We start from the raw sequence: 72,089 nt of genomic DNA, 5'->3' as shown, positions 1-72,089 counted from the left end.
GTGCTATACCTGCAGGAGCACGATCTAGGCTGTCTGCACCCATGATATGTACCATCTGTGGATGTAGAAGTGAAATGTCCCCATGAATAGTGCCTCACATTTGGCAGTAGTGTAAGAGGACATAGCATGTTCCAGTATGTGATTCAGTCTAGCAAAGTTATGCATATGGGATATGCACCCCTTATGTCATCTCATACCCTCTGCATCACCCATACGGACTTCGCTATGACTGTGGTGATACTAGTCTGAACCTCCATCATGGCTTTGCAGATATGGTGGGTAACAACCAATGACACACCATCCTCAGGGAAGAATAGTGACTATGTATCCAACAAGCTCCATTACCCACCTCTATGTGTGTATCTCTGCACCCATGGGGGCTACAGCCATATCCTGACATGTGTCGACTAGGGGGTACCACACTTCCCTGACTGCTTTTCTCCTCTGTAGCCTGTCCTCCTTGTGTTGTGTTGTGTTGTGTATGTCTCCTGGGTGTCCACAGGAATAAAGACTGTGTGCCCATGGTTTGTGGGGTGCAGTGCTTGCATTCCCTATGTCCAACATACTATACTCCATGACTGTACCAGGTCATCACTGCCATCATCATCATCAGAGGTCTGTCAACATCAAGCGGTGTTGTTGACAGTTCCAAAGTGGATGTTTAGGATAAAGAATCACCTGTGAATACAGCAAAGCATAATAACCTGTGCAAATATTACCCGGTACCAGAAGTTTATGAAGCTGAGGTGTAAAAATACTAACAAAAGAAAAACATATTTTAATTGCACATCTTGTGCAGTTGGCTGTGCAGGGGAATTCCTGAAGTTTCTGTATACCATAAACCAGACAGTTTTAATAGTTTTTACAGTGACTAAGGGGTCAAGAGGACATACAGGTACTCTTTTTATAACATGTTTATTGTATTATCACTTAAGACATAGGCAAACATACATTTACATTAAAGAAAACAAACCATATTAACGTTCACAGTTACAAACATTATACATCACTTACATTCAATAAAACATTTATCATCAGTCAAATATTACATAATTTGCTCAATTCCTGTCTTTCCTTAAACGTCACTACTTCTCCAAATCATTATTCTGCATGTATTTTTCCCACAATTTCCATATTTCTATGTAATTTGCTCCTACCTTTTTCTAAAGATCCCACTAGCAGTTCTTTTATCTCTGTTACAATATTCATTACTAGGTGTAGGCAATCCATATCCTGTATTCCAGCTCAAAAAATAATTTCCTTAATTACACCCATTTGCTCACTTAATATTTCTGACAGAGTACTCTGAAGGGAATTTTTAAAGTCTGCCAACTCATTACACTCCCAAAACACATGTTCACAGATACCCCTTTCTTTCAACTCACATCTCCAACATTTGCCATCTACCTGAGGAAAAACTCTTTTTGGAGTTTGCTTAGGGTATAAATATACCTTTGCAAATTTCCAAGTAAAAATCCTAAATCTTTTAGACTTTGTTATGTATTTGGGAGGCATACATATGCCCTCCCATTGCTTCTTTGGGAATTGCTTATCCAGTCTTTCCTAATCTTGTGCAATATTTTATATAGCCTACTAATCATCCCTAACAGCAACTTCTGTGCTAGATTCAAGTAAAAACTCTACCAGAAGATCTATCACTTTAGGATTCCCCAATCCATTTCTCTTGGCCTATACTCTTGATATCAATCCCTGAAAGGGGGTTTTCTCCAGTAAATTCCAGCCCTTTCTTGCCCATTCTATGTACACCCTAATTGCAGTAATCCCTATCAGCAGAATCACCTTTCTCCATTCTCCTTTTGGCTTAGTTCTTAGAATACTTTCTGCTACTTTATGGAAATAATTTTCTGTATTACTGCTATTCTCCTTAAAGATCTGCATCAAAATCCTACTCTTTCCTTATTTCCTGACTTTTCCTTATCATTCCTTTCCACTTTGATTTACAGCTTTCTACTTTTGTTAAACATATAAGCCTTAACCGTGTAGCTCTAAAATGTCCCTTCAAATCAGGTAATTCTAAACTATCTTGTCATATTTGAAGGATCAGCTTATCCCACTTGACCCTTGCCCTATTCCACTCCTAGATAAAATCTTGCAAATCTTTATTAATTACTTTTCACAACATCTCTTCCGGTTGATAAAAATATTTCTGGCCTGTATATAAAACTAAAGGACTAAAAATATTTTCACTGATTGCATCTGCTATCCATATCCATAAACAAGAACTTCCAGTTTCTCAGTTTTTGTATTATCTTTTGTTTAGTCTTTTCCCACACATCTTAAGTTGCCAGAACAGAATCCAGTTTAACCCATACTCCTAAATACTTCATTTTTCATGCCCCCATAAATATGGGCATTGCTGAACCAATTCATTTGTGGGTACATACTTTACAGCTACAGCCTTTGTTTTGTATTGATTAATTTTATATCCCGAAAAAAACTTGAAACTGACTTAGAGCTACTCTTATACAGAAAGAGGTCTTCATACTTCCAGTATTTACTCTTGGCTGCCGATCAAGCTCTGCCCCAACATCTAGCACCACACTGTTGGGCCATGTTGAGTTGTCACTGCCTCTATTAGAGGCCAGAAACTCATCTGTCCCTGTGAGAGGTGGTTTGGCTTAAAGCCAAACAGCTGCCAACCTATCTACCCTTGCTAGGTATGCAGCACTTTGTTCAGTGGCATGTGTAATGTTAGTGGCCTTGTCATTCAACATTACTACAGTCATGACCTCCACCTGCATTAATGTCCACCACCAAATCTTGCCAAGCAAAGTTCCAGTAGGCCTGGTCTGCAGCATCCTAGCCAAAGAGCCATTAGCCATGGGGACAGAGGGCCTGGAAAAGCATCTCCTTCTCCGCATCAGAGAACTTTAGTTTCCATGTTGCCTTTTAAGCAGAGCCTGTAATGTGTTTCTCCATTGTCTGTTTTTAGGTATTTCTCAGTATGTATGGAAAACACTGACATTAACATCTTCCTCATGAGTGGTCCTGAAAAATCCTTACACTACCAGTTTCCCCCTTGCAGACTTATAACATTGCAACTGAGCAAGGTAACATGACTGTTTTCTCTCAGGGTTAAAAATATTTTTGTACATGACATATGTGCAATATATATATGTGTATGTGTGTGTGTGTATATATATATATATATATATATATATATATATATATATATATATATATATATATATATATATACAGATCTTTATATAAACTGGTATTACAAGGTCAACCAGAATGTGTTGAAATGTCCTGTGAATATATACTGATGGGTGAGTCTCCCATTATGCTTAGCAATCCTTCAGCCCAACAATTGCTTTAACTCTTGCAGGATCTCTCTCAATCTACCTTCCCAAAACACTTAAAGGTATTGGCCAAATTATTTCATTATGTGAGCAACTACAGTAGCACACAAAGGTAGTCATTCTTATAAAAAGGACCACTTACCTTGTACAAGCATAGCTTTAGTAAGCCTTAACAATTACTCTCAGGTTCAGCTGTTGCCAGTTCATGAGTTAATGCCCCACAACTTCTTCCATAGTGGGATCATTCAATCTGCATTCCCTGATTCTTATCCTCATTCATATTTACCTGGCTGGGCACAAAGATTATGCTAATTAGCTCTCAACTCATTGTTGTTTTAGAATCAGTTAACTGATGTGTCAGGTTAACTTGGCAAACACTGTGCTCAGTTCTACTCCATGCCCTGCATACATTGGATCTCTGTGGGAAGCACTGCACACATGTGATCCACACCATGCCTGTAGGGGGAAATTTGTAATGCTGTGCATCACCATATGAAAATGGAGTCACCGTAGTGCCTGATTTCTCAACATCATATACAAGGTGCAGGTCTGCCAAGTTTCACATCTTGAAATGCCGTAGTGAACAATTTGAATATGGTACCTATTTTTGTTTTGCCCACCATCTGCCATACAAATGAGATGTCGATCATTAGCTATCATTGTGCAGCAGATGATACATGCAAGAATAGGTGTAGGCATGATTATTCTGCCATTTTTCCCGTGATTCTTCTGGGTGAGATATCATGACTGGAGAAAGAGAGGAAAGGTGTTCCTATCCAAAATTTTTCTCCATTTCTTCCATAAGGACTACAGCCACAGGCTCTTGCAGGAGGGCTATCAAAGAGCACAGTATAAGGCTGAGGCTTTGAATAGCTTTGTCCAGGTTATCACCTATGCACAAGATAACAGTGCTGCTGCCATTATAGTGACATGAAGAGATGAAGTTCCAACCTCCTAAGTCAATGAGAGGATGGAGTCTGACAGCAGGCACCGCCTATGTGCTGCAAGTAGAATTTATGTTAGCTATACATAAAACTTGCCAGTGTATGTTGTCCATATTTTTCTCCATAGTCCATAGAAACTGAAGCTATTTAAGAGAATCAGCAGGTACACAGGTGCACAGAAGGAGATTAGATTGCCTAAGAGAGCACCGGGGTGAGAATAATTATTCCATAATGTATTGGTTTTAATATTAAGTAACTGTTTTGGTAGTATGGATGCAGTTTCAAACAGTATAGCTTCTATGCATCACTGCCTCTTCTAACCTAACTTCCCACAGTTCAAAGGTAATGGAATGACTGTTGAATGTTGTGATGATATGAGGTAGTGCCATCTGTGCCAGGGAAAGTAGGGCAGTGCATGTGTAACATATGTACCATAGTTAGCTGGAGTTTTGTAAAGAATTTTATGTCATTTGACTATCACACTGATTTGTACAGATGCTTGTGTTAAAAATGTATTTCTAAAGCTGCTGGTGTTAAAATATACTTGTAAAGTTGCCTGTGCTAAAAGTGCATCAACAGTGGGCTCTGTGGGACAGAAAAGAGATATACATGTATGTCAGACAATATTATTATTACTGATTAAATGTATATGTTTTAACAGAGAATTCTGGAAGGGAAGAGGTGAACCTCAGTACAGCTAATTTTGAAAAATAGGTTACAAATTAAATGGGTTGCTTTAGGCCATAAAGATTTTATCTTACAGGTCTTATTACAGCCAGAGACAAAAATGTCTGGGAAAACCAGGACTAGGAATCCTACTTTATTGTCCTTGGGGGTGAACTAATTGCTACCCTGAAAGGGTGGAAGTTTTTGAAATTGTTTTATAGTATTCAGATGCTGCAACAGATCTTAGCAAAGCTCTGGGAGTGTATAATACCAGAATCAGGTGACCAGATTTTATGTCATTGTATAACCAGCACTGAAATTATTTTTTAGATATTAGTGAGAGATATTCCAGAACTCTCACAGCAGCACTTTGTTTTTCAGAACCCTAACAGGAAAGATCTCTCACAAATATCTCACACAATCTTACACCTCATCTTGCCTTGCTGTAGTAAGCAACTCAGCAGTCATCATATTGTCTTGCTGTAACAAGTAAGTTTAATAGGGACTGTGACGATTGGGGAGAGATGGGCGAAGGCTGCCAGCCTAGTCAAATAGAATTTGATATATAATTCTGGCATTTGTAAATAAATGTAAAATACAGGCTTGTGTTTTTAAATGTAAGAAAACACTGTAAAATGTGAACTTCAAGATTGTTGCAACATTGTCATCTGCTGTAAGGAAAACCAAGCCAAGTATTTCAAATGTGTCTTTTTAAGTTGAAAAGATCTTATGAATCTCTTTAATGTTTTACAATTCGGCTCCAGTGCGTCTGGATGAAGGTTTCATGCCCATTGTTTTAAGGCTAAAGTTTATGACCAGAATTTAGATGTGGAAGGTGCTTTATTGCTCTAGTTTCTGTTAGAATATATATGTGAAATGTCTTCTATTGTTGTAAGTTTCTGTGCAGGTGTTAGATTGCTAAATAATGCAGTTTCTTTGCCTGGGAAAACCTAAGTGTAAAAAATGATGTAATTTGGTGAGGGACCCAGCAAACATGTTAGTAATGTTTAAATACTATTTCTCATGAGACAAAAAGCATTTTGACTTTGGACATCTAACTTATCAGCACTCTGCCTTGTGCTCACGTGTAAGTTTTAGCACTGTGATTTCTTGTAGGAATATTTAAAGCTAGTAAAGAGTAATTAGGTATTTTTCTTTGAAATCAGTTATGTCCTACTGTATTATTTTAAGTTTCTGTGTGATCTCTGAACTCTTAGATTTCTCTGTGGTGTAGTAGTTTTGTCTTGTGTTTTAATTATTTATTATTAAATATTTTTTAAACCTTCTACCTGTGGCTGCTTTGTGTAGAGATAAGCTTTAGAGTACATTGCATATTTATAGAGGTTATTGTAATAGGCCACTCTAAAGTAAGCCTTGTCTGTTAGTCATACTACCATTGGATATTAATATTGCAGAGTAATAACTGGACACCCTTTTAAGGGTCTTTTAGTAGCTGATATTATTAACTGGGTGGTGGCAGTAATTACTACTGTATAGTCTGGGTAAAGGGGCACATCTGGAGAATCTGTGTCAGCCTTTCTCAGGAGTGTCTGTGAAGTTGTATAAATACTTATCTCAAAGTGTGTGTGTGTGTGTTGTGTTAGCTACTTGGCAGGGACACAAAGCACTGGTTGGACAGAGAGGGTACTGGAGGTTTTTGCTTACCCAGTTAGGCTGAGACCTGGACCCTATAGCTGTGCCAGTGGGGAGTTGTATTGGGGACCTGGTGAGCAAGGGAGCAAGCAGCCCCAGACTGACTGTGATCTCTGTGTGCACTTAAAGGAAATTGTACTTTACTGTGTGTATTAGTTATCCTTTTCTCTTCTATGAGATGACCTCCCTGGTGTTAGTGGTGAGGATTGAGGCTCCTTGATTGCTGGGCCAGGGCACGGTCATCACAGGGACCATCAGATATTTTATTATTGTGTGTATACATGCATCTTGCATTTTACACGGACAGCAGTCTCAACATGTTAAACCTGTGTTCTCATATTGTGATGATTCTTGTGAGTTCAAGTCTACCCTCCCATGAGGAGTCTGATATAGTTTTAATTTGAAGTGTATATTTCTTTATAGTAATTATAACCTTGGAAGAGAACATTTTTGTTTTTTGTAGACTCGTCTGTCACAGATCCTCTTTGTTAATATACTTTCTATTATCATAGTAGTTACAAACTAAGTGAGGCACAAGTCAGTTTCTACGATGCTAATACCAACTATTAGGCCTTGCTTCTGTTTCATCAATGATTATGCCAGTCATATGAGAGATGAATTTGTAACCAGCTCTTTTTTAAAGGCAGACACAGATAAACTGTTTAATCTGGAGAGTGAGTTTGTTCCAAAGTAGGGTAGGCACTGCATGACAGATCTATTCCTATTTCTAATCTTATTTATTTGTTGGAATTACTTTAGGTATTTGGTCCTCATACTAGCTGGACTGTTTGATTTATTGAGGTATACATGCTATTGGACTACTGGATCACTTGAAGCACTATAAACAAGGCAAAAGTCACCCTTAAGGAGTCTATATGAAGCTGAGTACAGGGAAAAAGTCTCCAGTCTTTCCTGGCAGTTAATGTTTTTAGGCCCATCTTTTAGTTACAAACCTCTGGGGTCACTTCAATTGCTTGATATTTATTAATTTTTTTGACATTTGATTATTATGAAAGTCCATCTGGGTAGCTGCCCATTTTCTGCAGTGGCCCAGGCAGAAAACCTCCAAAGTATTATAAAAAGCATTTTCAGAACAATACGTTTGCTATCTTTAAATATAATACAAAAATCTACAGTATAAACAATTATACCAGATTAGACATAATGTGAAAACACTGGTTAAGAGTTGATAAAATTTATATTTATTTTATTTATTTATTTTACAGTTTGTTTACCGGGCTAGTCCATTGGGCCAAGAAGAGCCTGTTTTCAATGGAGTCCCAGGAAGAAAAGCTCCATGAACAATATAATACGAAGACAATGCATTTACATACTATTGAAGAACGATGGTATTATAGAACATGACAAAAAATCCACGATTGCAGTGAAAATACAGTCAAAAAGCAAAAGGTAAAACTACATATACACACACACACACACACACACACACACACACACACACACACACACACACACACACACACACACACACACACACACACACACACGTCAATTAAAATAAAAAAATCCATTGGTGCATATTCCTGTTAGATTTGTTACAATGTAAAATAACACAGGGTTGACATTACAGTTTAACATGAAATCTTAGCAGTTAAAATAGGATAGGGGGATAAGATGTGTTAATTGTTGAATGTAAGAAGGGTGGGATAATAAAAAAATAGAGCAAGAGTAAGAAGTAAATGAGAAAAATGAAGATGGTCGTAGTCAGAGAAACTCAGTATGATGAGGAGAAGAGAGAAGTAAAGGAGTGTGAGAAATGGGGAAAAAAGAGGTGAGTTATGTGGGATGAGAGCAGGAACATTCTCAGAGGGTTTTGAGATGGGAATGAAGCAGAGTCTTAAAGGTAGAGTGGTTGTCTGTAGTACGAATAAGAGGTGGCAGGGAGTTCAAGAGGCAAGCTAGGGAAAAGGATAGTAGGTGTTTGTCTAGAGGACGTGCAGGCTTGTGCAGTTCAAGCAAATTCTGGTTATTGGATTTTAGAAGTCTGTTGGGTAGGTGCATTTTGAAGGATGAGACAAGGGAGGGACGGATGGAGGGATTAAAGATGAGTTTATAGGCATGAGTAAGTTGAATGTAGGTAAGATGGTTGGGAAGTTCGAGCCAATTTAGTTTGTGAAGGGCATTGCAGTGGTGGGAGGAGGATTTATAGCCAGTAGCAAACTTAGAAATGTTGTTATAACAGGAGGATAGCTTTGTTTTTAGAGAAGAGTGATGGTTGGTAAGAAGTGGGGCACCATATAGGTGAGACGGCATGAGGAAGGTGTTAGAGAGTACAAGTTTAGTAGTGGGGGTGATATAACAGTTATGGTGGTAGAGCATGCCTAGTTTAAGGTGGGTTTTCTTTATATTGGTTAGTAGGTGGGTATCAAATTTTAACTGTTCATCAATAAGGACTCCTAAAAGCTTTACATGGGAGGCTACCTTGAGATAGGTATTGTTTTGACTAATAATGGAGAATGAGTTCTTGATTATAATGGTACTTTTGAAAGGGAAAATAACATAATTGTATTTTTTGATACATTGAGTGATAGGTGGTTGTCTATCATCCAACGTTCGATATAAGAGAAAGCAACCTGCGTTAGTTTTAAGAGAGTGGAGGTGGAAGTGGCAGAGCAGATGATCATAGTGTCACCTGCATATTGAATCAGTTTAGCACTAGGAATGTTTTGGTGGAAGTCGTATATGAAAATGTTGAACAGTAGGGGACCCAATATGGAACATTGGGGTATGCCTGTAGGTGCATTAAGGAAGGAGGAGGTGGCTTTTTTTCATTTGACAGCTTGTTGTCTGTCAGAGAGGTAACTAGAAAACCAGTTGACAGAAGAGTGGGATAGGTTTAGATTAGAGAGTTTAGATAGGAGAAGGTTATGGCAGATAGTGTCAAAGGCCTTGGATAAGTCCAGAAGCAGGGTGGACACTAGACAGCCGGAATCCCGGGCTTTGTTGACAGTTTAGAGGAAGGAGAGGAGAGTGGTTGTAGTACTGTGGCCAGGTCTGAAACCATGTTGTATGGGGATAAGTAGGTGGTTGTCTGTGAGGTAGGGTAGACGTTGAAGGTGGATGCATTTTTCTAGAACTTTTGAGATAGGGGATAAGATAGCGATTGGCCAGAAATTGGGAATGTTGTTGTTAATACCTCATTTGTGAAGTTGTAAAGGGGAATGACATAGGCCTTTTTCCAGAGTAGGGGTACATAGTTTTTTTGGATTGAGCGGTTTATTAGAATGGAGATGGGAAAGGCGATGGCATCGGCAGCAATTTTGAGGATGTAGAAAGGAAGGTCATCAGGGGCATTTGAGCATGGTTTCAGTTTCTGAAGGAGTTTTTTTATGGTGGAGATAGGAATGGGTTTGATAGTGAAGGAGGGGGGTTGAGAGGTGGTAGTGTTAGGGAAGAGAGAGATAGGAGGAGGTGGAAGTGAACCTTTGTTGGAGAAGGAAGTAGTTAGTTTGGCTATAGAATCAATAAAGAAGGAATTAAATTGGGTGGCTAAGGAGAGGTCTGGGACATTTGGGTCAGGGCAGGGGTTGTATCTTTTTCCAGGATTGAGGAGAGTGGAGATGCCATTCCAGAATTTATTTGGGTTGGTCTTGTGGTTATTTTGAATGGTGGAAAAGTAGGATTTGCAGTCGGACACAACAGTATTTTTTACTTTGTTACGTAGTAGCTTATATTCAGTCAGGGTGGTATGGATTTTATTTTTCTGGTAATGTTTCCAGGCTTTGTCACTGAGATACATAATCATTGTAGTTTCTTTGCTTAACCATGGGACAGTTTTACTTTTAATTCTTTTGGTTCTGGAGGGAGCAAGGATATTTAACAGGTCTACGAATGTAGTATTAAAGTAGGCTAGCTACTGCATTATCTAGGGAGAGGGTTTTTAGAGGACTCCAGTTTGTGTGTTTTAGAGAGCTGGGGAAGGTTTCAGGTTTGAAGTTTTTGAGAGAGCGGGAGGAAATATAAGTGTGGGATAGTTGTAATGCGGAGGGAAGGTGACGAGTGAAAGAGGGAAGATGCTTGCTAAGAGTGTCAGGTAGGATACTGCTGTCAGAGATGTATTTGGGATAGGAAACAAGAATCCAATTAAGAGTAGCACCAGAGCAGAAGTATTTTGAGGGTCTGGTAGTAGAGTTTATTAGTTGTGAGAAGTTGTATAAGTTTATGGTGTGTGGAGAAGTAGGAGATTGAATATCGGTCCAGTTAATATTAACGTCCCCAAGGATTATAGTCTCATTGGTAATGTTAGAGGAGAACCAGGAGAGGATAGCCTCAAGAATGGGGATATTGTCTCCTGGGGGAATGTAAAGAGTGGCTATACATATGTGTTTGTTTCTATTCATTTGGAGGAGGGCCAGGGTTAGTTCGACATTGGTGAATTGGGGTATGGGTTTGGTGAAGGAAGTAACTCTAAGGGAGGAGGAGTAGAGAAGAGCTACTCCACCACCTTTTTTGAGGGTCCTGTCATTTCTAATTATATTGTAGTTGGGGGGAGTGATTTCAGGATCTTTTATATGTGGCTTTAACCAGGTTTCAGTAATGGATAGGATATCTGGGTGGTTATGTTGGAGTCAAGCATGGAAGTTTGGAATCTTGTTACATAAGCTTTGAGCATTGAGTGTAGTGAAAAGGAAGGATTTGCAGGATGAGGTGAGAGATGGAAGGGATGGGTTTGAATGAAGAGAGGGAGAGGGACCAGGGTTTGGGTGAATATCACCAGAGAGAAGTTTGGTAATAAGTTGACACGTATGGGAAACAATGAATTTAGAGTGCTTAGTGTCCTGCTTGAGAGTTGGGTGTTGTGTTATAGTAGTGTTGTTAGGGATTGGGGATGAGAGGCAGTGAACACAAATTAGTATCTAAGGGAATAGGAGGTTGCTATTGATGAAACAGAGATGAGGGAATATAGTGGCTGTGGGGTGTTTAACAAATGTGGAATATGTAGATGTTATATGAATGGCTTTTACAATAATATTTTAACATTGGGTATGGCCCATCATGACAATATGTCAGAATTCAGCATCTTTCACCTTACAAGATGCAACCCTTAAAAGCCATGCCATTAGGCAGTCCATTGTTGAAACTGAAACCTGTGATAATGGGTGGAGCATCACATGTGGCACAACTCAATGACATATTCCACACCTTTACTTCTATGTGCTGTAAGTAGTGCCATTGAGTTTGTCAAGGAGTCCACTTGCTTTTAGTTGTGCAAACGCAGTTGGTAAGGCTCTGCATCTTTGTGCAATACCTGTAACATGCAAGAACTGAAATAGGTGCCAATTCAGACATATTTTCTTAACCTGACTTTTGCAGACATGGCTGATGAGGGAGAGAATGGTACTAAATTTAAAGCACAGAGGTGAGGTGTTGAGCAGTTCAGGGTATTTGTGACATTCCTCATGAATGACTACATCCATATGCTGTTGCAGGGAGATTATACCAGCACGTATTATAAGGCTGAGGCTTGGAATAGCTTAGCAAAGGTTGTCTCCACTGCAACCACATTCTACACTATGGGGAACAATGTTGTCACCACTACAGTCACTTTAAAAAGCATAAGCAGGACTTCCTTTACTGACAGGAGGCTGAATTTAGCATTGGGAAGACTCGCCCCACATGGGTAAGTATACTGACCCATAACCTACCTATAATATGGCAGTAATTAAAAAAGACGGCCAACAGACTTACTCATTATGCTTTCATGTATATTTCTTTTTTATGCTGTGCAGCTGCAGAGGAGATAGCTGCAAACCAAGAGGTGCACCAAAAGAGATTAACTCATCTCAGAGAGGCATGTTGTTATTTTCATTCCCTCAAGCATTAGCATCTCAATTAGGCATTCCTCATCCTTCATCTCAAGCATGTGTGCCTTCCCTAATAACTCTTGCTGCTTGCATTAGTTGATTAGAATACCAGCTTTACTGTGTGTGGCTCAGTACCCAGAAGCAGCAATTTTTATTTTTTTTTTTAAATTATAATTATTTATAAGATCTTAATAGCAGTCTGTCAGAAGGAATTACTTTATGGTAATTGTAATTATTAATTCAGAATACATAATTCCAATCCACCATAGTGAAATAAAGGCAGCTGTTTCTTATATCAGAGCAGTGACATTTGTTTATTTAATAATACTTAAATACTTTTCCATCATATATAGATGTTGCAGAGATTTGCAATATAAATCACCATAACTGTTTATGTATTGCAAAACCAAGTTTGTTTAAAATATACAGTACAGTGACATGACGTATCTAATTATCTCTTTACTCCCACCATTTCTCTCTTTTTTGGGGGGGGTTATAATTTATTAACAATCTGCTGTTTTCATAACTTGCGGTTGAAAATTAATCATCAACAGCACAGACAGGTGCACTGACCACGTGGCTTGGACTGGCATACCTCCACAGATGGCAGCACAAACACCCAGCACTTCAGGGTCACAACCTGTCAGTCTTGCCTCCATAACCCCTGCCCTACCTTTCATCAAGTGCATCAGGTAGCTCTGCCCTCACTGTTGGTGTAGTGGTGCCCTCCAGGAGCATAGTAGCGGAGGTGGCGATTTTGTCATCTGACTGGAGCTGACAGGGCTGGTGGAGGATTTATTGGAGAGGGGCCTCAGTGCACATTTCAGCAGGGTTGAAAAGATCCTGAATTGCATTGTAAAGATGATGCCAAGTAAGTCTGGCACTGACCTAGGAAGCTGCTGTGAAAGACAGTGATGACAGTTCAAAGGCTGAGGACTAGATTCTCACTTTTCTTAAGCTGGAAGCGGGTGTTCCTTTGATGTTCCCTACCTATCCCCAATCATGGTGTTCCCCCAACCTTTTGTCTCCATCACCATGCCTGTCTGTCTTGTATGTCCTGTATGTCTGTGGATGCCTCCTAGCCTACCCTACCTACCTGACCCTCTCATTCCCTAGCACCTTTCCCAACATTCCTCCCCACCAAAAAATAATGGGTGCCTGTTCCACAAAAAAAAAAAAAAAAAAAAAAATGCCCCAGACATTGCTCTCCACTTCACCTATGTGTCATCCTGACACAATTACTTTGGTCCAGTTGACCATACAACATTATTCTCTTGTCACCCATCACTGGTATGATACCTCTGCAAAGTTGTGAAATTGTGTGTACAATTTTACTTTTATGTTGTGAAGAAGTGGATAGCTATGGTGCTCTCCCATGACCCTCCTACAAATTCCTGCATGTTTTTCATTATGTACTACCCTCTGCTTGCCAAGCCCATATTCACCACTGTTCTATTGACCCCTTTTCACATGTTTACTCTAGTCAGAAAATAGCTTTATACGCAACATATGCATGTCCATAAATGTCCCATGGAAAAGCCTTCACTTTATGTCCTTAGCATTTGCATGGAGTTTGGTATAGCACAGTGATGCTTGGGTGAAAGTGAATGATATTTACCTTCTTATTGCAAAAGCTGAAGATTTCATTTAATTTGCAGTGGTCTGATTACTGCTGTACAAATGTGCTTAAATCTGCTGTGCCATGGGAATACAAAGTAAAGCTGTACTAAAGGCAGCACTGTAATACAGTTAAGTTAATTCTTAGGCTGTTAGATGTATTACATTAGGAGTTCCTATCTGGCATGTTGAGATATTTACCCTGTTCATAGCCTGATGTTTTGGCATAGTGTCATGGGTTTGATTACAGATGTATGTCAGTTTGTTATTTCATGACATATCTTATTCCTATAATCTATTTAATTGCAAATATCTGTATTTCTCTCTGTATAACATGTTTTCTTAACATATTGGAATAGTGCAGCAAGACATCATTTTCAAAAACATTGTAGCCTTAACAGCAATATGTAGTAAGCCAACCTTATCCTGGTTAGGTAACCATGTTTATTTCACTCTTCCACCTCTTATTTGTACCTGTAGCAACCAGTTTATTGTACAGAGCACAACAGATTAATGAGGATTTAATAAGTAAGACTATGACTCCATACAGATGTTCCTACATGTCCCACAAAACATATTTTTGGTATTCCTCTCCATCTGGTTCTGACTCTATCTGCTCACCCCTCCTTCAGTAAATTCAGTATGACTCAAGAGTGATGTATTAATACTGTGAAGTAGGATTCCTTTGTGGCATGATGAGTTAATGCTCTGATGTAGAAGAAGATTAATGAATAATTTCAAGGGTTCTAATCCAACCATTAGCTAAGTGTTACTGTTTTTGGTTTAATAATTTAGGTGTACCTCTTGGGTATATATTGCTGGAAGCCACCATTATCCTTCTTCTGTGATAATCTACTTTGTCCCTACCTCCATGTCACCCTATCAATCTCTTATCTTCGTTCTGTATCCTAATTCTTACATCTCTGCATTTGCACAATATCAGGCACCAGGCAACATATGCAAAGAAGGCTTAATGGAAGTACATTTAAGTCTGATTGCCTTTGTCCGCATTACTCTGTCTCACATCACACCACTATGTTAAACTGTTGTTATTCAGTTTAATGTAATTTTAAACAAGATGAAGAGTTGAATACATGGATTGCAGCAGTCAACAGTGTAATAAAGATGAATATGTACATTCATGCTTGCTGAAATCTGCTGTCAAATACTAACTAACAATTATGACTTTCTATGTGTTGTGCCAAGATAATACACAGGTATACATGTTTTTCCTAGCATGCTGAAATGTTCTAATACAGATGAATGAAAACATGTTTCATGATGTTCTGTTTGACTACTGTGGCTGCTAATATTAGCTAAACCTTTACTTAATGCAACATTATCCTACTGCTACAATAATTTGCCTGCTACCTATTGTGAAGCCTCTTTGTACATATCTTTGTGTGGAAGTTGGCACAAAGAAACACAGGGTATTGCTAAATAACATTGTAAGTTCAACACTTCAAGATATAATTTCACATGTGCTAACACTTTGCCATCACCAGTGCAAATCAGCTTAGCAGTGCTGTACTCAAAGCACACAAGAAAAAAAAAATTATAGTTTTCTGCTGCACAATGTTTGTATGCCTGTATTACTGTTGTCAAAAGATGATCAACATTTCTAAATGATGTTGATTCACTTAATTCAATTGTTTAATATGTCTTCTATACAGTGTTTACACTTGCACTCTGTTACCAGCTTGGTTAGCCTAGTCTCACAAAACCAATCGCTGTCATTCTGCAGTACCCTGTCCTATGTGTGACTTGCATGTTTGTCTTGCCAATGCACATGATGTAAGTATGAGACAATACAAGTGTGCATTCATCTCAGTATGAAGTCACAGCAAAGTCTGATTGATAACTCAATGATATACAACAGGTAATGTGTATATTAACCCATTATGTGGAACATATCAGTGTCCCTCACATTAACACACTGTACAGTAAGGATGGTATATTTTACTATAAAAGTATGTTGTTATGTGTGACAATCATAGTGATGTTACTTTGTCTTTGTATAGTGCATACATATGCATTTGTTGCACAACCTGTGATGCACAGTAACATATCTTCCAAGCACTGTTTTTTACAAATAGTTTTACAAATATTCCACTGTCCCATTTCACATTAGTATTGTCTGTCTTCTTATCTGTCTTCTCCTGTGCAATTAATACAGCACACTCTCAATGGTATAACCTAGATAGTTAGGAGACTCAATACCCAACATGACTTGTGCATGTGACTGTGTATCACGTGGTGGTGTATCCACTTCTACTGAGACTAATATATTAAACTGTTCTTACAGCTCCCTTATCCCAATTTTTACAGAAACACACTGATGAGGTCATCCCGGCAAAAATGCAATCTCTGCCCCCTTAAGAGTCAGACTTCTCATGTGGTGCTTCCAACTATACAGTGCTCTCTAGACTGTGTAGCTCCACATATAGAAGATGTAGTACCCACCATGGAAGACTCGTATGTGTGTGGGTGTGTGATGCTTGTTGCTGTCTCCGTTTCCTGTGAAGAGAATACATTTAAATGTGACAAAATTATAGTCTCTCTCCATAAGAATCAGACTTGTCTTGTGGTATTTGTGTCTAGTACAGTGCTTACTAGATAGGTAGGAGTTTCAGTATTCACCGTGGAAGACTTGTTTGTATGAGGGTGTTCACACCTAGGTGAGAATATGCTCCATCAACCTGTACTCTGGACAGATGTTTTAAAATTTTATATGACTAGAAGCCCATCCTTCACATCCACAATTTCATTGTAACACATGGGTGTAGCTATGCATACTTTTTTGTACTGTAATGATTTCAATTTTTCATGCATTACATAAAGGAAACTTTGTTTTTTAGGTGATACTATGTCCACACATTTGGAAACTAATGCTTTAAATAGCAGTGTCATGTGGTGGTGTATCCGCTTCTTCTGAGACTAATACATTAAACTATTCTCACAGTTCCCTTATCCCAGTTTTTACAGAAACATCCTCTCTGAAACACACTGATGAGGTCATCCTGACAAAAGTGCAATCTCTCTCCCCTTAAGAGTCAGACTTTTCCTGTGGTGCTTCCAACTATACAGTGCTCTCTAGACTGTATAGCTTCACATATAGAAGATGCAATACCCACCATGGAAGACTTGAATGTGTGTGTAATGCTTGTTGCTTTTCCCAGTTTTTCTGTAGGGAATACATTTAAATGTGTACACAGCTCCATTATCCCAATTTTACAGAGACATCCTGTATGCCTCACACTGCTGAGGTAATCCAGACAAAAATGCAGTCTTTCTCCTCTTGCAAATCATATTTCTCCTGTGGAATTTTTCAGCTAATGCAGTGTTCTCTGGGTTGTGTAACTAGTTAAGTTGGAGGCTTGATACTCACAGTGGAAGACTTGCATGTGTGTGTGTCTGCACAAAGCTTTTTGTGTCTCTATTTCCCCTGAGGATAATGCATTTAAATGTGCACACGGCTCCCTTATGCCAAGTTTTATGGAAGTATCCTGTATGACACACAATGGTGAGGTCATTCGGACAAAGTTACAATCTCTCTCCATAAGAATCAGATTTGTCTTGTGGTGTTTGTGTCTAGTACAGTGCTTACTAGATAGGTAAGATTTTCAGTATTCACCATGGAAGACTTGTTTGTATGAGGTTGTTTACATGTAGGTGAGAATATGCTCAATCAACCTATACTCTGGACAGATGTTTTCAAATTTTAGATGACTAGAAGCCCACCCCTTATATCCACAATTTCATTGTAACACATAGGTGTAGCTATGCATGCTTTTTGTACTGTAATTTTCAATGCATTACATAACGGAACATTGCTTTTTTTTTAGGCAATACTATGTCCACACATTTGGAAACTAATGCTTTAAATAACAGTGTCATGGGTTGAAAAATCTTAATTTAATGTTTTTATAGGGAAGGTGACGTAAGCATTTTGTTTAGTGTTGGCGGGTTCCATTCTTCAAATAGCAGGTGTTTTGTGTGGCATCAGTACGAGCACACAGTTACATTATGTTGTCTGCCTTCACCTTTGGCTCAACACAGTGATGAAATCATTGTTTTGCAAGTGAACTGAAGCTATTTGAATGTCAGAATTCACCTGTGGTACTTTCATGTCTGACACTATTCTCTACAATGTGTAATTACATAGGATGGATGCTTGAATACAGCGATGCTAAACTTCTACAAGGTTGACTGCCAATGGAGTCCAGATTGTCTTATATGCATTTGTAGTGGCAACTTTTACAAGTCATGATTGGCTGCAAAACTAATGTTACCAGATACATCTCCTTGACAATACACTGCTGATGTCATCCCTTCATAGTTACTGTGTGTCTCAGTTGCAGTCAGTATTTTCCTGTGGCACTGGCTGCTGATAATGTACTGCATAGATGGTGTAAATGGATAGGTAGTTGTTTTCATATACTGCTGGCCACATCACAACTACCTTTATGTATACCTCCAATTATGAGATTGAATTTCAGTGGCACTGTGCGGCACTAACAAATTCAAGCATTCCCAGTGAAAATAACATTTTGTCCTGACAATGATTACCTACTGTCAACATACTGGCAGTACATTACTTTTGTAGTATGCATTCTCCTGTGTTGCATGACTTTGATAGTGTGCTTTGCACACTATGTAAATACATATGTAGAATGTTTGAGTCCAGCTGTAAGTGCATCTTTCACCGTCATACTGTGGATACTAATCTGCAAAGATATATGTTGTGCAGCTGGACTTTGTTATGGTCCACTTTGGGCACTTTTTTTGCATAAACCTTCAACTAATAAACAGTGGTGATTTCATCTATTTAACTGTGCACTGTCTGTTGTACCTGAACATGGTTGTGTGGCACTTGCAATTCCTGCCCAGATGTTTAGCTTGTGATCTTGGGTAGTTATTTGAAATCCACCCACTAATGCTCAGACTGTGTTGTGTCAGTGTTATTGTGACTGTACATGTCATTAACACTGTTGTTACATTTGCTTTGTACACATATAGCTGTTGATCCCTCTTACTAAAAGCTATGATAATTTGTCACATAACAGTGCTTTTATTCAGAGTAATGATGACATTTGCTTTCATGTTCCTTTTAGGTTCATAGGTTCATAGGTAGGTACTAGGCTATCGGCCCAAGGGCCTATGTAAGCCTGGCCAACAAGGTTCCGTGGCTTACACCACTCAAGAAAGTTATTTTCCTGTGCCACTGTCGAGCAGAGACACAGAAATGATCCCTGTGGTGTATTTCCTATCTCCCATCCACTCATCAAGATTTTTCTTGAAGGCTGCTAATGAAGAACTTTGCTTGACATAAATGGGTAACCTGCTTCAGAGTATGGGAAGCCTCTGCGACAGGAATCTATCCCTCCAGCATGTCCTGTTTACTCTGGTGACAAGGTTTAGGTCCCTAGAGTGTGTAGCTCAGAGGGATTGGGATTTTTTTAGGTGTAGCATGTCCAACAGCTCTGGGTTTGATATAGCTTTATATGTTAAGCAGAGATCACCTCGGAGTAGGCAATATGCTACGGAGTAAAACTGGAGTTTTTTGAGGCAGTCAGTGTAGGGCATTTGTTTGAGGCCAGTAATCCTCTTTGTGAGGTACTTCTGTGTCCTTTCCAGCTGCTGCAGATGTCTTGTGAGGTACATTCCAAAAGGGGCGCTGTACTCTATAATGGGTCTAATAAGTGTTGAGTAGAGGGGAACAATGATGTCTTTTTTCCTGGATGAGAACCCTTTTATGATGAGGTGTGCCATGTAGAGGGACTTCCTGACTACTGTGGCAATGTCACTATCAAAGGAGAGACTACTGTCCACCTGGGTCCCAAGGTCTCTTTGCACACATTCAGTGTTAATTAGATTGTTGCCTATGTGGTAGTTCATGGGTACAGAGTTTTTACCAAAGGGGATGACACTGTACTTTTTGGCATTGAGCTTGAGGCCATGGCTCTGACACCAGGCATCTGTCTCAGCGAGGCCCTTCTGTAGAATGTCCACATCATTTGGGGACTTGACTATGGCTCCTAGTTTGCAGTCATCTGTGAACTTCATTAGCCAGAGGCCTTCTGTGTTAGCCTGTACGTCAGAGAAGTAGATACCTGTTAAATAAATTGTTAAAATCAGACTGTAAAAATCATTAGGCATTTTTAAAATGACAGTCAATAACAGACAGTAATGCAGGAAACTCAAGTATCTAATTTACAAATACTCTAATGTACATTAGGAGGCAAAAAACCATACACAAACTTGTACAGAATTTTGTCTAGCTTTATTTATGAAACACATGTCATTTTATACGTTTTACAATCAGCCTTTGCCCACCTCACTGACGTGGTCAGTGACAGGGTCTTTACATTATAGTAACTTATGAAAAAGTGCTGAGATGGTGTTTTTCAAAAATCTTTTTCCCATGAGAATATTACAGCCTTGCAAAGCACCTGGTCGGTCACAATGTCCTTCCGAGGATGTAGCCAATTTAAGGCTCTTAGATTAGTTCGAATACAATGGGTGCATGTCTTCTTTAATACTTCTCTTTGTCTCTTTCTTGTTCACCAGCTGGACATTATCTCTGATAGTGCGCACAAGGCCGTTCTTCTGGTGGAAGCAGGAAAAGATACACATGCACACAGATTCATTATTTTCTAACTTTGCAAAATAATCTTTACTGACAGAAATGAGCCAGCCGAGCTGCCAAGGCCAAGTTTTTAATCACACAGCAGCTTATGCTTCAAGCAATAATATGCGAGTTTATTTCTACTATTATTCTAGTAAAACAGAATTAAATGCATTACATATTATACTATTTTTCAACCTTTGTACTTCATATATATTCGAGTACATTTATATATGCCTGACCACACAGCTTATATATGTCTGCATATATGTCTTTCTAACAGTTGATATATTGAATACATATTTTTCTGACATTCTCCCTCCTGTTAATGCATTTTATTCTATTAGAAACATAAACAATATTATTTCATTTCTTAGCTTTTTCCCTTTGAGGACTTTCAGCTAAGCTAGTTATTGGTTTTATATTTCAGAAAAAGCATTATCTGAAATTAATCTTTCAATTTTAACACTTTGGTAAAAAGTTTCAGTAACAGATATATCAACAAATTTTTGATTAATTTTTTCATGCAGGGAATTTCACAGTAAACACATGCTCCTATTAGGAGTATACCCACACAAATAGCAATTAAGTGTTTAATAGGATGGAACCCCACCCCCCCAAACAGATTCTGGAAAAAGTCCGTCAGTGGGTTTGGGTCTGGTTTAGTCATTGCTGATACTTGCTGAATTACCTTTAGGTGATTATTTGTCTCGTGACGATCCTCAGGGATAAAAGCACAGCATTCTTCTTCGTGTACCACCTCTTGCCGCTAGGGTGAAGTAAAGAGCCATTCGATTTTGTAGCACAACAGTTCTTATTGCATTCAGTTTATTAGTCACCAATTCTAGGGTGGAAAAAGTTGCATTGCTCATGACTTCTTGACAGCTTCCTCAGCTCCCAGATCGATTTGACTGCTCCATAGGCTGGTGGTATTCCTGCCCTGGATATAACACTGTTGCCCTAGTCCATATGAGTCAATTTACTTTTGTCTTTCACTGAATTATGGTCTTTTCAACCAGCTTTGATTTTACCAACTGGATTCACAGGTTTTTTCACTGGACCTTCAGATTCTCGAGCTGTTTTCCTTACGTTTTGTATCTTACCCAAAGGTAATTCTGCAGTATGTCTTATTGCTGAAACCAGATAACCCAAAAAACAACTGCCGGACCAATTCTCAGGTAACCATTTATATGCCTTTTTCCCACAAATAAAATCATTACTTTGGTACTAATACGTGTTATTCCTGCATGAAACATTTTTCTATCCTTAATAGACAATTGCTTAGTTAAGACTGGATTGTCACATACTGCATTTAATGTAGTTTTCATTGAACTCAGATATGAATCATGGTTAGTATTACAAACAGTACCCCCACTTTTGACTTTAATGTAACATTTATAAGACATTGTTATATTACCATTACTCCAGCCCACCTGGAGGGTATAACATTTGTAGAAACATACAACTCCTATTTGTGTGCCAGGCAAAAAGAAAGCAATTTTGTCCTGTGATCTCACAGTTTCTGTATAAAAACTTTCCAAAGTCTCATTTTATCCCCAGAGGGACAGTGGACATTACAGTCTTTTATATGCTGTTGGTATAGCTGTACAAACCCAGCAATTTGAAAAGTTTATAGTCTCTGTATACACTTGCTTCATGGCCAGGTATGTGTTAAAGTTTGGATGCCAGTCTATAAACAGTTCATCACGTCTTCTCACTTTTACTCGTGTGGTTGAGTGCAGAGAAAACCACAATAAGAGAAAAATTGTCATATTTAGTCAACAAATGCACTGCCAAAGAAAATAATTATGCAATAGTTCTTGGGTTGCTCTGCTTTTTGTTTGCTTTACTCTTGGCCATTTTGCCCTTGTGTATCAGTCACAAAGTTTTTATTCAGCTGAAAGTTCTTTTGTCTGAAAAAGAGTTAAACTGCAAAACAGATTTATTTATTAACAGTTTCTTTATATAATTAGCTAGTGAACTGTCAGCCTCCAGCTCTGCAGGCATGAGAGCTTTTTACTGAGGCACATAATATGCCCTTCCAAATACTACTTCAAAGGGGATCAGACCCTTTACATTTGTTACTGTTTTCATGCTTAGCAATGCTAGAGGTAAACAGCAAATCCAATTCTTCTGAGTTTCACTCATCAACTTCCTTAACTTGTTTTTTAAAATCCCATTGTACCTCTCCACCAGTCCTGCTGACTGTGGGTGGTAAGCACAGTGATTCCTTAAGGAAATCCCAAAAAAATCTCCCAAGTTGTTGAATTGTCTGATTGACAAAATGTGTCCCATTGCCACTATAGATTCTTTCCGGTATGCCAAATCTAGGAATTATTTCCTTTACTAGGGCCTTTGCCACTGTTGCTGCATCCGGATTCCTGGTTGGAAAAGCTTCTACCCATTTTGAAAACATATCTATGATCACTAAACAGTATTTCTTTCCTTCACATTTATTCAACTCTATGAAGTCCATACAAATAGTATGGAATGGACATGGTGGTGTAGGGAAACTCACTTGCTTGTTTTTAAATGCTCCTTGTGCATGGTGCTTGTTACAAGTATGACAAGCTGCACAAAATTTTATTGTATAATTTATGTATCCATATGTTTGGAATATTTTATTTACTAACTGTACCATCCCCCCTGTTGAGACATGGCTCTGCCCATGGCTCAACAAAGCTGCATATCTAAATAAATTAGACGGCAATATTGTTTTTTTTTTTTTTTTTTTCTTTGGAAATGTACAGTCCATTTTCAAAAATTGCACCTTGTTTTACCCAGTTTTGTTTTTCTGCTTTTGTAGTAAGCATTTGCATTGTTTTTAACATGTCTAAATCTAAAATCTCAAAGGGTTGTAATTTTTCATTCAAAAATAAAGTTTCTGAGTCTGAGGCTGCTTGCTTTGCAGCTGCATCGGCTCGTGCATTACCTTTTGAAATCTTATCCTGTTGTTTTGTATGAGCTACACATTTACAAATAGCTACTTTGGTAGGCAACTGAATAGATTCTAATAGCTCCAAAATAAATTGCGCATGATTAATAGGTTTTCCACTGGATGTAATCACTCCTCTATTTTCTTTATTGTTGTGCAAACACATGCACTGTAGAAAAAGCATACTGATTATCAGTATATATGTTCACTTTTTTGCCTTTTACTAAAATACATGCTCCTGTCAAAACTACCAGTTCTGCTGCTTGAGCATACAAGTTGTGTGGCAAAGTTTGTGCTTCTAAATTTTTAGTGTCTGTAACTACTGCATACCCCACCAGATTTTTCCCTGTAGGACCCCTTCTGCATGAGCCATCCACGTCTAGGTAAAGCTAACTGTTCATATGAGGTTGACTCAGCAGTATGGTCATACATGAAAGATGTCTAGCAGGAGAAAGGTATGCAACTTTTTCTTGTAGCAGAATTATTGCAACTGCATGAGGCATTCTCAACGTGAGAGGGTGGAATAACACCACTGAGGCTGAAGCCTGCACTGCCATTGCTGCTGCAACTACTGCTTGTACACAGTGAGGCAAAGATTGCACCACTGGGTCTAACTGTGATGAATAGTAAGCTTATGGGGCATTGCTTATCCCCATGTTGTTGCTTTAATACTGATGTCATGTACCATTGCTTACAATCTATGGTCTAAAAAAAAAAAAACGTTTGTGATAACTTGGAAGTCTTAAAACTAATGAAGAAGCTATTAACTGCTTCAACCTGCAGAAAGCCATTTCTGCTTTTGTTTTCCATTGTAAAATAATTTGGTACCCAGTTCCAACAAAAATTAGTTGTACCTAAGAAAGACATTATTTCTTTTTTAGTTGTTGGTTTGGGTGCTTGCAAAATTGCTGTTTTTTTTCTTTTCTCTTTCCCATTATCTAGTATTTTACCTTTATTGAATATCACATATCCCAGGTATCTAACCTGTGTTTTTTTCCCAAAGTTGTAACTTACTTTTGTTTACTTTGTGTCCTTGTATTACTAAAAATTTTAATAATGCTACTGTATTCACCCTGCACTGCTGCTGGGTGCTGCTAGCAAGATGTCATTTACATAAAGTAAAATTTGACTACCTTCTGGTGGGGTAGACCCTGCCAGGTTGCTAGCCATTTTGTGCAAATATTATTGGGCTCTCACAATATCCCTGTGGTAGTCGAGTATATGTATACCTTTTACCCTGAAATGTAAATGCAAACCAATATTGACTATCAGGATGTATAGGTATTGAAAAGAAAGCATTGCTTATATCTACCACAGTAAAATACTTCTGTTGTGGCTTTAAATCATTTAACAAGGTATGTGGGTCTGGCACCGTAGGTGCTCTAGGTATTACTGCATTATTTACAGCTCATAAATCTTGTACCATCTGCCATTCCCCGTTTGCTTTTTAACAGGAAATAGGGTGTATCACATGGTGAATCAGGAGATTCTACCAGTACTCCTTTTGAGTAATGCTGCTTATTATAGGCTTAATTTTTACTTTTGCATTCTTTTCCAAAATGTATTGTCTTTTCTGTGGTCTAAAAGCTGACTTTGGGGTAATTGTAACTGGTCCTGCTGCTTGAATAAGCCCTACATTTAACTTGCCTGTTGACCACAGAGTTGTTGGAATTTTACACAAGGCCTCTTCTTTTTCTTTTAATAAAATGCTAATCAGCTGTCCTTACTAGATTGCAAGTGTACAGCTGTATGTGTCTGTGTCAACCAATTCAGTTTTGTTTTTATATCCCTTGTCCTGACATTTCTAAATCAGTCTGTTTTCCCATTTTGTTACCTTTTTTTCTAAGTCTGCCCATTTAACACTTTTGTTTTTTGTCAAGCTGACATGTGGCAGTCTATTGGACTTATACAATCTCATGAACTCCTGAGGTAATGAACAGCTTACTACACTGTTTCCCTCAGTATCCCAGCATAAAGTTTGTAATATTAATTTGTCAGCAGGATTCTTACTTATATTCCTTATCAGGTCCTGGTGTGTTACAGTAGTATGGAGTACAATGTAACAAGTGCTGCTGATCAGTGTCAAGGGAGGGTACCTTACTGATGGCTACGTTTATCAGTTCTTTGGTTACTGCCCCTGGACCAATCATAGCTAGGTCCTGGCTGTACCAATAATAGGCTTTACCCTCTGATCACACCACAAAAGCATCCATTTGTCTTTGTGCTTCCATACCCTGCATGGTAGGAACTACTGCTATGCCAAATATCTGCATAAGGTCTCTTCCCAGTAAGTTTACTGGATATTTTTGCAGAAACTACAATTTTACTTTTCTGAGTCATACCTGAAACAGGGTCAGTTATTGCTATATTATGGGAAAGTGGTTCCCTGTATAGCTGTCCATTTGCTGCTTTTACTAATATATAATCAGGTGATTCAGAATGTTTTGGTAACTTGAGGGGTGTATCAAAGTCCGTGACGCTCCTGAGTCACACAGGAATTTGACCTTTCTTCCCTCCACCAGAAGTGTTACTTCTGGTTTTGTATTTGCTAGGTAGAGCTCCAGGCTCAACAATGCTAAATCTAAAATTTTATTTTCATTTTTATCCTCTACATCTGTTTGTACTTCCTCTATTCCCTCTACTACATTCACATTTTCTTTTTGTTTATTAACCTTTCCTGATGATTTTTGGTTATTATCACTATCATATAGTCAGTCCACATCTCCTTTATCTTCTGTCATTGCTTTCTTATTTTGTTTATAGTCCCTAGCTAGATGCCCTTTTTACCTGACTGTAATACAAATACTTCAGCTCCGTCTTCAGCAGTGAAGACTTGTGCCTTTTTTTCTTTTTATTATTAAAGTGTCTTTCAGTACGTCTAGCATACTCAAGTAAGGCTTGCAGCCTGCTTGTTCAGTGATCTATCATATGCCTTGTAATAAAGCTACTAACAGAGGCAATGCAACCTTTTAAAAATGTATTTTTTAATTGTTGTTTAAAGCATTTTAATAATCTAGCATAATATCCATCTACTGTCTCATTTTCCTGTTGTATGCATTAATTAATGCAAGTCCAGTCTGCTCTAAGTTTTCATTTTTAGAGATTCTGTCTGTTAGACCTTTCACTCTGTTGTCTAAAAATGTTTCAGAATTTAAGCTTTTGTTTTTTACAATTTGCTTCCTCAATCCACCTATGTGCTTGAGGTATGCCTAGTTGGTGCTGTTTTTCTTTTGCCTGACGCCCTGCATCAGATTAAAGCTTGTTTAAGGAGTTTAACTAGTGAAAGTTTATCTAGTTTACTATCAAATTTATAGTTGTTAACACATTTTGCAAAATATCTCACATTATCTGCTTACTGCAATTGCATATGCTTCACATTATCCGTTAGGGGCGGATCTCGTGATCTCTTAGTGCACTGATCTCCCATGTCTTAAAAAGACTGTTACGTAACCCTTCTCTTGTACCACGTGGTATCTTATTTCCCCATATCCACAGTAGTGTCTAGAATGACTGTTTACTTTGCTTTGTTATTCCCTGATCTATGACTCAAGATACAATACTTTGACTCTCTCTCCCTGCTATCACAAACCTTAGCAATAGCACAGTGTAACCTGGTCCCTGATCTAAAACAAAGACAAAGAGGGAAATTCTTCTTACCTGAGCCTCCCGCTTACTGCTGCTTTGTCTTCTTGGGGCCCAGTCTTCCGCTTTTCAGCCACAGATCAGAAAGTGGACAGCCTCTTTACACACAACAATTCAGTCGGAGGTCTTTTCACTTTAAGAAGAACCATTTTGGTTTGGCAGCTTCTCCTGCAGATTTATAACCACCCATGCACTCTGTGACCTGCAGCTTACCAAGGGAATTCCGGCTTTAGAAGGACCAAAATGTTAAATAAATTGTTAAAATCAGACTGTAAAAATCATTAGGCATTTTTAAAATGACAGTCAATAACAGACAGTAATGCAGGAAACTCAAGTATCTAATTTACAAATACTCTAATGTACATTAGGAGGCAAAAAACCATACACAAACTTGTACAGAATTTTGTCTAGCTTTATTTATGAAACACATGTCATTTTATACGTTTACAATCAGCCTTTGCCCACCTCACTGACGTGGTCAGTGACAGGGTCTTTACATTATAGTAACTTATGAAAAGTGCTGAGATGGTGTTTTTCAAAAATCTTTTTCCCATGAGAATATTACAGCCTTGCAAAGCACCTGGTCGGTCACAATGTCCTTCCGAGGATGTAGCCAATTTAAGGCTCTTAGATTAGTTCGAATACAATGGGTGCATGTCTTCTTTAATACTTCTCTTTGTCTCTTTCTTGTTCACCAGCTGGACATTATCTCTGATAGTGCGCACAAGGCCGTTCTTCTGGTGGAAGCAGGAAAAGATACACATGCACACAGATTCATTATTTTCTAACTTTGCAAAATAATCTTTACTGACAGAAATGAGCCAGCCGAGCTGCCAAGGCCAAGTTTTTAATCACACAGCAGCTTATGCTTCAAGCAATAATATGCGAGTTTATTTCTACTATTATTCTAGTAAAACAGAATTAAATGCATTACATATTATACTATTTTTCAACCTTTGTACTTCATATATATTCGAGTACATTTATATATGCCTGACCACACAGCTTATATATGTCTGCATATATGTCTTTCTAACAGTTGATATATTGAATACATATTTTTCTGACAATACCAAACAGGAGAGGTCCCAGAACGGCACCCTGTGATACTCCACTTGTCACTGCTTTGAGGTCAGATTTGGAGTCTGCAACTTTTACAGTGTGGGTTCTGTCAGTGAGCCATTTGGCAACCCATCTTGTGACATAGGGATTTATACCTAGTTTAGTGAGTTTAGCTATAATTTCAGAATGGGGGATGGTGTTGAAAGCCTTGGTAAGGTCAAGATAGGTTGTGTGAACCACCTTACCCTCATCTACAGCTTTGGTGACTGCCTCAAAGAAGTCAATCAGGTTCAGGAGGCATGATCTGCCTTTCAAAAACCCAAACTGGGTGGGATCCAGAGTTTGGAGGTTACCAATGTCTTTGTTTATGAGTTCCATGATGATACATTCCATGGCCATGCAGACCAGGCTTGACAGGCTAATAGGTCGATAGTTCCCGGGATCAGTGGTGGCTCCCCCTTTGTGGAGTGGGATAACTGTTGCTGTGCGCCATTCAGTGGGCACAAAGCCTGCTGTGAGGCTATTATTGAACATGGTGTTTAAGTGGGGAGCCAGTTCGTTCTGAAGTTCGTGTAAAACGCAGTCTGGGATGTTGTCCAGTCCCATGGATGCTGTGTTTTTGGCTTTAGAGAGTGCAGCTTTTACCTGCGTAGTTGTGATTACAGGGACACTGCATTCTTCCTGTATAGATATGGGCCCGTTAGGGGGTGAGAGAGGGGTAAAGTTAGCACTGAACCTATCTGCCAGGATGTTGGCAATATCAGTTGGTTCTGTAATTTTCATGTCGTTGTGCTGTAACTCAGAGCAGATCTCGGTGTTGCCATTGAGATTCTTGACATAGCTATAGAATGCTTTGTGGCTGTCCTTAGAATTAGTGGTGATTTTGTTTTCATAGCTAGCTTTGGAGTATCTTATAAGGAATCTCAGCTTCTTACTGAGGCTGACCAGGGAGCTCCTCCACTCATGGGATTTTACTCTCTTTTGCAACAGTTTCTTCATTCTGTTGTACAGTTTGTTTATGGCAGGGGACCACCAGATTGGCTTCCTTTTTTTGGAGGATAACGTCTTGCTTCTGTTTGGGATAGCACTATCCATGCACTCATGTAAGTGCTTATAGAGTGCATTTGTGTAGGATTCAGCAGTTGTAACTGTATTGTCCATCTGCATGGGTGTCATGAAGTTCACCACTTCAGTCTTAAGAAGCACGAAGTTGGCTTTGGAGAAATTTTTTACCATGGTTTCCTTAATGGGGGGGTGGGGGCGGGATGTGGATATCAAGGGTGATTAGCTTATGGTCGGATCGGACCAACGAGGAGTTGACTTCAGGTGTGGAACACCAGTCACTCATGTTGGTAATGACTAGGTCTAGGATATTGTTGCCCATGGTGGGGGTGTGGATAAGTTGATCCAGGGCATTGGAGTTTATGAATTCCAGAAAGCATTGCGCTAAGGAGTTGGTACATGAGTAGTTTTCCCAGTTAATGGTGGGGTAGTTGAAGTCGCCCATTATTAGGGTGTTTGGTTGAACCCTAATATTTTCCAGTACACCAAGAAAAGAGGAGTTGGAATCCTGGGGCATGGTGGGGGATCTGTAGCAAGCTACAATTTGGATTGCAGTTTTGCCCAGAGTTACTTGCACTTGGATAACCTTGGATGCATTATGCTGAGCAACTAGCCTGGAGGTGTGGATATCCTCCACCTTTGGTGTTTCGATCCAGGTTACATGGCCAAAAAGTGTGGTATGAGTTATAGCCTGGTAGTGCAGGGGTGTTCTCTGGAGCCTTGAACCAGATCTCAGTCACTGCACAGATATCAATGTTCTCCATTTTAAGGAGTGCCTCGAGTGAGTGCATTTTGAGATTTAGACTTCTAGCATTGAGTAGCATTGCTCTCAGTTTTTGCTTGCCTGTTCCTGTTACAGTGGTGAATTTGTTATTTGAACCTTGCCCAAAAAAGGCACTATAGGGGCAGCAAGAGCCTTAGCCAGTATCCGGACTACCAGGGGCAACCGGTGCAGGCCATCTGTGGCAAAGCATTGTGGTCTGTCGACCATGTCATCCCAAGCAGACAGATACTGGATCCCCTTAGAATGACACCAGAAGCTTAGCTAATTGTTGAAGTCAATCATTTTGTCCTTGTACTGCGGCATCATTCTGGGTGATGGCAGAATGCTACTCAGGGCTAGGGTCATACCTGCCTGGGCTACAAGATTGGAGAGCTCTTCCATGTCTCTTTTCATGTAGTCCAGGAGGTATGTCTCAGGTCATTCACACCAACATGGACAATGACAGAGTCATATTTGGACTTGTTGTGGAGTGACCTGAGTGAGTGGGTTATGTGGCGGATCCTCACACCCAACAGGCAGCTGACAGTAACCTTCTCCTTGTTTAGCCTGGTGAGTGGGACATCAGTGTGCCTGACTATAGAGTCACCTATGACTAGAGTGTTGGGTACGTTGTTATGCCTTATGGGCTGTGGTTGAGTGGCACACTGAGTCTGTGGGCTATGTGTAATTTGGGTTGTGTTGGGGGATGGAGGTTGCTTGCGTTTCTGCTTTGGAGGGCTCTGTTACTTAGACAGTTTATTATTGAGAGCCTCCATGAATGTTTTTGTGTTACTATGTGTGGATTTTGGTGGTGTAGATTTAGTGAGACTATGTGATGAGTGTGGTGTGGTGCAAATGTTTACCTTCTTCTCATGGCTGTCAAGTTCAGTCTTGGTTGGAGAGAGCTTTACCTCCAGTTTGGCTAGATAAGTGCATCTCTCACAGGTTGTAGTGTTGGGTGGTAGGAGGAGAGGGTTGTCTGTGTATATGAGGCGATTTCTACATTGTCTCAAGATGCCCAGATTCATCAGATGTACATATTCATATAACATATGTAGGAAATGTTACCCTCCGGCATAAAGGAATGAGACAACATGCTGTGTGTTGTTGACATACTGAACCAATTACAGCTGCTCAGATGCCATACAGCAATAACATGATGCAATGCCTTCACATAACCACATGTGTCAATTGTAATGACATTTCTACTGTGGTGCATTCATCCTGTTAAATATCATATATTGCCTGTTGTCAAATGCCCATGTGTTCACCCACATTTAGTGCGAGTTAGCATTGTTGTGCCTTATACTGCAATGCATGAATGACATGTACCACAATTATAATGTATCCATTTACAGAGTGAGAGCCCTCCTTGATCCCTTTCTTCTCAGAGATTGTTTAGCACACATACATCTGATGTAATAAGTTAGCATAGGTGGATTGTCATGCTAGTTATAAGGCACTTATACTAGTTATAGGGCTTCTACTGTGGTGCTTTTGTCACATGCAGATATCATTAGTCAGTAGAGTCACATAGCTTGCTGTTTAATTCCTGAAAGGGTCGAGATTATATGAATGTACTGACATTACATAAACACCATTGTATCTAGTTATCCATATCCATTTTTTATGTTGAACAATGATATATCATCACAGGTTGTGACTGCATTGCAGTGAAATGTTTATTCTGGCATGTCATGCTGTGAGTGCTCTTGTGGCCTGTGCATTGAGTACTGGCTCTTACACAAGTAGACCAGTGTTTATTTCTAGAATAGTGTGTGTGTCCTACATGATGGAAATAGCTTCCTTGTCAAAGAAGCAGACATATTGTTATGCTCAGTGCTGTGTGGACACTAACACATATAGCTCCTTTCCAGAATTGTGAATAAATCAAATTGTTCATATTACAATCATACCTCTTGTGTCAACAAACATTCAGTTCACTAATTTGTGACAGCCTCTATTTCCATCTGATGTGGCACATGTTGTCAATGCAGGGGGTCAGGAGAGAACCTTATATAATACTCAGGGGGTTGAATCCATTAACATCTGTATGTCTATCAAATGTGTCAAACAACAGAGGCTTACACACACACACACACACACACACACACACACACACACACACACACACACACACACACACACTGAAAGGGGCAGCTTTTTCAAACATTTTCATACCAAGTTGGTCATCGATCCACCTTATATAGTATGATAGTGCTGTATTTCCTTCATGGGAGTTCTTCCTTATGTGACCGATATGTGTATGTCTGTGGCGACCATGATTGTTAAGCAGCTTTCTGATATCTGTTTCAGCATTTGTTCTAAAATGGCATGATGCAAATATTTCTTAGGTCATTCTTATCTCATATGCATTACCTATTCACAAGTTAATTATACTCTGTATTGTGTGTCTTACTCCAGACAGCAATTAATATTGCAGTTGTTTCCATCACAATATACAGCTTAAAGGCAGATGTGTGATTCCATAAACATTTCTTACTGTATGGCATACAGTGAGACCATCAGAAACTGTGACTGGCCATCTGTTACAACACTTTCTATTGTACTGCTCCTACTGAAATGCTGTTATGTTACTATTCCTTGTAATTGCATGTGTGCATACCCAGTATTACTATGTCAGACAAGTTTGCAAATCAGCATCGACAAAATTGGACTCCTGACTTATCATCCATTCTGTTTTGTCATCAGTCACTTATGTATGTTGTTTGTTATTAGACTGGAACACAGCATTTATGCAACAATATGACACTTGCTTGTCTATTACATGCTCGTGGGTGATAAACCCCTTTCTTATTGCAGCCACTATCATTTCTTTCCATAAACATAGTTTAGTTACCTGATATTACAGCTATAAGGTCCTTTTTTCTTGTGTATACATGGTGAGGTGGATAATACAGCAGTGCTATAAAATCGCATGCATCAGTCTCCTGTATACGCATTATTATATGCAACAACTGCATTCTGTGCATACATCCCATAATGTATCTTCTGCCCTTGCTGTTAACATATATATCACATTTTCACTGCCATGTGTTACACTGCAGCTTTATGTCACTATCACTTCCTTTATCAGCAGGTCAATTATTATGTGTATTCACGTTCATTATCATTACATCAATACTGCAGACTGTATGTCAGAAATGCTTCTTACACACTTCTGTCACATTTGCCTGTGGGATATAGGTTCATAGGTTCATAGGTTGGTACTAGGCTATCAGCCCTAGGGCCTATACAAGCCTAGCCATAACAATTCCCTGGCTATTTCTTCCCACACTATTTACTTCCCTGGACCTCTGTCTAGCAGGGCGACTGACGTGATCCCCGGGGTGAATTTCCTTTCTCCCATCCAATCGTCAAGGTTCCTTTTGAAGAGGATCAAAGAGGCACTCTGCTTGACATGTATGGGCAATCTATTCCAGAGTCTGGGGAGTCTCTGGGTCAGGAACCCATCCCTCCAGCATGTTTTGTTTATTGTGATGACAAGGTTTAGATCCCTGGAGTGTGTGGCTCTGAGGGATTGGGATTTCTTTAAGTGTAGCATGTCCAACAGCTCTGGGTTTGACATAGCCCTGCATGTCAAGCAAAGATCGCCTCTGAGCAGACGATATGTGACAGAGTATAGCTGGAGTTTTTTAAGGCGGTCAGCATAGGGCATCTGCTTTAGGCCTGTGATTCTTTTAGTGAGGTATTTCTGTGGCCTTTCCAGTTGTTGCAGATGTCTTGAGAGGTACATACCAAACGGGGCATTGTATTCTATAATGGGTCTAATGAGGGATGAGTACAGTGGGACAATGACCTCCTTTTTTCTGGATGAAAAGCCCTTAGTGATGAGGTGTGCCACATAGAAGGATTTCCTGACTTTTTTGTGGCGATGTGGTTATCGAAGGTGAGACCACTGTCCACCTGTGTCCCTAAGTCTCTTATCAAACTTTCAGTGTTTAGTGTACTGCCACCTATATGGTAATTCACGGATACATGTTTTTTCCCAAAGGGGATAACTATACATTTCTTGGCATTGAGCTTGAGCCCATGGCTCTGGCACCAAGCATCTGTTTCTGTAAGGCCCTTTTGTAGAGTATCCACATCATATGAGTACACTTTAAACATTTCCCCTCTTCAACATTACTAAATCATTATAATACATTTTGGGTAGCATTTCCTCCATTTCACTTCTCCTTGTTCTGTATTAAATCCCTGTACTTGCCTTTAATATGTCTGGGTTATAGTGCATACTCATATCTGAGCATAGCCTATATGTGATCTGCTTTGTTTACATTGTGTGCTTGTGCTTTACAAGCACTTTCCGTGGCTGCAAACACTTTTTCTGGCCATGGAAAGGTGCTTGCAACCATGTAGGTATGATAGGCAGCATGCATATTCAGTTTCTCATGCTAACACACTTACATCATTCAGGCAGAACATGGCACCTACACAATTGCTAATGAATCCCAGGGATAGTTTTTTAGACTTATATTTAGTGGATAAGCAAACGGATGATGAATAATTTTATAAATTGCAAGAAGCTGTGGATTTGCTAGTTGATGGGGTAGTTCTAGCCAATTTAGGCATTTTAGTGCTATGCAGTGGTAGGTTCAGTTATGCTTAATAGAGTACATCCCAAAGGGGATATTGTACTCAGTGGTGGTTGTAATCAGTGTGGAGCACAAGGAGGTAAGGACCTGTTTAGATCTGAAAGACATACCTTTAGCTATGAGCTTTGCAAGGTAAAAGGATTTACTAACCATTTTGCAGCATGATGGTCAAACATAAAGAAAACATCCACCCATGTGCCCAGGCTTCTCACAACATTTTCATTTTGAAGTGGTGTGTTATCTACATTGAAAGTAGGAGTTAGTGGCACTTACCAAAATGCTACAATTTTCCACTTTTTGGTACTGATCTTGAGTCCATTTTAATACACCCCCTATTCACAAGTAAAAGCTTCTGCTGGGGAGCAAGCATGTCAGAGGGCAATTAAGGATGGCTCCTAGTTGAGAATCATCCTCAAACTTTGTTAATCAGAGATCCTCAATTAATAATTGGAGATTGGAGATGCAGATAACAAACAACAGAGGTCATAGTACCAAAAGCATAGCTGATTCAACTACTGCCATGTGAGAGTCCCACAAACTAGCACCTCACCCTCTCCATCTCTTCAAGTAAGAGCAAAAAAAGTCTACTGCATTTGCTGTTTTATTGGCACACCAACACCCCCTACCTTCTGCCCAGCTCTTCAGTGGAAGAGAAAAAAAAGCACTCCACTTCCTGTTCTGGCACATCAACCAGTTGGCCAGATGCACACCTTTACCATTCTGTCCAAGCTCTTAAATGGAAGAGCAAACAAAAAAAAAAAAAATCTGCGTACACGAGTACACCAACCAGGTGGCCAGATTATATATGGCTCCTCCCTCCATCTCCAGATCTTCAGTGGAAGAGCAGAAAAAAAGTCCAAGATCATTTATGTGGAATCCTGAAATGCAGGAGCCAATTAGATCCTATTTCTGCATCCTGCCCCCAACCCTCCTTTCTCAGATTTTAGTAAAAAATATTTTTCTTTTAAACTGTAACAAACTGCTTGCTACAATTTAAGCAAACATTTTTTTACAGTTTATACCCTGCACAGAGTGTTATAGTGCTTAGGTTTTAGTTAAAAATATTTTAAATTGTAGCAAACTGCTTGCTACTATGTAGCAAGTAGTTGTTACATTTTAGACCACACACAGAGACCTCCAGCTCTCAGGTTTGACTGCAAATGCAATGCCAACTTTTAAAAGCCAGTATGCATTAAAGAGTGATCAGGATCAGCTGATCACACCCCCAACACTCTGCGCCAGCAGCAGTTGTCCTTTCCTAGCTGTACTACTACCCAGAACTGTTCCCTGTGGGACTCCACTGCTCATCATGTTCACAGAGTATGTAACCCCCACTATCACAGTGTGAATCCTATCTGAAAATCAGCTGGCTATCCACATATGGGTCAGTTTAGAGTTCTTTCAGTTTGTTTATTATAGTTACATGTGGTATAGTATTCAATGTTTTGGTGAGATCAAGGTTTTTGATAAAATAGTTAATTAGATTAATGATGATATGTTCCATGGCTTTGCATATGCAATTTGCTAAGCTGATGGCTCTGTATTTCTTGGGGTCTAAGATGGGACCACCCTTGTGGAGTGGCTTTATGACAACTGTGTGTCACTCCTGTTGGACAATACCAGTTGACAGGTTCAGGTCTGAGGAGTTTGTCCACCAGTGCTTGCTTAGTACTATTAATCAGGCAAAATGGTATGCTGTCTGACTTCAGGTATGAAGTGTTCTTAATTTTGGACATTACCTTCAGTATGCATTCTCTTGTGATGATTATTAGAATGATGCCATCACAAATAAGTGGGTTGAAATAGATGTCTCAAGAATGAAGCGGGCAAGTAATACATTAAGCAGAATGTTAACAATATCAGCTGGATCTGAGTAGTTAGCTCCATTGTGTATAAGCTTGGATAGATGTTAGATGTTGCTTCTTATAAAACTAAAGGAAGATTTATGGCTGTCTTTGCCTTCTGTGGCTACAGTGAGTTTGTGGAATGCTTTTGTTTTTCTTATGTCCATTTTAAGCTTTGCCAGTCAAATTTTTCAACATAACTCTTAGCATTATCAATATTGTGAATAAAACTGCTGTGCTCTAATTTGGAAATTTCATCACATAATTTTAGGAGATTTATATGTTTAAAGTCCTTTAACTCTGTGCTATTTGTTTCCATTGGCTTGAAGTCTTCATAAAGAAAGTTACTAATTTATAGTCTGACATGAACAGTGAGGCTGATACCATATTGATGGCACATACAGAAGCTACATTTCTTGCCCCCTGAGAGACAGCTCATTGTCATCCTGCTTTTGTCCATGTCAAGTATATTGTGATCTCTAGTAGGTTAATTTACAACCAGATCCAGGGAGTTCTTGATTATAAAAAGTAAGAATATGTGTGCATATCCTATTTTAGTGGTATAGATCCCCCAGTTAATCTCTAGGTAGTTAAAATTACCTAGGATAATAGCATTTTTTCTTAAGGGGAGTTTATCAAGAATATTTAGGAATGTTCTCCATGTTTCTGTAGCCATGGAGAGAGTATTGTAGCCTACAAGTATCTTAGTTAATCCTATTTAGCATGATCTGAATCTGTACAACTCCACTTAAGGGTCTCTAGGAATTGCTTTTAAGGTATCGTGACCCCTAACAAATATGGAAATGCTACCATAGTTAGCATCAAGTCTAACCGAGTGGTAAGCACAAAATCCAGGTATTGAGGGGTGGTCTCTAAGCACTTAAACCAGGTCTCTGTAACAATGCAAACATGGATGTACCCCAAATGCAGGAGAGCTGCAATTTCCAGCAGTCTGTTGTTTAGACTTCTAGCATTATGTTGAGACACATTGATTTATTCTAGGGTTAGATTTGTTCTTGGAGGTTAGTATGAGAGGTTCATCAGCTGGACTTTGCCTAAAAAGTCACAATGGAACAGCAAAAGATTTCATCCATATGAGGAAACCTTGGAATGAGATGTGCAGATGAGTTTCAAGCATCTCATACCATGCAGACACCCACTGGTTCCCCTTAGAATGGCACTGTGTGTTTAGACAGTTGTTAAAGGCAATCATCTTTGCTTTAAACCTCACCATCATTTTTGGTGATGGAAGGATTCCACTCAAAACTAGGCTGCTACCTGCATTTGTAACATGAGGGGAGAGGTCCATCGTATCTGTGTTCATATCCCTTAGGGTTCTGCATGCCAGATCTCTTACTTGGACCACCACCATCCTGTGATTTTACATGTCTAGTTTAAGGATTTTAAGGGCACTTGTAATGTTGACAATCTTGCACCCTAAGAGCAGGTCACTGTCATCTTGCTTTTGTTCAGCCTCATGAGTGTAGAATCTGTACATTTGATTATGAATTCACCAATCATTAGTAACTTTCTATTTGCGTTTGATGAATGCTTGGATGCCATTGGACTAGGAGGTGCTGTTTCCTGGTGATTCTCAGTGGAGTTGATTCTAATTTGTATTGAAGCACTTAGTATGCACTGGGACTTGCACCTAATGTGTAGCTGTGGCTTGGGCAAAGTTTTTTTACTGCCTCAGAGTAGGATCGTTTAGTGTGAATATATGCAGAGTGAGGTGTAGGTGAATGCTATCCACAAGATGTGTTTGTGAGAGTGTGACCTTGAGTTTGGCTAAGTACTTGCATCTTCCACAGGTAGATGGTGGTGAAAAAAAGATCATTATCTGTGAGTATCAGGCAATTCTTCCTCTGCTTCTTTATTGTCCAAGCCTCCATCATCTTTATATTTCCTTTGTGCTTCTGATGCCTCATTTAGCACTGTCTTCCCCTTTCCTGATTGTGTCAGTACCTCCTTTGTCAATCGTGCCTGGTTTCTTTGTTTGTGTGTCCTTGTTACCTTTCCTAACACTCTCACCATCCTTTTATTTCCTTTACTACAGACCTGAACCTACATTCATTTTATATATATATATATATATATATATATATATATATATATATATATATATATATATATATATATATATATCTGGGACACATGACCTAAAAAAATCCTTTTTATCCCACCTCCATCCCCACTCATTCCTTAACTCATTACCATATGTTCTAACCTCTCCTTTCTTCTTCAGTTTCATCACTTTTTTATCTTCCCACTTCCAATCACTAATTTGTCAAAAAAATAGATCAGCACATAAGCTTCAAGTCCCTTGTTTCTGAATGTCTAGGTGAAAGACTGGGATACTGATGGAGTGATTCAAAGTAAACTATGAAACCAATTTGGGCATATATGAGCAGTTTGTTTTTAATGTGATCCAGTCCCTATGGAAAATCAGCTAGGGCTCACCTACCAGGAGAGTTTGTAACTGAGATATTCTTGCACATGTCAGGGCAAGGAGAAGTAAAGTTGCTTCATGTAACGAGGTTAAGGATGTCACATAAAATACTTTTATGTAAGTTGCATTTACTAGTAATGATAGATGTTCAAATTCCTCACTGCTAGTGTAGCCCTTATGCTATCTGGGTTGCATCCAGCCTAGGATACAACAACTGGCCAGCTGCACAAAAGATCGGCACACCCCTCCCATACAAACCTTTACTCTGGCAAATGATTGGACAGCCCAGTGGGAGGAATGAGAAGTAACAGTGAAACAAACTTCATGGCTTTCTTGCCCATAAAGAGAGGACTGTACTCATCCTGAAACTCAAAAATATAGAATAGTAACAAAAACTTTATATCCCACCAGAAACTATGCAGAGAAGTAGGAGGTTGGTGGGTGAATGTGGCTACTCTAATAGTTACAAATTCAAACATTTGCTGTTATTGGTAAGTGCAACTTACACTGCTGTACCGCGTTCACCATTTTCACTGTTGCAGTAGCCTTTAGGCTATGTGGGTTGATTACCAAATCCTATCCAGTCTGAGAAGAGGAAGGACATGAATATAGGAGCCCTAAGAGATTGGTTCTAGAAAAACCTGTGGTGGACCAGAAGAAGGGATCCAGTTTGTAATGCTTTGTAAAAGTATGTACAGACAACCATGTAACTGCCTCTAGAATGCTTCTAGAGTCCACCCCTTTCCAGTATGGCATTAATGAAGCCAAGGCTGTAGTAGAATGTGCCTTGACACTGCCTGGAATAGCTTTACCTTGGTGGCTTTAACAAAAGGCTGTAGCTGAGGACAGCTGCCTAAAATTAGTCTGTTTTGACAGGAATGCACGGCTAATAAAAGAACTCGCATCTGTCAATTTAGTACCTGAGCTGCCTATGACGTTCAGTGTATATAGAATCATTTTTTCCTTGTTTCTGAGTATCTAGGTGAAAGAACGGGAGACAGTTTACTTGATTCAAAGTAAACTATGAAACCAGTTTGAACATACATGAGGAATTTGTTCTTAATGTTTTATAGTCCCTATGGAAAATCAGATAGGGCTCACCTACCAGGAGAGTTTGCAACTCAGATATTCTTGCAGATGTCAGAGCAATGAGAATAATAGTTGTCTTCATGTAATGAATCTAAAATTTACCTAGTGAGTGGACTCAAATGGAGGCATAATTAATTTTTCCAGCACTAAACTAATGTTAAACAAAATCCTACTGAAACTAACAGTTCAATGGCATCAGCTTTGCTCATAAATCAATAGCTTTAAAGCAACACCATGTCACTTAAAAAAAAAAAACATGCCATGGGATTCAGTAAACTCTGTGTAAACTTCACACATAGCCTACATTGAGTTTACATGTGTGTGAGATGATGAGCGGTGAGCAGCAGCGCTAATTATATATTCATGCCACACACCATGTTTAAACGTAAATAAGTGTGGTTTTATGGCTGGCAACAATGTTGCTGGGCAGGAAATCATGTAAAATAACATGGATAGCAATCCTGTTTACATCAGAGCAGTCGGTTAGTGTGTTTGTGTGGAATGCCACAATGATCATCAGGGCTTAATGTATACCTGTCTATAGCTCTCAATATCTTAGTGCAAGAAATCTGGACAAAGCCCAATATAATGGGGACAATGACCCAGAAATAGGAACAGATTCTACATATTTGCACGTTTAAACTCGGAAATGTGCTAGTATAACGAGGCTTGTGTTAAGATACATTTTTGAAGGATTTGAAGTCTGAAACTCAAATGTATGTAATTATTTAGTGACATCAGTCCTAAAATCATCCCAGTGATATTGCAGAAAACCACAAATTTTAAAAAGAGCAGACCAAAACATATAAGGCAAAATTCTGGACATACTGCGAAAATCTGGACAGTTGAGAGGCATAATTATGTATATGGTCTAAATACAATACATGACAGTATATACAGTGAAAAGTATTGTGAAATCCCATTCCTGGCATTCTGTACTGATGTTGTGTAAATGATCTGAAAAGGTACATGGACTGCCATGTAAAATAAACTTTCAGGGGAAGTGTGTGTATTGAACAGGGACACACAGATGAATTGTAGAAATGAACATGGGGAAAGAGGACAGGTGAAGCAACCAAATGTACAGCAGATCAGGGCATGTCAGTGGAAGACAGTTGTAGCAGAAACACCAATCACACATCAATATGGTACAGTAGGGACTGTAGAGCAAAAATGTGTATTATGTGACTGTCACACAAGGTGACATAACAACGGGGAAGATGTCTGTGGCGATAACCATCCTTACATGAATGCAGAAGACATTTACAGGGATGTTGTATATAACTGGGGTAGGGTGCAATTTGTAAAGCTGTGCAAACTGATGTGCTTGAATATGAGTGTAATCTCAGCAGAGGTCTCCAGCAAGTGGGATACAGGTAAAGGCTCATGGACAACATTAACATTTTCGGTTAAGTGCACTTTCACTGAAATGGGTTTGTACTTCTGTTTTTCAAAAAAAACTCGTTTTCGTTGAACAAAAGTAGACCTATATATATATATATATATATATATATATATATATATATATATATATATATATGGATCCCCTACACAACGCCGACATTCCAGAATGCCGACAACCATATGGCCGACACCATATGATCGACATTCAAAATGCTGACATTGTGAGCGGTCCATAGAAAAGGAAAATAAAATTTACTTTCAACTGTTAGCAGGTGGGCTACACCCCCTGCACTCCCTGTGGGGGGCGCTGACCCCACACCCCCGTAACTTTAATATACCAACTCTGAGATCACATTACAGTGCAGGAATGGAAATCTTTCCATTCCACACTATAGTGAGATGCCGGTTCTGCATCGTCGGCATTCCAAATGTCGACCATATGGTGTCGGCCATATGGTTGTTGGCATTCTGTAATTTCGGCAAACCGAAGGGGACCCATATATATATATATATATATATATATATATATATATATATATATATATATAGGTTCACTTTATAACATCGAAATACTGAAATGTCGAATTTCAGTATCTCGAAGCTATAAAGTCGAATGTTCAAAATAGCGAACGTTCATAATCGAGAATTTGACATATGTCGAAAATATGTAGAATTCGCGGTTATGAAGTTGCGCTATGTAATGTCTGGGTTTGTGTTTTGTTGGTGCGCGGTGCCGTGTTTGGATGTAGGTGTTATGTCAGGTAAGTGAGTGTTTTGTAAGGGTTTTGAGTGGGAGTTAGAGTGTGTGTGAGGGATTGGAGAATGTGCGTGTGTGAGTGAGCTTTTGTGTTGTGTTTGTGCGATCTCTGAGTTAGTATATATAAGTAGGGGTGGTGTGGGGGGCTTGCCCCCCTGCTTATGTGTGTGTGAGTTGTGTATGTGTGTTGTTTTTTTGTTTATGTTGTGATGTGGGTGTTTTGTTGTATGTTTAGTGTAGTGTGTGCGGTGTTTTCGGTTATGTGGTTTCACGGTTTTTGTTTGTCGGTGTTTTGTGGATTCGGTTTTATAGTCTCGAGATACTGAAGTTCGATATTTCAGCATTCCGAGGTTATAAAGTGAATCCATATATATATATATATATATATATATATATATATATATATATATATATATATATATACATACTTCACCACTTCATCACTTTACTAATTTTGAAACATTTCTATTTTTAGTATTAGAGGAAGTAGAACTGTTTTGGTGACTATGCTACTCTTCTGGAGGTTAGGGAACTCAAAATGGTAACTTTTGCTGGGAGTGGATTCATCTCCTGGTTTGAATGATATCAATTTAAAATGTACTTTGAAATGGCTTACCTGAGTTCACATGACAAACTCACTTTTCACTTGTTTGCTGTATGCTGTATATTGTACATGATTTTTTAGGTCACTTCATTACCATATAATGACATGTGCATATTTAAAGAAGAATAGGGTTATTTCATTGGCTGTTACTGTTTTACTGCTTTATTGCCATATGACATGTAATATATATTTACTGATTTTCTTTGCACCTTCTTATTTCTGAAGAAGTTTTTACATATTAAAACGAAAGTGCGCTCAATTACTGGTTCTGGTGCTTTTTTATGATATAGCTGTAGAAGTTTTTGTGCCAATATGTGTGTATCTATATAGATATATATATATATATATATATATATATATATATATATATATATATATATGTGTATATATATATATACACACACACACACACACACACACACACACACACACACACACACACACACACACATCTGGCACAATACATACTGTCACGAATGTTACCCATGCCATTAATGTTGTGAAACAGCTATGTATGTACTGTGTGCATTAACGGAACAGGTATCACGCATACATCTGGTGAAACAACTTGATGGGGTTTCTGCACCATCAGACAGCAATGTTTATGCCACAAAAAGAATATGTATGTATGGTCAATAAGATGTGTGACAGCTCATTGTGGCAAAGGTGGTACACTTCAGTCAGACATCACTGGAAGATGTGTAGTGAGATTCATGAAGAAGGATGCATTGTACTCTGTTACTGGTGTGATGAAGGCTGTAAACTATGGAGGTATTTTGGCCTGTGATGTGGATGTCCTTCAAATACGCAGTAGTTGTGTTAGATACGAGGGAGTAGTCAGCACTGTGGCCACATGCTAGTGGATGTTCCACATACCATCTGCCCCACGACACAGGTCACATACCTATTGGTCTGATTATAGGGTGTGATGTCTGCATTATACTTAGGTTGTGTGTTTGTTTTCCTGATGTAGCAAATCCCCCCATCTTTTTGTGTCATTGCAGGTATTGTCATGGCTGTGGCAGCAATCTTTTGTGTGTATTTATACTCTCTATATTATACTAATATCACAGTTGGAGTCAATCACTTCCCACAATCTGTAGAGCTTTGGACAGCTGTTTGGACACAGGATGGTATATGTCATTTGTGATCTCTGTGACTTAAATAATGGACAGGAAAGTCCCTAGATGACAGCCCTGGTGTACGGACCTGATCACTAGAACTGAGCTATAGTTCATTTCATACATTTCAACATATTTCATTGGCATGTATGTGATACAGTTGTATCTCCACTTGGAGATATAGGTGTTTATGGTCACATCTGACAGTGTTGAGTGAATACCTCACTGTGGATTTCTGTCAAATGCCTTGGGCTTGTCAAGTTCAAAAGGATGATAGTGTCATCATGCATGCCTTCAATGGCCTCTTTGATGACATACATGATGTAACATTAAAAACTCACACAGGTCTGTTGCACACAGCTGGGATATTACAAGTGTCCATTTAGTAAAAGGTCCATGATGACATGTTGGTCTATCTCACAGATGAGGCGAGTCAGGATGTGTCTATTACATGCATGCAATCAATACTGTCCATCCAACTCACATGGATGCATGTTGATGTACACCCTTCTACAGGAACATAGTCTATGTGGAGGGTGTGTTGAAGTATGTATTCAACCGTGTCAGGAAGGAGTATGCATTGAATCAAGTGATAGGTGATCTGTGATGTTGTCACAGCCCATTGATTCTGTTTGATAGGCCTGGATGCAGGCAAGACAGTGCATACTGGCTATCCTGATCTGATCTAGAGTTTAGGCACAATCCTCCATGCAGGTATCATTGAGAAACTCTGTCAGCTGGGGCTTATCCCTTACATCACTAGATGGGTAACCAGTTGGCTCACTGACAGAACACATACTGTGTAAACTGGGGAATCAACCTGTGCTAGTAGAGCTGTCACCACTGGTGTAACCCAGGGATATGTGCTTGACCATTTACTGTTTGGAATCTATTTCTTGACAGTTCAGGCTAAAGAATACTGCCTCTGGCTTACTGTGTTTGCTGTTTCTTGCATGCTGGGTGCAGTCATTGAGTACACCTATAAAGATAACATACTACAGAGGGGCTAACACAGACCAATAATCGGTGACAAAGACACACAGTCTACAAATAAATACGAAATATGATTTTATTTTGGCGTTCTGCAAAGTGGAATTCCCTTCTAATTACAGCATTGACATTAGTTGACATATGCTGAAACCCAGTGATGCAAGCACTGGGAACATACATAGATAGCAATCTGAACTTTGACAACCAAGTGTCTACACTGGTATTGAAAGCTTGTGTTCTGCAATTCATAAATCATGCTATTTTATTCATATCTGAGGATTATATTACAGCACTGTACTCGAATCTCATCAGAGCACTAATAGATTATAATGTTTTCTTTTGCATGTACCTCATATGTAGCAGCTTTAGAGACAACAGGGGTTTCTCATCAAGAAAACACAGGGCCTACAAACCATGATGTATCTGGACAGAATGAAAGCTATGTCACTGCAATGTGGATTATATAGGATGAGGTGACTTCTGACTGGTCTCCAGACTAGTCTCTGACCCTGCCCTGGTAGGAATAATGCACATCCATAAATCAGATATAGCTGATGTCATCAGCAGTGTCTAGTAAGGAGAATATGGTAATAACAGTGTCCAACATGCTGGTGTAAAAAGCTCTCTGTAATGTCAAGTAAGTGCCTAAACACACACATCAGTTAACTGCAGTGAGAACAGAACCCCTACCTATCTGAGTACACAGACTACAGAACTCTGTATTTAAGGCAAGTGCTACACCTCAAGTCTGCCTTGGAGTGTCTCAGGCAACACTTTATAGCTGATGACATCAGCAGTGTCTGGTGAGGAGAATATGGTAATAGTGTCCCACATGCTGGTGTAAGTCCACAAACACACACACACACACACACACACACACACACACACACACACACACACACACACACACACACACACACACACACACACACACACACACACCAGTTGACTGCAGTGAGAACAGAACCCCTACCTAAGTACACAGACTACAGAGCTCGGTACTTTACGCAAGCACCATGGCACAAGTCTGACTTTGATAAGGCTGCAGGACAACTTATAATGGATGACCTCAGCAGTCCATGTTGGAGAGAAGATGTTGGAAGGCCTGCATAGATTCATAGCTTCATAGGTTCCTAGAAGGTTATTAGACTAGTGGCACTAGGGCCTTTACAAGCCTAGTACCCTTATTGAGTATAGTTTGATGGTCAATGTTAGCAGAGCAATTTTCTGCTCAGCACCAACTTCCCGTGTCCATGAGGGACATAGGTGCTACTCCTGGGGTAAATTTACAATCATGCATCCAAATGTCAAGGTTGTGTAGGGCCTATTACAGAGGAGAGGCAATCACTGGGAGATATATCTGTCTCTCCAGCATGTTCTGTTTATGTCACAGGATAGATTGAGATCCTTTGAACAAATTATTTTTGTCCCAATTGATTTGTGGATGTCCAGCATTTCCAGTAGGGCAGGGTCTGAGACTGCTCTGTAGGTCAGGCATATGTCACCTCTCAGCAGCCTGTATGATTATAGTGATAAGTCTTTTAGTCTTTCCATATATGTCATGTTTTGGAGGGACTGGATTCACCTGGTCAGAAACCTTTGTGTTTTTCCATTTGCTGCAGGTGTTTGGTGAGGTACACACAGAAGGGAGCATTGTACTTAATTGGTGTTCTGATGGTTGAGTTCAGTGGAGCTATGACTTCCCTGGTCTTGGATGTGATGCACTTATTTATGAGGTGCACAATGTAGAATGTGTGTCTTTTCACTATGGACACAGTGATTGAAGTTTAGATTGCTATCAACCCATGTTCCCAAGTCTCACACAAATGAGTTTGAGCTTAGAGGGGTGCTATGTATATCATAATTAGCAGTAGTACTTCTTTGCCAAAGGGGACAATGAGGCATTTTTTGTGTTAAGGTTCAGTCAATGAGTTTGGCACCAATCATTTGTCTGTGTCAGCCCTTTCTGTAATATGTTAACATTGTTGGGAGACCATATGTAATTGTAATTGTGCCCATTTGACAGTCATCTGCAAATTTGGTAAGCCACAGGCCACCTACCTTTGCCTGCATGTTAGAGAAATAGTTTCCAAACAGTAGAGGGCCCAGACAGATCCTTGTGGTACTCTACTGGTAACTGATCTACTGGTGGAGGTGGACTCCCCAACTTTGACAGTGTGTGTTCTGTAGGTGAACCAGATGGCTACCTATCTAGTAATGTATGGGTTAATCCCCAGATGGGAGATTTTCTCTATGATACCCAAATGAGGAGGTTGTTTCAAAGGCCTTAGCTAAATCAACATAGGTGGTATTTCCTGTTTTCCCTCATCCAGGACTTTGGGGACACTATCAAAAAAGTCCACTAGGTTTAATAAGCAAGATCTACCCTTGACAAAACCAAAATGGGTTGGGTAAAGAGTGTTGAAGGTCACCTATGTCCCTGTTGATAAGGTCCATAATGATTCTTTCCATAACCTTGCAGATAAAGCTGGTTAGGCTTATGGGTCAATAATTCCTAGGGTCAGTTCATGAATGTGTAGGCATTTTCAACTGTGAAGATAGTTCTAGTTCTACATGTTACCAGACTGATGTGCATTGCATATCATACAACATTTAATATTAATTTATGTAGTGTAGTTGATATATGTGTGAAAAAGTACTGATACACCGGGGTTACAGTGCATGGGAGGAGGTAATACTTGACTGCATTGTAGGTATGTGACATATTGTTAGATTGTGCCTTCAGTTTGCTACACTTTCATATGTAGCTTCATGGCATAAAGAGTAAATTATTAAAAAACAGCACTAATATATACTAATATTGATTTTGTATAGGACAGCGGTGAGCAGTGGGTTTGCCTGATGGTTGGCAAAATGTTTGCGCATGCGAGATACACATCTCCATTACTTTCCCTGTTTGCGCATAGTTAAGCAATGTGGAAATGCAAGCTGCATTGCTAAAAGTCTGAGAGTTAGTACTGAGTCTATGAAACACATCTGCTAATTAGCTGAGTCTGTGGCAGCAGATGTAAATGCATTGATACATTTCTTTTTGAGCCCAGATGATACTGAGTTTGAACCCAGGTGTATGCAATACTTTTAAATAAACTTTGGTAATGTAATGACATTATTCTTTATAGTGCATTCAGTATATGTTATTGTGTGTGGATGTAGCACAAAGGGGATAAACAGCATTGCACAAAGGTAAATGTAGCATTGTATAGTTGCTCACTGTTGCTTGACATTGCTGCATGATGCTAAACTCTGCACAAACATAGAGGCCAAAAAGTGAAGGGATCCATTCCTTTTTCTGGTGCTTATGTGTGTGGTGCATGATTCTATTTTTTGACTAGATTATAGGTGTTAAAATTGGGTAAATAGGAAAGTGGTGAAATGGGGAGCAAGCAGGGGTAAGAACAAAGGGAAAGCAATACAGGAATATGCAGGAGGGAGGTAGGAAAGTATCAGGGCTATCCATTTCTTCAACAGTAAAAACTGATTTGTGCAGAATATTAGCTGAATTTAGACAGTCACCTAGAGAGAGAGGGGTAACAACAACATAATCATGTTGTATAGCCATTTGGATCAAATCAAGTGTGTCAAGAAGACACATGAGTGAAATGGAGAGCTATGTATGGGACGATATTTTTTTTTTGTAAGACAGATGCTCTTTTTTGTTAAATTCAGTAAGAGAGGAATGTTGGGTAATGGAGATAAGTGCTGCTTGTCTGATTTCTCATTAAAGATGAGCAGGCAGGGTAGTTCATTTATATGCTTTATTACACAGAAACACAGGATGAATAGCAGCAGTACAAAATCTAAACAAGCTGATTAACTGACAGGCTACACAGACATACATGCTTACATCTTAACAGCTTACTACAAAATGGCAGTCAGGCTCTCAGGTGCTCAGTATTTATATACTTGTACAAGACCCTAGAAAGTTTCTTAAAGATATGCATACATATTTATCTACAGCCCCCCCTTTAATGAATTGCCCAGAATATAATGATGTTTGGAAAGAAACATGCAATGATATAGACAAGAAGAAATGAACACAACATTCATGTCATTATGTCCAAGGTGCCATGTATTTGGAACATGGTGGGGAAATGTGACCTAATCTAGTGATACAGTAATCAGAATTGGGTTTAGCAATAGGGAAAGTCATAGGTGAACAACTTGCTTTAGGAGTTTCAGGATTCTTCTCAGGAACGGGGATATTTACTAGAACATCTTCTGAAACTGGAATGCTGGATAACTCACTCTGAAATATAGAGTCTTTCTCACAGGTATGATACTGCAATACAGGCTTGGACACCAGAATCAAATGTTTCCAATTCTGCTAAATTCTGCTCCCTGTGATTCCACAATGTATGATCTGGGCTCTGGACATACACTTTTCATGACACCAATCCGATCAAAACCTTTGGACGTCTGCATCCTCACTATCTCCCCTTCTCATAATGGATTGAGCAGTTTGCTGTTCTTATCATAATAGGACTTCTGGGATAAGCACTTCTTCAACAGATGGGCTTTCACTGATCTGTTATTCTTAACACATGGAACCAACAATGAACTACTAATTGGTAGTGTGGTTCTGGTTTGTCATGACAGAAGTCTCTGTGCAGGTGAACCAAGATGTTTATCACAAGGAGCATTTCCGAGATTCAAGAGATTCAATAAAACATCACTATTGGCTCATTTTGACTTCTCTAGTAATTGTTTCACATTTTGAACTGCATGTTCTGTCTAACCATTTGACTGTGGGTACTCAGGGCTACTCATGACATGAGTAAAGTCCCACTCTTCATCAAATCTTTTGAACTGCTGGCTTGTAAACTGTGTACCATTGTCAGAAATAACTTTGTGCAGACTACCATGGACAGCAACATGATGCTTCATCTTACCAATGACAGTACTGAACACTAGGTTAAAAAGTAGGTCAATCTTGAACCAATTGGAATAAGAGTCTACCAACATCAAGCAATGCTGACCATTCCATCCGAAAATGTCTGCCGCTATTGTCAACCAAGGTAGTTCAGGAATCTGGTTTAGATAAAGTGGTTCTTTCTGTTGATGTGGCTTAGTACTATTACATACAAAACAAGATGAAAGTACTCATTCAATATTCTTTGACACAGAAGGCCAAAATACTAGTTCTCTTGCCCTTTTGGTAGAATCATTTCCTGGGTGGAAATGATGCAAGATGGTAATATACTTTTGTTATAAGGACTTTGGAACAATCACTTTTGGACCTTTCATGATGATACCATTGTCAAATAAAATGTCATCTCTGTAAGGAAAATATGGTCACAGGCTCACTGGTAAACAAGATTTCTTTGAAGGCCATCATCAACTGATAAAGAAGTCGAGTTTCTGAAGAACTAGATCTGAGGCTGTATGACGTCTAAGCCCATCAAGACGTGTGGAAGAAAAGTTTCTCACTTCCATGATTTCAAAATCAAGTCATTTTCATGAGTTCAGTGGTATTTCTGGACAATCTGGATAAAGTTTCAGCAAGATAAAAAAATTTGCTTTTTGTGTAGACAAGATTGAAATTATACTTTTGCAATTTCAACATCATGCTTTGCAATCTGGCAGGAGCTGTATGCATAGACTTTCTCAAAATAGTGACTAGAGGTTGGTGATCTGTTTCCCTCTGGATAGGTCTACCATAAATGTAATCATGGAACTTTGAACATGCAAACACAATTGCCAAGAGTTCTTTCTCGGTCTGCGCATAGTGCATTTCAGTTTGGGTTAGCGTTCTGGACACATAATCTACTTGTCTACCCTCTTGAAGAATGACTGCACCAAGACCAAATTTCAAAGCATCACAAGACAGGGTAACTAGTTTCTGAGCATCATAATATCTGAGAATTGGTGGACTGGCAATTCTCTGTTTCAGGACATCAAATGCTCTTTGTTGTTGTTCTAACCATGACCAAGATACATCTTTGCATGTCCGCTTGCTAAGCAGGGCTGAAAGCTGGCTCAAGCATGGAATGAACTTGCCTAGGTAGTTAACCATGCCAAGAAAAAGTTGCAGGGCTTGAACATTGTCTGGACCTGGCATTTCAAAAACTGCTGCTTGCTTTGAAGGATCTGGTCATAAGCCTGAATTGGTAAACAAATGACCAACATAAGTAAGTTCTCGTAGCCTGAATTTGCACTTCTGATGATTCAGCTTAAGATTTGCTTCACATGTTCTTCCAGAACTTTCTTGAGGTTTCTGTCATGCTCAGCTTCATCATTACCTCCTACTAGAATATCATCTACTATAATAGCACACAGATATCCAGAAAAAAATTCTCCATTGCATGCTGGAGGACTCCACTGGCAGAATTTATCCAAAATGGCATTCTTAAAAATCTGTACCTGCCAAAAGGAGTACTGAAAGTGGTTAGCAATGAAGATTTTCAGTAAATCAAAATTTGCCAAAATTAACTCTTTGCATCCAAGACAGAAAAAACAGTGGCATTTGTCATAAGAGCAATGACATCTTTAACTTTATGCAATGGCTGGTAAGGTCTTTTCAGTGCTTTGTTCAAATCTCATGGATTACTACAAATTCTGACATCATCTGAGCTTTTCTTATGAGCAATGACTATGGAAGACACCCATTCAGTTGGTTCTGCAATTGGACAAATTACACCCTACTGCACCATTATATCTAGCTTGGCCTTGACTCTGTTCTGCATAGGTACTGCAACTTTTCAGGCTGGCCTGACAACTGGACTGACTTCAGGGTCTAACTTCATGGAGTACACAACTGGCAGTTTGTCTAGTTTGTCTTCGAAAAGATCAGAATCGATAGAAAAAATAGACTGGGTGAAATTAGAACAGTGGTCTTTCAAGTTAACATGGTGAACTTCTTTATTTAATGGAAATAGTCCCATTTTCAAACCTTCTCTGAGGCCTAATAATGACTGTACTTGCCTTTTGACTATGTAAAATTGCAAGTCATAGAGGTTCCCAGCAGACTAACATGAAAGCACAACTGAGCCTTCAGTTTGAATTTCTTCACCACCATAAGCAACAAGCTTTGGACACTTTGGTAAGTCAAGCTTCTCACCAGCACACACTCTAGCAAATGTTTTGACTGACATAACATTAAACTTTGAACCTGTGTCAATTTTAAGCTCTATGGATTTTCATTTTTCCATTTTTCCAAACAATAGAAAATACTTCATTGTTTGCCCATAAATCTACTGCATTGACTGTTTCATTAAGCAAAGACAGACCATCAACATAAAAAGTAGGGTCACAGCTTACTAATTGATCAACTTGTCTCTTTGAATGTTCTCTTTTAATAAAATAATTCCCCTTATTTGATTTACAAAACCTTTTGAAATGATTCCACTTATTGCATTTGTGATATTGTTGACCAAAAGCTAAGCACTTTTCTCCTATGGGCTCATGATTTGCACCACAATTACGACAGCTGACAGTGAGGCTAGGTGAGCATGTTCCCTCATGCTTATGCTTGTTTGATGACTCACTCTTAAGCTTCACTGAGACTCTGCATACTCTGGAATTTGATAGAAACCCAGTGACTATTGCAGGGTTTACAGTTGCTGCCATGTGCTTGGCCCTGCTTCTTTTAACCATGTGCTGCACACTATCAACATAAGCTTCAGAAAATACTGGAAGCATGTATTTTTCATTCGTAAGCATATATGTGTGCTTTTCTGTCAGCTCATATATCTGACAAATCTCAATGGCCTTATTCAAAGTTAAATCGCTGTCACAAAGCAAAATCTTTCTCACAGCATCATCTTTAATACCACCCACAAGTCTTTTATCAACTCATATCTTAAATCACCAGACCTGCAAGTTTTAGCCTTGAGAAACAAAGGTGTTATATATGCTGCAAAAGTTTTACAAGGCTTTTGATCTCTTGTGTAAAATAAGCGTATTTCCATTGTAATATTCACCTGGGGATCACACATCTCTCTAAATTTACATTTTAAGCACTTGGAGTTTTCCCTTGACTCAGCCGGTACCACTATATGGTGGTTCCCCCTCCACTACAAATACAGCAGGTGCTTACACAAATGAATGCTCTCTTTCTATGGCTTTTGAACCAGCTAAATGAAGTAGAATACATGCCTTTGTACAGTCACCTTTATCAGAAAAAGGAGCTTACGTGAAAGTATCATACTCTTGCTCAAACTCTCTCCAGTTCTCTGCAACATTATTACCAAAGACAAGTGGATCCAGTTTTTGAAAATTGTCAGCCATGCCAGCAAAGTATGCTCAAACACACTGAAAAATAAGGCCCTTGTAATTATGTAAGAACATGTACACATAACCAGTACTTGTAATAACATTCAAATGCATAGTAAACTCTTTGAAATACTGTACTTTGCAAAATATGCTATAAAATGGCTGTATTTTGCGAAATAACTGTACTGTAATACTACACAATCATGCAAACTCTCTGTATACATCGGATATCTTGAGTAGCTTTAATTAATGTGAAAAAGTATATGCTATAAGCTACTTCAAAAAATGTGGTTGTTTTCATTATTTTTATTCATTATCTGAGATTCAGATGTTATTTCAAAAAATTGTCATAGTTATTTGAATATTTTTTATCAATATGTCACAGCTTTGGACATTTATTTTACTTAGAAATTCATTTTGAGCATTCTGAGTGCTTCATTTCATATTTTGTGAATAAGTAATCATTTAAATAAGCTTTGACACCTGAAATGCGTTTCTGATCTGTTTTGCAAATTAAACGTGCAGTAGGGATGATCCTACTCCTCTATATTCCTCCACCTTTAACTGAGTGCCTTCTCAGTCCAGAATCTGAATTTCTGGATCCCATTCTGACACCATGTCGCTCATCTGGTTTCTCATTAAAGATGAACAGGTGGGGTAGATCATTTATATTTTTTATTACACAGAAACACATCAGGATGGAGAGCAGCAGTACAAAATATAAACAAACTGATTAACCGACAGACTACACAGAGATGCTTGCATCTCAACCGCTTACTACAAAATTGCAGCCAGGCTCACATCTGCTCAATATTTATACACTAGTGCAAGCCCCTAGAAAGCTTCTTAAAGGTTTACACACATACTGATCTACAATAGGTATGCCTGGGTCAGGTAAGTTGGGTAGGTGAGGAAGCAAATACAAACAAACAAGAAAAACAAAACAAGACACAGGGATGGTAAGGGACACAAAATGTTGGAGGACACCATGATTGAGGTGAGGTAGGAGGGAACACAGGCTCATTCCCCATCAAACATGGAGACAGCGAGAACTGAGACCTCACCAACTGGATTGTTATCACTGTTCACTTACTCCACTGGTGGCTGGTATGCCTGATGTCTTCTCCTCCTATGTGCCATGAGGGAGAGCAGCCTCACCATCTGGCATAGGCATACACCAGTGGTGCAGTTTATGACCCTACACACCAACCCTAGTATCTCCTGGCTTGTGATGAAATCCCCACCTCTGCCATTGCTCTCATAGGGTATCACTGCACCAGATTCTGGGACAATACTACCTAAGGACACAGTGCTGCCAGGTTGGGTCCAAGATGTGCTGGACATTGATGGTCGAGTTGGTGGAGCGGGTGCAGGCTGATACACTGGGGTTGGCCTACCTTGCAGTGCTGTGTAGCATTTAGTGATGTGGTACACATGGATGACATGGAGACGTTTTGATGACACATAATAGATAATAAAAAAAGAGAGATAAAGGTTGGGGTTAGAGAAAAAAGAGATAAAACAGTGTAAGAAACATCTCTGTGTGGAAGATTTTCAGTCCATATATTTCTAGTTAATCACTGTATATTAATCAGATCAGACAATAGTAGTAGAAGTAGCGAACGTAAACTCGTCAAGTCAAAAAGTAATAATAAAAAATATATAATCCTACAGCATTACTAAGTATTCGAAAGTAATCCAAGCAAGGCAGGCAGTCTGTTTCCAGTCGAAAATCCTTTATTCAGTACACAGACAAGCGATCCAAGTAAAACAAAAATAGAGTAATAATTTCCTCACAAGCTTTCTAAATATATATATATACTTTTTATCAGGCATGGGAGTGGTTTATTGTACTGTAAAACAAAGTGTTATTGGTACACATGTTAAATTCACATCCCTTCCCCCATCAGTGTGACATTCGAGCTGGTCCTGCCCTACCTAGTAGTGTATAGGAGCTAGCAAGTTAGGCTGGTGCACGGCAAGAGCACTTGTTAGACCCAAAATCAGAAAAAAGGCCAGCACCAAGGAAGGTTCAAAAGTAGTTTAATAAAACTGAAACTAGACCGGTTTCAGCAGCAAGGCTTTCATCAGTAGTATAGTCAGCAAAAAGCACTTAGTCATCATCTTATATAATGTTCTCTAAGGCATCTATATGACATCACTTCCTGATAAGTCAAAAATGCAAACAAGGCAAAAGTAATTGAAAAATACAATCAAGGCAAAAGTAATTGAAAAATACATAGTTCAGTAAACAAAAAGTTTGCCTAAGTTGCATGCATATCTCCAGATTATAATGAAAAAATCCAAAGAGACACAGTATACTGGTATATCAATGATAATAAACAAACTTAATAAGAAACATACAATAAAGGGTAAATGCCCAAAAATAAACCGAAACAAAAGTCAGGTTATAAGAATTCTGGTGTTGAATACCAGCCACAGTATCCTAAAATGAGCTGAAATGCAAAAACCTAAGCAATGCAACCTGATAAGAAATAAGTACATATACCTAATGCAAGTGATGGTTAATTACAAATTATAATTTATCATTTAATCCAGGAGGGAAAAGCCCCCCAAGTTTAATGATCCACCTTTTTCTTTGGTATTTAGGATATCATGCCAACCTGTTTTAAAAGATCGATTCCCTATGATATGATCAATGATGGTGAATGTAAATTTGGCAGTGGGATGTTTGATAACATGTCTATATAGTGCATTAGTTAATCTTCTGTTTCTAATGTCACCAAGGTGTTCAGAGATCCTGACACGAAACTGTCTAGACGTTTGGCCAATATAAAATGCATGACATGTACATGTGGCAAGATAAATAATCCAGTCTGAACTGCAGTTACCAAAAACTGTATGTCGATATTTGTCCAGTGTTCCTACTAGTGAAAGAAGTAGTTTTGAAAATATAGTTACAAAAACTGCAATGTCCACATGGATAAATGCCTGAAAGTTTATCTCCAGTAAGTGTTCTTTGAGTTGGAGTGTGATCCATGACCCTGGTTTTTTTATAGTGTGAAAATAGATTCCCTAAAGTTTTGCCTTTCCTATAGGAAAAATAACATCGTTCTCCCAGATAATCTTCCAACAATGGATGAGAATTCAATATATTCCAGTGAGTATTAATAATATTTATTAATACTCACTGGAATATATTGAATTCTCATCCATTCTATGTGGGCAAGACTGTAAATAAACTCAAGCGAAGGATTTCATGTCATCTGTCAGAAATTCACTCTGGATGTAAAAATAATGCACTAGCCAAACACCTTTCTCTTCATAAAAGACACACAGGCTTTAAGTTCCAGATCCTGGATCACATAGACATGGGTGATCTTGAAGGAGACATCCCGAATATTCTGGAGAAACAGGAACTCATGTGGCAATTAAAGCTGAACTCTTTTAGAAAGCCTGGACTAAACTACTACTGTTCAATTAAAAGTGCACTGGAACTTAGAAAACGGCCATATTGTTTACATGATTAATTGTTATTTTATTTTTTTTCTACAAATTGATTTTAAATATCATTTTAAATCATTTGAAATTTAAGTGTATATTTTGTTTCCATCATCATACATATATATATATATTTTTTTCTGGTTCTCTTTTTTCCACTTTATTCAAAATGATGGTAATAACAATATTAACTAATTATACAATTATATAGGTTTTTAGGGTTCTTGTACACAGACCTGAAGAAGTCTAGAAGGATGAAAGCGATCTTTGTTAACAATAGGTTATGAAAATAGAAACTGATTTTTACATGCAAAATGTATATGCGTATATTTATATATAATTTTTGATCGCAAAATGAACTAAGGTTGATATATTTCCAGCCATGTAGTATATTGCCTTGTATAAAATCACAGACTTAATAATTTGGTTAAATAAGATGTACCATTAAAGTACATTAGGGCTATATATTATTATGACAGCTACTAGGTAGGGCAGGACCAGCTCGAATGTCACACTGATGGGGGAAGGGATGTGAATTTAACATGTGTACCAATAACACTTTGTTTTACAGCACAATAAACCACTCCCATGCCTGATAAAAAGTATATGTATATTTAGAAAGCTTGTGAGGAAATTATTACTCTATTTTTGTTTTACTTGGATCGCTTGTCTGTGTACTTAATAAAGGATTTTCGACTGGAAACAGACTGCCTGCCTTGCTTGGAATACTTTCGAATACTTAGTAATGCTGTAGAATTATATATTTTCTATTATTACTTTTTGACTTGACGAGTTTACGTTCGCTACTTCTACTACTATTGTCTGATCTGATTAATATACAGTGATTAACTAGAAATATATGGACTGAAAATCTTCCACACAGAGAAGTTTCTTACACTGTTTTGTTTTTAGACCCACTACACTTTAATGGGTTGTTTTGAGACTTCCGGGATACCATGGAGATTACTTGTTTTTTTTTTTTTTTTTTTTAGAAAAAAGAGATAAAATCAGTACCATTATATTTGACATACACTGCATTATCACAATCATACAACTATTATATCTGAAGTATTACATTTAAGTAGACATCTTAAAAAGTACATACTATACCTACAGATTGCTGAAAGTAATCCTTGAAATGTGCATATATTGCACATATGCATGTTCCAATTATGCAGATTACAGTTAACAGCAGGACACTTATGCCACTTGTATAGAGTTTCATTTAATGTAAATATTATTAAAAAAATAAATGCAGTATTCTATAGTTGTCACTCATAGTATTTGAGCCTAGAACCTCTGACTACAGTGTTATATTGGACTTCTAAAGTTGATTTGTGCTACAGACTAATGCATGCATACTTTCTTTTACAGTTAGGATATGCATGCTCAATTTGCAACAACTGTACAAAAAAAAATAAAAATCTTTCTTTAACTTTTAAAGCTACAATAATACTTCTCTTGCACTGCATACATACCAATTGATTCCCTCAGTCTCTCCATTCGCGCAGCATGAGCATGACTATTGAACTTTATGCTGGCATTAGCTGAGGAAAGAATAGAAAAGAACATAAGAGCATTATGCATACCAGTCTTGCTTATATTTAGCTTTCTAAGTATTACAAATACTGTCTTATTATCATACTTACACAGCTGTGGGATAGCCAGAGTCTCAAATTCAGTCAACCAATGGTTGAGGGTATCTGTTTTACACCTGTGTAGATCATTAAAATAATGCTCACTATGTTCTCCATTGTGCAGGATGCCAGTAGCACTGGATACAGCCTGAGCCAAGCTGCTCCATGCCTCAGATAAGTACTAGGAGCCAGAATGGTCCCCCTGCAGAAGCCTTTGGCTGTGGTGCTTTACCAGGAGTCCAATAAATATCTGGACTCCTGGACACCCCACCTCTGTGCCCTAAACTGGACAGCTTCCCCAATAACTCCAGACATGTCTAATAACCATCCTGGAGTAATAGAAACTAATGCTGTCCCTCCAATTTCAGTTATCATATTTACTGGTATTGTGCAAACATGAGCAATGATGCCAACCATGTTTGTGCAATGTTAAGCAGAAAGCAACAGTGCCAAGCAGGGAAGAGTAAATATTTAAAATAGGAAGGTTAATCTGACACTTGACCTTAGTTTGAGGGGTGTCTGCTGATGCAACTTGGAATTATGCACTGAAAACTGGAAGGTAACTGGTGAGTTAGGTTTGAAGACATGAACTGGGGATATAAATGCCATGACCTGACTACTGAACTTGAGAATGTATGCTTGTATTTTTCAGCTAAATACTGCAGATGCTGAAATGTCTTAAGAAAAATCTGTTTCATATCTGTATAATTAGCAAATGCTAGTTATCTGTATGCATTACTTAGAAGTGTACTGATGACATGGGCGTGCTTATCAGGGTATTTCACAGATGTACATGATTAAATGATTAACAACATCTTAAAATGTAATGTTTTGTGTTAAATCTGTACACGTTTCAAGAACAGTTCATTTGATAGCACTTTTAGCATTTCACTGATGGTTTTCAGCAAAATGTGTCATTTGCCTGTTTTTTGGGGGTTGGGGAGCAAAGCTACATTTCTGTTTTGGCACAAACAAGGATATGTTGCTATTGTTACTCTCCCTTGTTTTGCATCCAGCTTTGCTTTGTGTGTGAATGTAACATGTTTCAACCATACAATTCATGTTGTTCATATTTCAAAAATCTAGACTCTCTTATGTCTTTCCAGTGGGTAATACTGAAATGCTTCCTTTTCTGTTTTATCTGGGAAGAGGTATTTTTTTAGTTATGTGATACTTATGTGTATTATCCTTCTGTTGTGTCTTAGGAAACCTAGGACTATGGCACCCAGGCATATGAATTCCTGAAAACTACCCTTCAGTGAACCTGAGAATCAGATTATTGTACAAACTGTTAGGCAACATGGCGCCTTTCTGCTTCAGAGGGGACATGGAGATATGTCAGGCAGAATGCAAATTTGGCAGCAGATAGTTGTAGATGTGAATACAGTAGGCAGCCACAGCAGGACATATGATCGGGTGCACCATAGGATCACTGAAATAATCTCATCTGCATGGAGAAGAGCAGCTGCAATGGTCAGTGATCAGATGGGCACTGGGAGGGCCTGCTACAGAACCACTACTAACAGCAAATGAAGAGTTCCTGTCCACTGTCAGGGATCCAGAGAGCTCCCAGGAAAGTGCAGAACAGCATGCCATTGATATCGGTGCTACTGTTTCAGGGACAGCAAGTATGTCCAAAGAAGAGCTTCCAGGTAGGCTTATATATCTGCATTGTTAAATACTCTTGTATATTAAAATATTTACATCAATACATTAGTTCTGTCTAACAAGAAATTGGTTGGAGGGATTGTAGACTGCTACAGTTAACAACACATTCTCATTACACATGGGGCTTAGGTTGGGCTTGTCATCCAAGTTCTTGTTAAAAGTATAGTTAATGAACAAATAAAGGGCCTAAAAGTTTTACCCCCCTGTGTTACTTCTAATTGTGATGGTGTTGTCCTTACCTTTTGCGTAACTTCTTCCAGGACCATCCAGCATAGGGACCATACTATCATCTGCACATGGTAAGCCAAACATTTTTATGTCAGTACTGATGAGCAGTTCACATAAATATTTAGTTTGTGATGTTGGTGTTAAGAGTGCTGTGTGTATTGCTGTACTGTCTGTAATAGTGGCACCACTGGTAGTTTGTTAGCATATATTGGACTATAGTAGTGTAGGTATTATTTTTTTCCTGTGTTTGTTACTTACTATCACAGGTAATCCTGACAGTGGAAGTGCGGGACTTCTACCACCTCATGTCAGAGTATCAGCAGACTCTGATGATGATGATGGCCAAACAGAGGCACAGTTGGGGAGTGCAGAGGGTGAATCTGACACTGAGGTTGTCATACAGCTATCCCTTGTAATTGTTTCCGACACAGCCAGTAGGTCTATGCCTACCCATTCCAGTGATCCCTCAGATATTGGACAGGCGGAGGGTGAGACAATCAATCAGGGAAGTGCAGTTACTGCGGCTTCAGTGCCTGTTGACTCTGGCCATAACCAAAGTGTGAGTGAGGTGCCACACATGAGGGTTGTTAGGGGTGCTCAGAGTAGACCTGCTGTCCATCCTGAACCTGATCCAGGTGTCTCTTCCTGTGCCACTCAGTGTATGATTAGGGCAATCATGGAGACACATGCACATTCCCATAGGTCCTGCAGATAAATGCTTAGGATTGTAATGTGGCACAGGCTGACATATGTGACTGCCTCCACAGTGTTGCTGATTCAATGGATTGGATGAATGACACATTTGAATGGGTGGTGTCTGTGATAGAATGTCTGCTGAGAGGGGGTAGGCATCCTCTTGGGCATAGGTCAGCAACACCATCTGCTGTTATCTAATGTGGCTGTGCCTGATCACATTCCCATAGTGGCAGTACTTTCACTATTCTATCAGTGATGAGTTGTCCACAACCAGATGTGGCAGGCCATGGGGTTGTGGTTCTGGATGTCCTTGTGAGGGGAAATCCAGCAGGCATCAGTCATGTTCAGTTAGCAGCAGTGCATCTGACTGTGGGCGTGGATATGCCAGTGCAACTGCTGGCAGAGCCAGTTCTCATGGTCATGTATGACAGTGATGAACTGCCACCACTACTATGCATGGCTCACACCTGTCTGGCATACCAAGATGTACAGATAGCACAGAGCTCGGCTGTGTTCATGCAGACACTCACACACCAGTTTCACCTGGAGGACCCATACGGACATACACACAGCAATTATATGGTTCATCCGTGAAGCTTAAAACTTATTTTGTCTCACTGGCCATTTATTACTTTACCTGCTTCTCTTTCTTACTCACACACACTCACTGACCTTTTGTGTCAACCTAGGTTTCTTGCCCCCCCCCCCCACACACACACACATACACAACACCCTGTGCAAGTGATGATAATGGTGCCTTATCCCTGTTTTCTATCTTTTGGATTCAGGGATACATAAGCTTTGTGTCTGATGCTCAGAGTGCACAGCTGACTTAGTGCTTAGTATATCTGCATTTGTGATGCTGAATTGGTAATAGTACCTTTGACTTATATTGGTCTTAGAAAGTTAGACAGCTGATAGCATCACACTTTTTGCATCAGTATTGTTAATGATCCTGTGAGGGTTGTAAAGTCTGAAACTGAAATTTGTCTCATTACTTTCTAACTTCTCTCTTTAATGATTTTGTAGTACAGACGTATGGTGCTAAACTGAGGGCATTCGGTGACCATCAGTACTTTTCAGAGGTATGACTGCATGAATTGTTGATGTTTGAGGCCTACTGCTTAGTAACGAACACATATAAGTCACATAAATCTCTGCTGTCATGTGTTAAGGTCATTTCTGTACAAATCACCAACCTTTTTCTTGCTTACACTACAAGATAACAACATGCGAGGATATGTCAGTCATACATATTATTACACAATGCACTCCAGGTTCAACACTTACCTTGTAAATCCAGCAGTTGCAACAGTTTTAATTCAGGGCTGACTCTGTCTAATGATAGCACTACACAGCCATTACATGGGTAAGGAAAGGTTGTGAGTGTTGCCTGTCATCAATGCTACTATATGTATGTGTGTAGGAAGAAGGTTTTAGCCCCTTAAGTGGTGAATAAGTGTGCTATGCATTGTCTCTTAGTCAATGTGAGGGACTATTGAGCATGTCTACTTCTGCCTACACCCACAGCAACTGCTGGCTCCTCCTCTAACTCCTCACTTGCATGTGGCTGTGGTGGTGACCTTGCCATTGGTGGTGGGATGTGTGCCGCTTCCCCTTGTTTATCCATCGGAAGCTGTTTTCTCAGGATGATGTTGTGTATCATGGCACCTACAGTGAATATTTCAGTACATGTACATGGATTATACTGCAGGGCTCCACCAGATATATCTAGGCACCAGAACTGCAACTTCAGCAGCCCAAATACATGCTCTATGATATTTCTGGTTTGATTGAGTGGCTCATTATGGCATTCTTCAGTGGGTGTCTGTGCATTTCTGATGGGCATCATCAGTTACAGTTCCAGTGGATAACCTATATCCCGCAGTAAATCCCTGTGGGATATCCCCCAAGTGAACATCTGATTCAGTTGGGAGGTGTTTCAGATATGTGAGTCATACACATGTTCAAGATGATTCCCTTGGAATTACACATGACTTTCAGTTAATAGACTGGTAGCCCTTTCTATTTATGTAAAACTTTCCCTGTTCCCCAGGCGGTGTCTTAATTTTTATATGTGTGCAATCTATGGCACCCAGTACTTCAGGGTAGAACTCCCACATATTTCTGGCCCTGTCCTCAGAGTATGGAGAAAATATATCTGGTCACTGCCATGTTGAAGCATAGCATTCAAGAACTAATGGAGGATCCTGGATGCTGATGCCTGTGACTTCCCCAGCATATCCCCTGTTGGTCTCTGAAAGGTACCTGTAACTAAAATTCTAAGCGCTACACATACCTTTGTCTCCACTGGGGTGGGTTCCCCTCAGTTTGCCTTAGCTCTGAGTTGAGGATGACAGAGGTTGCAGAGTTCCTGTAGTGTGTCTCTATTCACCCTGTAGCGCTCTACAATTTCCACAGCCTGTTGCACATACACATGAATTAAAGCAACAGCAGCCCTTAACATTGCTTCTGTGTAGACTCCTTTCTGTGGCTATATTCCAATAGGTTTTGGAATTCGCAGGGAAAATCAGCCTTGAGTCTACACAGTTGCTTTATAGTTTGATGATAGTTCCAACATCTTGAATTGGTCGATTAACATACAGTTGAGCTGCTTATGCTGCACTTAGCATGCCACTGTGTTTTCCTTGTTTGTGCAACACTGCATGGCTCTACATACTGTGTAGAGCTGCTTACTGAATCCAAAACAGTCTGCTACTGTGTGTGCATCGTGCTGCACACACAGTGTAAATGGACAATGTAGGCTTTATTGAATCTGGCCGACTGATTTTATTAATCTGTTTAAGTGCTTTCTTCCATTCATATGGATTTCTTCAGAACAGATAAAATAAGACCTATCACTCATTTATTTACAATTCACAAACAACTTCTATTGGTCAACCAGTCTTCATATTACATCACTTCCTATTAAAATAGTGTTTTAAAAAATTACATTACAAAACACTTTAAAACCACAAAGTATAAACAGAGAACTTTGTATATATCTTAGTGACAGTGATGGCGAAGCTATGACACATGTCAAAGGTGACATACACCATGACAATTTGGGTGACATGTCAGAGATCACCAACACCCGAATTACCAAAGATACTGCTTTTGCATTCATCGCTCATGTGAAGTGCACTGAATTATTTTGTGCCAGGAAATTTTGACATGCCAGAGCCAAAAGGTTCACCATCACTGTATAAAACGTTTGTGTCCTAACCTTTTTAAGTTGCTTAAAAAATGATGCTATGTTAAATAAACCAAATAACATTAATCACAGTCTTGCAGTTCTTATTTTCGGTATAGCTCCTATAGATACATTATAATTTACACCTGGTGGTTTGGTCGCATACAATTTTTACTGCCAGTAGAGTTCATGATAATCTAGTTTCCCTTTCCCCCTCTTGGATCAATGGGATCATCTTCAAGTACAAAAAATAAGAAAGTACTGTTTCAGATACCTTTGTATGTTTGTACAAGGTGTTAGTCTGAACCCGATTTCTGATGTCTTATAAGTGCTCAAGTTGATAGTTTGCTTTTTTTATACTGTTGTTTCTTCCGTTTTTGGATTTTGGTATACAAAGTTAATATTCCAAGAAGGAACAACCTGTTTATGAGGAAGTCTCAGGTGTACACTCCCTTCAGAAACTGTTTTACTAAAATAGAGAAGCAAAGGAGGATCTATGGGTAGACATGCTGAAATGGTCACAAGATGCACCTTGATAGAGGAATAAGAGAGGCCAGACACTAGTAACGCATACAAATATTTCAGCACAAGTGGCACAGAAACCCTGATGGGACCTTTGTTATTGGTTAGGCACCAAGTAGAAAATCTTTTCCATTATTCCATATAAGATTTCCTAGTATCAGGTTTTCTTGCCTCCTTTAGTACCTGCTGCACATCCTCATGAAAGAGGTGCCTAAAAGGTATCAAATTCAATCATCCAGGTAGTTCATTGAAGTTGTTTGAGATCTGGGTATATCAAACTTTCCTTGTCTTATGTGAGTAGGTCCAGTTTCTGAGGTGGCTTGTAGTAATTTCTGTTAGGCAATTTCATAAAAGTGAGAACCAATATTGCCTGGGCCAAAAGGGAGTCACCATAATTATTCTGAATCTTAAGAATTGTTCTGGATATCAGTGGAAAGGGTGGAAAACAATAAAGAAACAAAACTGACCATAAAATGAAAATACACCTGTTTTCCAAACTTGCTTGCAAGGACCCCTGGAGTAGAATCTCTTCAGTTGCCTGTTTTGAAAGGGTACAAACTTATGAGATATTCTCCACAACTGGATGAATTCCTGGAAGACCCCTCAATCCATTTCTATTCATGAGGGTCTTTCCTGGGACTGCTCAGTTTGTCTGCCACTATATTTTGCTCTAACAGAATGTAAGATGCTTGGAGGGTTAAGAAATGCTATAGAGCTACTTTCCAAGCTATCATAGCCACCCTGCACAGAGGGTAAGACCTACCACCCCCTGTTTGTTTATGTACCACATAACTGTGTTGTTCTTTGTAATCACCTGAAGAGGTCCCAGGGACAATAGGTGTTAAAAAGAATTCAAGTCATAGATCACAGCCAAATGACGTTTGGTAACAAACCAATTTGTCCAGGGACATCTTCAGGTTGAGGTTAGGAGAAATAGTAATGAAATTCCAGAGGGTAGGGGAAGAAAGCTAATTGGGGGGATGAAAGGGTTGAATGGGAATGTAGGTTGAGTGGGAGGAAATGAGGTAAGTGTAGGGAGGCGCTTAATGGGTTTTATGCAAGAGGAACTGGGGAAGAAATCACATTTTGACATGAACTTGCTATGACAGATTTTACATCTGAGATGACCTGTAGGTATTTTAGGCATTTTGGAGACCAAGTAGGCCTTGAGGAATAGTGGGGCACATTGGTACTAGATGAGGTTTTGGCACATTGGTACTGTTTTTTATTATTTATTTTTTTTGATAGTCTGAGTTTGAGTTGTCTTGGGGTTTGTGTGGGTTGCTGCTATTGTGCTTGTTATGTTTTGAGTAAGGACCTGGTATTGTGCTTGGTTTTATAGCAGACTAGTTGTCTGTGGCTGTGTTCTGCAAATTGATAGCATGAAACCGCTAAATCATTTTATTCGGACTCCTTGACTGTCTTTGCAGTGGTTTGTTGAGTTTTGCGGTTTGTTGATTTTAAATAGTGAAAACTAGTATTAGTGAGTTGTGTGGGTGGCCACTGTGGTGCAGAGGTTAGCGTTGTCACCTCACAGCAAATGTTTCTCCGATTTGATCCTTGGCTGGGGTGCCTTCTGTGCAGAGTCTGCGTGTCCTCTCTGTGGTTGCGTGGGTTTCCTCTAAGTGCACCGGTTTCCTTCCACATCCCAAAGACATGCTGTAGGTGGATTGGACACTCTAAACTGGCCCTAGGTGTGAGTGTGTGTGTGCCTTCTATGGAAGGTTGGGCACTGGGCTGCCAACTCAACACCATAAAACTCTACTGCCAATCATGAGCGGACAGGTGATCCACTGTGGTGATCTCTAACCAGGGAAAAGCCGAAAGAAGAAGTATCAGTGAGCTGTGTGTTTAGCTTTATATAAATAAATAAGATGCAGTCATTTTTGTGAGGAGTTCGTTGGCCACATTAGTGGTAGCTGGAGCAGTGGGAAAGCTTGTTTTAGTGCTGAAGGGGCTCCCAGGTGGTACCAATATCCATGTGTGGGAGAAGAGTTTTTCCGTGGCTGTGGTTTTGTCAGGGGAGAATTGAGAGAGTGTGTCTGTTTCACAGGTTGTGAGTTGCCTGGAAAAAATGCCTGTCAGGTGTGCATGCACTGGGCAGTGTTAATGGCAGTGGGTGAGGGTTATGGCAGGCATAGCTCTCAATGTCCAGATACACATCACTTGAGATATGTTGAAGAGCAACCTAGATACTTATTATGAGAATAACTGTTTTTTTATATTGACAGGCTAGCAGTTCATTAGTGCCCACTCCTGAAATATTTGTATGAAGGGTTTTATTTGCTATAATTTCACTACAGCTTCAACAGCTAACTGATTATGTATCATGGGAGCCCATTTTGGATATGGATGTAGTTACAGACATGTTAAGCTCCCAAACAATAGACAGGGCTCCAAACAACATAATCTCAAATAGTTATTAAGTGTTGCCTGTCTTTTGATTTACAATATTTTATGGTGCTGTTTTCCTGCACCTTATATGAAGGTAAAAAGCACCCAAAGCCTTTAAAACATTTAGGATCGACTGGGGGGATGGCAAATGCCATAAATAAGGTAATTTCTGTAAAGCAGCAAATAAAAAGCTGCTCTTCAAGAAGAGTTAACAGATAATTTACATTTCCAGGTTATCCACTGGCCTCATGCAAATATGTAATAATCTTACACATCCTTGCCTAAATCTCGCAATTGTACAGATTTTCGCAGAATGTCCAGATTTTATGGGTTTATGATTAGTGCCAAATCATTAGAGATTGAAATAATGACAGGCATTTATGTTTCAGACTATGTCACCCTCAGGAAATTCTTGCTAATGCGAGGGTGCATACATTGCATGGGGTGGGACACCTCCATTGCTATCTTGTAATCAACTAACGCTAGTTAGTCAAGGGAGGAATACCACCTAAGAGCAGTTACCCAGTCCCAGTGAGTGAGGTTAATTTATTGAGTCAGGTATGGCACTACTGGGGAGTGAAGTGCTGGGTGCTGATGGAGCAAGGAGCATATGCATGGGACAGTATGGCTACATGATTGTGTCTCAGTAACTGAATGTGAGGTTCTTTTTTACCACAACCACTGCTTTGTAATTGGGCTTGACTTGATTGCTTATTCACACATCTTATTAGGTTGGGTTGAGGAAACTTGGCATACAAATGGTTAGGCTTGTTTGAGGACTCGGGGGATGTGGCTGGTTTGGGCACAGGTACGTTCTTTGTATGGGAGTTTTTGAATGGTGTGTGAGAACAATTATTCCCTGTAAGGTAATCTGTAGTAGTGATTTACAGGGGTTAATTTCTGCACCAGTTTGCTTGTAATTGCAGGTTAGGCACAAGGAATAGGAATGTCTTGCCGGAAAAGTGACATGCAGTTTACAACATTACAGGGTGATTTCATATGCAACTTTCTGGGTTTGTGGGAACAATATTTAAAAGTGGTCTTTGTATGCCTTGGTCTCATTTCAGTTTGTGGCTTTGTCTGGATTTCTTGCTATAAGGGACTGTGTGGTATGCACACAATGTCTAGGTTTGGTTATGCCTTGGTCTCATTTCAGTTTCTGGCTTTGTCTGGATTTCTTGCTATAAGGGACTGTGTGGTATGCACACAATGTCTAGGTTTGGTTATGCCTTGGTCTCATTTCAGTTTGTGGCTTTGTCTGGATTTCTTGCTATAAGGGACTGTGTGGTATGCACACAATGTCTAGGTTTGGTTATGCCTTGGTCTCATTTCAGTTTGTGGCTTTGTCTGGATTTCTTGCTATAAGGGACTGTGTGGTATGCACACAATGTCTAGGTTTGGTTATGCCTTGGTCTCATTTCAGTTTGTGGCTTTGTCTGGATTTCTTGCTATAAGGGACTGTGTGGTATGCACACAATGTCTAGGTTTGGTATCATACTTTGGTCTGTTTTCATGAAATTGTGGTTAGCGAGCAGATTACAGGCAAATCATTAAAGCTTGGAGCAGAACGATGACAGACAGTTTCAGATTTTCTACCCATCAGATAACTCATGTTAATGCCATGCCAGTTATCTATCAACATTAGAGGTTGTAGGAGCATTATATATATAAAAAAAATTGGCCCTATCTGGGTCCCTGGTCCAATTTTATTTATGGCTTTTTCCAGCTGTTCCTTTAGGAGGGAGAGAGATATGGCTTGCATTCACTTTTACTACTGGTTACAGCAAATGGACATTCCTTCTGCCCAGATGTGGTGGAATGGACAGATTTCATCTCATAATTGAGGTCTGTCCATTAAACTTTGGTGGATTTGTGATATTGAGTTCGCAGATCTGACAGCTAGCTTAATGTAGACATTAAGGGGGGCATAGAGTAGTGCATTTTCCTTGTAGACACAAGGTACAAGGTTTTGATTCCATCTTTAAATGGGGGGGTTCATTGGGGGGTTACAGAGCATGTAGGTGTGAAAGGACTGAATTGGTTAGCATAACACTTGGTATTGTTCTGGCAAGGTAGTTAACCTTAAATGACTGATGCAAAGGTTGGAGTATTTCATTTTCTATCACTTTCTCTGAGAGGTTGAGGGCAAGGCAAGAATTAGCCCAGGGTGCACAGATAAGGTCTCAATCTTAGCATGGCTATTAAAGTTGGGGGAGGGCTTGCGTGTCATAACTGAGGTGGGAAAGCAGTTGCTGGGTGGTGGTGGTGGGGGGTCAGAGTTTAGTGAATATCTCTTTCATTGATTTCTCAAGAGTGCTTGCATTCAGGCACCCTCATGGTCAAAATGATGGTTATTTGCACCAGTTTGTGCTAATTATTCCTGTGAAGTTTGCAGGCAAAGGATATTTGATGTACATAATGCTAAGTATGGTGTCCTTTAGGCGAGTTGAAGTAGTAAGTAAAAGGATACCATAAAAGAGGGCTATGTGTATCTTTTGTGAGAATGAGTGGTTGAATGAAGATGGTGGTTTTCAGTGGAGATGAGGACTGATATTACATGCATGCTGCTCATCTGGAACTTGTGGTAAGTTTGGTAATGTTAGGGGGTTATGTTAAGTACGCCTTCCCTTTTAACACGGATCATGTCACAGGATATGTAGCTTGTTGTGTTGGCAGAAGTATGGAATGGTTTAATTTTCTTTACCCTGAGTGTCTTTTTCCCCATTTCCATGTTGAGAAATGCTGCCACTTATAATGTAGTACATATGAGTTAATGGTGGAACACTTTCCAATGGCTCACTGACAACATTTTCTATTATGCTTATTGGATACCTAAAGTGTGATAATTTTAATTATAGAATAGGCCTGTTAAGAAATAATGATTCAGATCTATTTACCACTGACATTAATTAAATTGCTAATGCAGAATGTGTGAGGGACCTTTCAGATGTAGAGGTTTATGGAACATGAACTTTTGGCATATAAGGAAGGCTGTCATTATGAAATTTGATTTGTATGTTGGCAGAGGATTTACAGGCTCCTTTTCTTTTGCAGATTACAATACGGTCACAGATGGGGGAGCACAGAGTGGGCAGCAGTCGGTTGCCTGAAGGAAGTGGACTCAAAAGAGGAACAGGATTTGAAAGGTGATGGATTCTGCTGGGCTGGATGGGCTGGTCGCTGGATTGGTATGCAATGAGGTTGGAGGTAATCCTACTTTAGTAGGTGCTCATTAAGGCATGTCAGAGTTGGTGCAGTTTAGGAGTTGTTTGGGGGCAAGTGAGGTTGAGTATGTCAGGGACAAGCTAGAGCAGGTTCGGGGATTGCTTAGGAGGAGTTTTGAGTTGTCCACAGGTGGGGGTGAAGTTGCAGATGAGTTGCATAGTGGAAAGTGTTACTTTTGAAAGTTTAGCACTGTTCTTTATTGTATTTGGCATCAGTGGGCAGGCAATTAGAAGGATGTATATGATCTGGACCCCTTTAAAGGCTAGTAGAAGAGTTGACAGAGCATTGCAAGGTATGTGTGTGTGTTTTGTGGATGTGTGACTAACAGATCTCCATTTACGTATTAGGTGAAAGTTTAAGCAAGGCATCATGTTTTTGGGGTTGCTAGTTGATGTACACCATGGTTTGCTTGATTTACTATATATATATATATATATATATATATATATATATATATATATAAAATTAATTAATTAAAAAAAGCTTTAAGGGTGATAACTTTGGAACAAGGGTGGAGTTAGCTCTGATTAGTATAGTTGCACAGGTGACAATGTTATGTGACTTTACTAAATCCTGGATGGTGGTTTGTATGTTTGAAGGGTTGGGGTAAGTTGATAGTGGGAAGATTGGTAGATTGTGACTACTGACAAGATAAGTTTGTTGCAAGAGTTGCTGTTGAGAAAATGAAGGTTCATTGGGTTACAATCTGGGAGTATTGGCTTTATGGACATATTGGAGTCATTAAAATGGGTGGTTCATGTTCAGCAAATGCTATTGTGGTCATTAGAAGCTTTGGTTTATAGATAGGGGGTATAGTGGTTGGATTACTAGTATACTAATCTTTAGAATAGGAAATCTCATTTTGGCCATTATTATAGCCTTTGGGTGGCAAAATGACACTGCAGCTAAGTAGGATGGTGTGCAATTGGGCTTGCTTTGTTTCAGATGGTGTTTATATGCTTTTATCTTTGTGAAGAGTTCCACAGGCCTTGCACCTTTACCTGCATAGAATCTGCTCCCCAAGCAAAAGCTGAGACATCTGTGGATATAGATTGGTTTGGAATGTGAGGAGAAAGGAGAGATCTCGATTTGTTTCTATTTGTTGTCTCCAAAAGTGCAGTTTCTTTTTAACAAAGTCCAAAATTGTAATCCAATATATCAGAGGATGCAAGTGCTGGGTCCATGTGTTTTTTTTTTTGTTTGTTTTTTTAAGAATCATAGACGCTATGAACAGTAGGATCCTGAGAAATTCTCTTGTAGAAGTCTAAGACTGACTGGAGAAGCTCCAGAAAATACAGATAAAATTCTGCCTTCTCCTGTGACAGAAAACATTTTCCCTAGAGATGTCTAGAAGGCAACTTGTAAACACAGTCCTGTGTTTTGGAGTCAAGGAGGATTTTTGAACATTTAACTTGACTCTGCAATTCATCAGAAAAGCTGCAACCTGAGTTAACGACTCAACATCTGGGAAAAGACTGGAAAAATAAGCAAGATGCCTTAAGAAGGAAATATGTGAAAGCCATGCAGTACACAATGAGCTATAACTGGAGCTAGATACTTTGTAAACAGCCTTAGAGCACTAGATAACCCAAAGGGTAATGGAGAGAACTCATAATGAGACCCAGACACAGAGAATCTAAGAAATTTCCTGAAACCTGAGGCTATGGGAATGTGATGGAAAGCATCTTTTAGATCTATTAGCATAAAACTCATGGGAGTTAAATAGAGAGACAAAAGGTAACAGACTCTGAAGGGTCAGCATCTTGCATCTTAGTGCTTTCACAAATAGATTGAGAAAGGACAGATTTATCACTGGTCTCCATAAAAGTTCTTTT

Source organism: Protopterus annectens, chromosome 7.part0 (genome assembly GCF_019279795.1).
Source record: "Protopterus annectens isolate FY-2018-M chromosome 7.part0, PAN1.0, whole genome shotgun sequence".
In the NCBI taxonomy this organism is placed as follows: domain Eukaryota; kingdom Metazoa; phylum Chordata; order Ceratodontiformes; family Protopteridae; genus Protopterus; species Protopterus annectens.
This window is presented reverse-complemented; position numbering follows the sequence as displayed.